Source organism: Cryptomeria japonica, chromosome 4, assembly GCF_030272615.1.
Source record: "Cryptomeria japonica chromosome 4, Sugi_1.0, whole genome shotgun sequence".
NCBI classification, from domain to species: domain Eukaryota; kingdom Viridiplantae; phylum Streptophyta; class Pinopsida; order Cupressales; family Cupressaceae; genus Cryptomeria; species Cryptomeria japonica.
The window spans coordinates 80,202,009-80,274,097 of NC_081408.1; the positions used below are offsets into that span (position 1 = coordinate 80,202,009).

Below are 72,089 nucleotides of genomic sequence, written 5' to 3' on the forward strand. Positions count from 1 at the left end.
ACCCTGCGGAGGTGTAACCCTGCGAGTCAGAGTTGAAGGAGTCTCATCATCTGAATCACTAGCATCACTATCCACAATGGAGGAAGGTGGAGGAGGTAGAGAGGCTAAGCTAAGAGAGCTTTCCTCAAAGTGAACACTCCTCTCAATGAACAGCTCATGTGTCTCAAGATCCATCAGTCTATATGCCTTAACACCCTCGGGATATCCAACAAATATGCAAGGCCAACTCTGAGGTTCCAATACCTTGCATTTCTGCGGAGGTATGCGAGCCCATGTTGGACACCCAAAGACTCTGAAATGTCTCACAATCGGTTTCCTACTAGCCCAAGCTTCAAAAGAAGTAATACCTTGCAAATATTTGTGAGGAACCCGATTCTGGATATGTGTGGCACAACTAATAGCCTCTATCCAAAAGGCAGGATCAAGAGAACGTGCATGTATCATACAGCTAGCCATTTCTTTGAGAGTTCTATTCTTGTGTTCTGCAACTCCGTTATGCTATGGAGTGTAGGCAACAGAATGCTGAAGATCAATTCCCTCAAGTGTACAAAAATCCTCAAGCCTCTTGTTCACATATTCCCTTCCATTATCTGTATGAAGAATCTTGACCACTTTCCCAGATTGCTTCTCCACACGAGTCTCAAAGTCCCAAAACCTATCAAATACTTCACTCTTATGAATGAGAAAGTAGACCCAAGTGAAGCGGGAGTAGTCATCAATGAAGGTGAGGACATAGCGGGCCTTGCTAAATGAAGGTGTTGGAAATGGACCTACTACATCGTTGTGAACAAGTTGAAGAACTTCCAAAGCTCTCCAAGCTTTCCCCTTATCAAACTTCTCCTCAGGATGCTTGCCCATGGAACAACCTGAACATACACCCTTTGAAAAACTGATTCGAGGTAGACCTGTGACCATGTCTTTAGTGTTGAGCTGCTGAAGATAGCGGTAGTTGAGGTGACCAAACCGCTCATGCCATAGCTTACTTTCAGATTTTGAATGAGTAAGCAAGGCCCTAGAAGGTGAACTTGGCACAAAGTGGGAGAATGAATAAAGCCTTGAGTTGTTATTGACTTGTCCCACTACTACCAAGGCATCATCATCAAGTTCCTTTACCACAACTGAATTTGGTGTAAACTCAACCTTTTTCCCATTCCCATAGTGAGTGATTTGGTAGATAGAGAGAAGGTTGGTAGACAAGTTAGGAACATAGAGAACATTCTCAAAAGTTCCATCATCCATGTCAACTGAACCTTTCCCTTCAACCTCTACTTGTGTATCATCACCTATGTAAATGTGAGGTACCTTAGATGGCTCCAATGAAGAAAATTGCTCCTTTGTAGAACCCATGTGATATGAGGCACCCGAGTCAAGTATCCATTGCTATGAAGAACCTGTTGTAGCCACAAATGCTTGCCCTTTTCCCTTAGAATGTGTGGAAGAGGAAGGAGATGAATCCTTCTTTGTGTAGGCAGATGGCAAGTTGATGTTGTTTTTCTTAAGAAGATTAGTTAACTCATCAACTTGTTTTGTGTGGCATCGATGCTCATCATGACCATACTTCTTGCAATATGCACAAGTTGGTTTATCCTTCTTAGGTGGTGTCCCCTTCTTGGAAGAGGATGAAAAATCACCTTGTGATGGGGAGGATGATTGTCCTTTTTCCTGTTGTGGCTTAGACTTGGAGTGCTTCTTCTTCTTGTTGGAATCTTTGCCTCGACTTCCTTGATTTCCTTGATTAGCCACCAAAGCTTGGGACTTTGAAGACTTGAGAAGCCCCATGTTCAACAACTTAGATTTTTCCAATATCAACATTTATGTGAAAGCATCAAATGAAGGCATAACATAGGAACTCCCCACTATCAAATGATGAGTTTGGAAGCTAGACACAAATGTTGCATATTCTGGTGCAAGCTTGTCCAACAAGTTGAATATCAACTAAGCATCCTTTTTGTCAATTCCACAATCCTTAAGCTTTGCTCTTAGCTCATTTACTTTGGTGACATAATCTTGGATTGTATCAAAACTCTTGGGATCCAAGTTGTTGAGCTCATTTTTAATCTTATAACCTCTGATTTCATCAACTTGACCATACAATTTCTGAAACATATCCCAAGCATCTTTGATTGTAGTACACTTCTCAATATGAAAGATGAGGTCATCTGATACATACTTGTGCAAATTTTCAAGAGCCATGCAATTCTTAGTGAGCCATTCTAACTGAGCATTAAGATCATCCTTAGAATCAGGTGGTCCTGCTATTGTTCCATCTATGTAATGCATGAGACCTTTTTCCATTAATTTGCTCCATACTTTAATTTTCCATGATGCATAATTATGTGGAGTTAAAGGTGGAAATTTATGAGGACTCATTGCAATAAAAATGAAAGAGCACAAGGAAAGAGAGGCACAATCACACAAGACACCCCCCTAAATTCACTCAATCAAAGAATGCCCCCAAAAGTGATGATTTGACACTTTATACTTAGTGCATGTACAATGGGCCACTTGCAAAAAATGGCAAAGTGGACTTCTGATTTCAATTTTACAACTACCTCAATAAGGCCAAAAGAGACTCAAACTAATAATGCAAGAGATCTAAACTAAGATCCAAGAAATTTACAAGTACCAAATAGGCCAAATAAGACCAATATCTGAAAGTACAATTTCTACTTAAAATCTCTGAAATATGATTATAGATTATGAAAGTAGATGAAAAAATATGCACTTTCAAAAAAATGGCACCTGAAAAGGAGGTTGTATGAGCTCAAATGAGGCCTTTGAAGTTGCAGAATTGAGGATTGGACAGGTACAACTAAGAGAATCTAAAAATTCTGAAAAACCTATGCACCAAAACCAGAAAATAACCACACCACTGTAAAGAGCATGAAAAATTAGCCCAAATCAAAAAAAGTTGCACCAAAAAAGGAGCAAAATTGAGCAAGTTATGGGCCTCCAAAGTTGACCCAAAAATCCAAACTGCTCAACAGAGAGAGGTCTAAAAATTTCCAAAGAAAAAGTTGACTAGGCATTGACTGGGCGTTGACTGGGTGCTGCTAATTGGGCGCTGCTGACTGGGCAGAAGATACGGATCCCAAAAATAATTTTCAATTTTTTTTTTTTCAAAAAAAATTTTCAAACTGGAAAATAATTTTCAAAAATGTTTTTTTTTTTGAAAAAATCCGAAAATTTCGTACCGTACCCCTTGAATTGGCCAGAAAATTTCCTCCACACCCAAAAATCGATTTTCGCCAAAATAGGTTGAATTTATACTCGATTGTTATGGAAATGGCCTCCCAGACGCAATGGTGAGGTCGAAAATGCTCTAAGATGCCTCCAAAAAATGTAGTCCCTTAGATCCGAAAATAGAAGCCTTCCACGATGTCTCCAAAAACCAATCAATGAAGCCCCAATGACTCTGATATCATGTGAGATTTTGCCAAGATCAAGGGCACAATGAAAAGTATAAAAATAGAGACAATAGAATGACAAGAACAAACTGTATTCTCATCAATATGCAAAATGATCAACTAGATTAACCAATACAATGAATATAGGCAAGGCCATATGGATGTTCGAGCACACAATCATGACATGTGGCTCAATGAGAAACAAGGGTAGGTAAGAAATAGTAGGGGTAGGTATGAGAAATAATATAATATTCCACAAGAGGTGGATGACCCACCGAATGTGGAGTGTAACGACAAAACAAGACCACAAAAGGTGGAAATTCTCCTACAAGCTCTCTCCCTATGTGCACACTTCCCTAAGTGTCTCAAATCCAAACTACGAAGAGATGCATTATCCTAAGTTAACTTAAGTAAAGTGTAATAATATCCATAATGAATATATATATATATATATATATATATATATATATATATATATATATATATATTGATCCAAAGGATCTAGTCGGCCCAAAAGGATAGAAATCCGAAAAATAAGACCTAACGTGCAAAAATGAATAATGTCGACCTCTACCAAGAGATTCCTCTGAAAAATCCAAAGGATGAAATGAAGAAGGTCGGCCACATGCCAAGAAACATCGAGATCAATGCTTAAGGCTCTGCAAGCTTCAGAATGGGTTCCAGTAGATCACCATAATAGGTCTCAGGCAACTAGTAACAAAGGAACAACCGGTAACAAGAAACTGCCATGGAAACTAGTAGCGATATCTTGCTAGTAAGTGATCCAAGTGAGATGCGGTTTGAAAGAAAGAAAGATGATCAAGTCTTCAAGTAGAATCCAACTCCACAGGATCCGGTGAGCCAAACCGGGACACACAGAAAGGAACACTAAGACTGCAAACAAAAAACAAAATAGAAAAGAAAATGTTTTTGGTTGATGCAAGATTTCTGTGAACCGGGGATGCTCTTGCATCACCCTATTTTAGACCTCTTTTGTGTTTCTGTGGACTTAAAAATTTGTGCAATTATTTCCTTTGAGAACTTCCTTTTTATCAGGCTAGAAGATTCAACCATTATCAAAGTTAGGGTTTGCATAAACAAACACAGATAATAGCTAGGATTTCAAAATAAACTTCAAAATTGATACCTCTTTGATACTAGATAATTAAATTATCTCATAGAATTGAAGCTCACACAAAGAGAGCAGAGGAATTAATATAATAAGTGCAACAAGAACTTGTATTGGAAACCCTAGAGCATAAACCCTAACAATGGTAGAATCAAAATGCAAAAGATATAGAAAGTGTTTCAGAGCATGATAAGTGTAAAAGTGAACTGGAATGAAGCTAATATATTCAATAATTCTAGGTTGCAATGAGAAATTGAGCACATTTACTGCAGGTACGTATACAAGTTTGATAGCGAGAAGCAGTTGTTGAAGTTTGTATTCAAACATTGGGGCCCCAACAACAAGATCCTTGTCAGGTGGTGACAAATGAGAGGCATGCACACATGCACCTTTATTATTTTTTAATAGCCACCACTTGTAAATCCTTTTTAGAATTGTTGGATTAGCTCCATTGTGCATCTTGTAAAGCCTTTTCAAAATTGTGGGATTAATTCCATTGTGCATTTCCAGCTAGTTGTGCAATCACGCAAAGATCTTGGTCGTCGATCTCATGGAAGGTAACCTCATGTTATCACAATTAGGAGGTGGACAAAGTGGACCCATGTCCTCACCATGTTGCGTGGCATCCTTCATGCCGCACACCAATTGGTCCAAGTGTACACCATCATCCTTTGTAGGGCTCGTGTGCCACATTTGTAGGCAGAGTTGCAGAGTTAAGCCTAACGAACAAGTTTGGCTAATCGCACAACTACACGATGACGAGTCATTGATTTGACAAGATGTAACCACTTAATATAATATCTTATGAGATAGACAATCTAGGCCCACATATTTGATTTGTCACATAGCCTCAAACATGCAAGAAATTCATTGGTCCACACAAGCGAAGATAAATTCCAGGGAGGTCCACGTGCCATGTGTGTAGGTGGGGCTGCAAAGTTAGGATGAACGAACAACTCTAGCTAACTGCACAATCACACGATAATATGGACCATTGATCTGGAGGAAGATGCTCGAAAAAATAAAAGACTAAAAAGGTTATGGGAACCAGATGGCTAAAGTGCGGGGCCTATCGAGATGACAATATAATAAACTCAAGTCATGACTAATGCAACTGAGAACCAACTCAAAGTGGTCAACAAAAAATCAAAAGAAAAGGGAGATGGGAATTTACAAAAATATTTAAGGGTTTAGGTTTTAAGTCTTTGAGCCTAAACTAATGGGAAATTAAAAAAAAACCCAAACCTAAAACTAAGCTATTTCAACATATTGAACAAATTTTTAGGGCACATCCCAACAGGTTCATTGAGTTGTTTTCCTTCATTAGGAGTGGATTTTTTTTTGAGTTTGATCTTCTTGGTTGTGAGAGGCTTACATCCATGTTGGCATTACATGATATATATGTTTGTTTGATCTAAGAGGTTGAATGAGTTTGGGTGTTGTTCTGGTTTTTCATTTTGGGGTGTTTTGGAGGGAAACATACTTGACAAAACATTGCTTTTTGAGATGTTGATTGAAGGACATGTTATGGTTTACATATTTTATCTCTTCATTATATGGGTTCTTCCATGAGATTCCTGATTATATGATTTGGGAGGATAGTGGCATATTGTGGCAAAGTACACAACTATTTAGGTTGCATCTATGGATCATTGTGATTGTTCTTGGTACTTCATTTTTATTTATTTATACTTATCACACCTTGATATGAACATTAATTAGCAAAATTGATATGCTTTGAGATTCAATTCAAATTTGGTATTACCCATTCAGTGGGAGTTCTTGGATATGTATGTTCTTTATTGACAAGTTTGATACAGGGACCTTGATTGCGATTTATGGGTTGATATGATGTTGGTATGAGATTAATGATGTTGGTTATACCTATGAGGTATGGATGGTTGGATGTATTGGCATGTGTTGTGAATGTCACTTTGGATCATGTGGGTGTTTGCTTATGACAACAACTTGTAGCCTTTGTTATCACAATCAATGTTGGCGCTTGTGTTCTTGGGTTGGTGCATATTCACTTTGGCTTGGTCCTCTTATTCCATAGGTGGCATGTTTGAGGATGAGAGGAGTTCTTGCTTGAGATGGTGGTCACTTGGTTTTATTGCAAGTATCTTGATGGAGCACGAGAACATGCTAGAGATTCTTATGGTTTTATGTATGATTATGATGATGTATTTTATTGATTAACCCTTATGCAATGTATACAATGAGTGTTGGAATCTTGGGATAAGGTGTTGTACACCTTGCACAATGTTTATAATGTATTATTTATTTATTATATGTGTTGCACCTAAAGAAACTTTGATGGACATGCATCACTAGGAGTTGACATGCTTGGTGCCACTTTATATGCTGTATTGTAACATTGAGAATTATAATTAATATGGGTGTCACACCGAGATGTTATATTGTATTTATTAAATATTGGGGAAAGTAATTTAAAAAAGTAAAAATTTAGTACCCAATAGTAAATGAGGGGTCAATAGTACTATGTTCACATGGTTTTACTTTACCACTAGTTGTATTTTGTGTGAGTTTGATTCTATAAAAGCAAGCACATGTTAGTGGTATAGGTTGGTTGGTGGTTTGAGCTATCATTATTGGGTCTTTTTGAGGATTGTATATGTGAAGCATGGCATGAGATGTGTGGATTCATGCTTGGACATATGAAGAATGCATTAGAGGGCTTGATGTTTTAGGATTATTCACTATAACTCTGTAAGTGCTTTCTATTACTTTATGGTTGAATAGTACATGGATTATGGATGATTTTGGAGGTTGGGTTTTTCCCTCGTGAGGGTTTTTATAGGGTGTTAGAGTAAAGATATTAGCTTACTTAATTAATTAAGTCATATTAATTTAATAATTTAGTCACCTTTTCTCTATTTCACTTAAGCTGAATTTAGGAAGCTAAACTTAGGAATATTAATAATTAATTGCTTTTAGGGTTTTCCCTTTTTAGGTTTGATCTCCTTTTATAAGGATTGATCCCTTTGTATTCCTTAACCATTCTGATTATCATTATTGCATTATTTTTCTCTAGGTTTTCAAAGCAATCTTTGTGTTTTGTGAATCTTCCATTGTTGTGATAGGTTATTTGCATACAAGTGTTCACTGGGTTCTATGAGGTTGTATTCCATAACTTTTACATGGTATCAGAGCTTCAGACCTAAGGCTTTCCTGTTCGTTTGATTGGGAGATTCTACCTATAGTAGGTCTTATGTTGATTTGGACCTCACCATTGAATCTGACACGTGCAAAATAGTGAAGATTGACCTTTTGTTTGTCAAATTTTGATTCACGGGGCCAAATCTGTGAGGGTTTGAAAATTCCCTTTTTTGTGATCTAGGGGGAACATATTTTTTGGAGCAATTTGGGCCCAAAAGGACCTCACATATGGATTCAAAAGGCTAATTCCATGAATTTTGATATATAATTGGCCTATTTTCGGTGACAGAGGCATGATTTTTTATTGGCACATTTTCGAGGCATGAAAATCCGTACGGTTGTACCTACACCTGCATCAGAATTTTTTTTTAATAAAAAAAGTCAACCCTTTGCAGCAAAAGTACATTGCATTAGTGCTGATGTCAGCGGTACAGACATCTTGCATGGCCCCTGAGACCCTCTTTGTGCCCTAAAAGAGGGGTTTTTTTTTTTTTTTTGGCCATAATTTGGGTATACGATATCGTTTTTGGCAAATGAGATATCGTCAAAAAGTTGGTTTCATCTACTTTCCAGATATGTGGGTTTCATCACTTGGTTTTTCTGTTGGTGTATTCTATAGACATTTGAAGTCAGAGGTGTTGTTTTCAGTCCCGAGCTCATAACTTTTCGCCAGTTTCTCCGATTTTCACGATTCCAGCGACGTTGGGACGATGTTTCAGATCTCTTCACAATTAACCTATCACAACAATGGAAGATTCACAAAACACAAAGATTGCTTTGAAAACCTCGAGAAAAAGGATGCAATAATGATAATTAGATTGGTTAAGGAATACAAAGGGATCAATCCTTATAAAAGGAGATCAAACCTAAAAATGAAAAACCCCCAAAAAATTAATAATTAATATTCCTAAGTTTAGCTTCCTAAATTTAGCTTAAGTGAAATAGAGAAAATGTGACTTAATTATTAAATCAATATGATTTAATTAATTAAGTAAAGTAATATCTTTACTCTAACACCCCCCCTTAAGATGAAGTTAGGGAGAAGCTAAAAAAAACTAAGAACTAGATGCAAGAAAGCTAAAAATGGGTCCTGACAACAAGGCCTGATGAGGTACCCAAGTACAATGAAATCTCTATAAGATGGAGAAAAAAGAGAAAACCTTGTGGGAACAAAAGTCCTCTCCAAGAAGAGATGAAAGCTCAAGTGAAGGACTAAGAATCCTTTAAACAAGAATGTTCCAAAAGATAGGAACAAAAGACAAGCAAGAAGAATCACTGAAGCATGAAGAAGTTGCAAACACTGTCATTGAATGACTGCTATGATGCTGAAATAAGAACCTCATCTGAAACAAAAGATGACAAGGATTAAGAATACATGAATCTAAATGAGTACCCTCAATGACACTACTCGAATCCGAATCAGATGGCAAACATAGGCAAAACATCTGGACCCCGAAGATACAGATGGCACAAGTACCAACAGTCTGAAGAACCAATCAAATGAAAAATGGAAGGTCGCCTCCAGAAAATATGAATGCAAGAGTGTCCATATGGTAAGTATTCCATCTCACTGAAATGCATGGGTAACCAGCCATTGCATCCACCTAGTACATAGGAACAAATATTGAATACATAGTTCACTCCAATATGAAACCAAGGAAGCATTAGCACCAACAGTAAAAACCCCCCCATAATGCTAACAAGGGAGAGGTCTGACATGTACACTGAATCTGAAAGCCATAATGTAGTGCATGAAGAAGAACAAAGAACATCTGACCGTGCAAACATGAAAGTACAAGCAAATACAAAGGGTGTGCAAACCAAGGCACACACACATGAGAAAGGTGTGAAGGCAAACAAAGGCAAACATCAAACCTCCATGAAACTTTATATCATAGTGCGAGTACAATAAGACACAACCCAGTGAATCTTCCATTGTTCACTGGGATCTGTGAGGTTGTATTTCACAACTTTTACATAAGGTATATCTTGTGTTAACTTGTGGTTTGTCTATTTGATCTTTGCATACTAATGATTATGTAAGCTTGTACTTATTCATTTTTCTCATAGGTTATGTAGGAAATTGATTAAATGTAATTGGGTACATGAAGCACTATTTCCTAGCATGTGAAAATGAAATAGTTGACATATATTTTATTTTTTAAATATGTAAAAAATGTCAAAAATTTTAAATAAATTTTATATATGTATTTGTATTTCTCAATAAAAAGAACTTACACTAATAAAGAAGATTTAATCTCACATACTATGTTGCCATATTTAACATATTATTCCTTACTTGAATACATCATCTTATGAAAACCTTTCAAAACCATTTTGTACTTCATAAAATGATTTCACACTAAAAGGATTTATGTATCAAATCCTTCAATTATTTCTATAGAAAATTAGTATGAACCTCAAGTTTCAAACTACCCATTTAAAAAATACACAAAAGACACATATTGTCATAAAAGAAGTTGAAATCAGAAACACACATAAAAAATATAAGCCCTCAAAACATCATGACTCTTGTGCTTACTTGAGAGGTTGATCTAATTCAAAATATCTAATCTTGTATTGCTTTTTCTCTTCCTATTAAACCTCCTCATTTTTTCTTCCCTTCTCACTTTTACAATAGAATTTCACGAAAGTTCCCACAACTTTGTAGTCATGTAAGTTACAACGACTGTAGAGAAAAGCAACAAATATGCACTAGAAATATTTATGATTTCATTCCAAAATTGCATATTGTGGTTGATAGCCATAGTTGTTAATCAACCATTTCTCCATTATTTTGTACTGCCTCTACCCTATCAAATACTTCACCATGCAAGATATGACCTAGAACATAATAAATTCCATGTTACCAAGTATATTCTATGTCACCAAGTACTTGTATTCCCTCACAAATCTAAGCTCGAGGTAAATCATCATCCTCACCAAGAACTTAAGAAGATGACGAGGACAAAGACAAATAGGATAGAATTGCATCCATTAGGGGAAATTTACATTTAGTAAACTATTAGAAACCACCTCAATGCATTTAAGAAAAGTAAAATAGAAACAAACATTTAGTAAACTACTTTTATTTGATAAAGTGGGGAAAAACTACCTCAATGCAAAAGAAAAGTAAAATAGAAACACATACTATGCCAACATTTTCAATGATGTTTTACATAAATTTGGATGTTTAATTGTTTGAATTGTTAGTATCAAGACCCTAATTTTATCCAATAAAATATTAGTTATTTTAATAAAAAATATTATAGAGAAAAATAAAACTTCAATTCAAAAATAAAATAGAAATGAACATTGGCCAACACATTCAAAGATGTTTTGCTTATAAATGCCTCAATTTTTAAAATTTTAATTCATTTTCATAGAAAAACAAAAAACAGCTTAAAAATAATATTGTACAACTTACATGCACTTAAACATAAGAAATTCTAAATCTTTACCTCTCATTTCATACGATCTACTCAAAACCTTCGAAATATGTGAAATAGTGTTTTTTTCCAACCAAACAAATAATTGACAAAAAAAAAAAAAAAAAGTTGACATATTTGAAGAAGAAAAAATATGTAGTGAAATGCAAGCCCAATCAACGAAAAATTTGGAACTTTATTGAGTTTATCTCTAGAGTAGTTTTAGGCACATATAATTTAAGTCCAACTTTTGGTAGAGGTGTTGGTGGGGAAATCATATACACATGCTTGAGGTTGCCACACATTTATAGGCCAAAATTGTAATGTTTGCATGAGGCTAGAGTTGTCTCTTCTTCTCAAGTTTCCTACATAATTCATCTAAAAAAGGTTTGTAAACACTTGTTGGTGATAAAATTCTAGATATGTAAAACTCTCAACCATTGTTGCACTGTGTATAGGCACTTTTATTTCTTGCTTCCATAGGGATTTTCATCACTTAAGGTGAGGGAAACCATGGTCTACTGCAAGCTACATTCGGTGAGGTGTAACCTGATAAGACACTACAATCAATTACCCTTTGTAATTTCAAATGAATAACTATTATAAACAAGTTGGTAACGGATATTGAGCAATTGTTGAACATGTTAGAGGAGGAGGATAATAAGCTTCAACAACCTACTTATAATAATCTACGAGTACTTGACATGATCAACCTAGAAGTCAATCACATCAAGGTAACTTAATCCTTCACCAAATTTGGGTCTTCAACATGTGTTTTGGCTATTTACTTTCTCACAGTAAAAGTAGAGACCATTATTCTTCATATAGCAAGTAAAAAGAAGAATTAGATTCAACTCATCATGCATGTAACTAATGCCATGAGAGTGTGTTGGACATTGCTGCTACTAGGATATGTTGTTTTCATTGATGTCAACACATTCCTGTGATTTATTGCTCTGGTAGTTGCAGATTGGTTTATTGGGTTCATGGTTCAGTATATGGAGTATTTCTTGTATCATTATATCTTTCTGTATTAGTTTCAGTGATCCAAGAGCTTAATTGATCATATCATATGATCCAGTTTATAGTTTGGTTCTTTTAATCAGTGCTTTGCAGAGTTCGATATTTCCTCTGGTATATTCTAGTTTGGTAAGATCTTGAGTTGAGATTTTGGGAGATTGTTTGGGATGCTCTTGTGTATCTTCATTTCAGATGGTTCGTGATTTGATGCTCCGCAAGTTATCTTTCCTTGTGGCAGTTGTTGTTGTTTGAGTGTTCTTGAGTTTTAGATGTTGATCGATGAAGATTTGATAAGTGGTGTTGGTGCAACTATTACAGATGATTCTAATGTGCTTGCTGGTGTTTCCTAATTATGTCCTATTTATTTTGATGATCTATATTGATCGTTGTGCATAGTTTTGGTGTTTAGTTATCCGGTGGTGCTGTTCATGCTATATGAGACCTATTTGATGGTGTAGCGTGTTGCAGTTGATCTTGGCATGATTTTCGACGGTGTTGCGTGTTTGAGCATTATTTGTTGGTCAAATTTTTTTATTGTCGTTACTCTTAGGTGGTAGTGGCACATGGTTTGAACTTGTGACCTCTTACTATTATTGCTCTTCTATTTGTTGGTCAAACTCACAACTTTGCTTGACTTCCTCTTAGTTGCACATTTTCTCTCCAAACTTAAATTGCCATTGCATTCCTTGTTTGGCACAACAAAATACACACTATGTAAAATTTCTCAATTTTGGGCTAGTTTATCTTCTAGCATTAATTTCATGATGATAGGTAATGATAGGGAAAGGCAGGCAATTCAACATAGTGAAGTTTTGATGATTTATAAATGATGGTCTTAATATCATTATGCTATAGAGGAACCCTTATATCTCTATGTTTTAGCATTTGCCTCAAGATCTGTCTCATTCGCTTTGATACTTAAGTGAGAATACTACAAGCTTTTGTTAGGGTTTTGGTAGTCATTAGTCGACCTTGAGTTTTTTTGTTCAATTCAATGTTAAAAGAAGGGAAAACTTATCATCTCCTCGTAGACAAAAGACAATACAATTTGGATTATAGATATTTTACAACTAAAAGTTTTCATTTTGCAAAATTTGATTTGGTTTAATTCAAAGATCCAATTTACTTTGATAAGATTACTGACAATATAATTTAATGATAATCTAACACAAATAACACAAGATTTATTTCAAGATGAAAGCTCACACTATATATAACCTATGAACTATAACTTCGTATATTATGATTAGATTTCAACATACATGTAGAATCCCATAAACCAATTTTAACTTAATATATAATATTATCATTAAATTCTAACATTAAAGCCACCTTTATTAGTCCCTGCCTTAAGCAGGGAACTAATGTTTTCACCTCCAGCATTAACATGCTTTGGTAACTGTGTAAATTGAAAAATTTAATCTTATACTAAAGTTTTATTTTTATTCTTATTAAACTATTTTAAAAATTATTAATTTTTTGATCAATCATTGGCTGTTTCAATTTTTGCTGGGGTTTATTTATTTTATTTTTGAAAATATTTGCTATTATTATTATACAAGGTATATTGCAACCCAACTGTCAAATTGAAAATTTAAAATATTTGTTTATTTGTGCAGGTACATGATAGGTATAGGATTCATTATTTTTACATGGAAGAGTGCTGGTGTGTGCTGGTGTGTGTTGGCTGAGGTGGGCTCCACTTACAAACGCCGTTTCCGTTTTCTTTTCTTATTTTCATTTTCTGGTCTTCTCAGAACTGATACGTGCAGATTTTGTTGGTAAAAGAGATGCACATATTTTGAAGTGTCATCTTCGTGCTTCGCGTCCTCGAAATTGCTTGCTTTGCTAAGTTTTAAAGCACCTAGGTATAATTCTAATAATAAAAGAGTATAAATGAATAGTCTAGTATATTAATTATTATTTATATAATAATATTAATTTTTTTTTATTATATTGATAATTTATAATTAAATGGTTTAATATATTAATTTTTATTTATATCTAAATATTAAAATCAAAAGTTGTACATAACAAAGAAAAAATATATTAAAAATGGTTTAAAATAATGATTTTTTATATTTTTTTTGAAATATTAAAAAAATTTATTATGTATCTAATTTACTAGAGTTCTATTAACATCCTTCTTATATTTTTAAAATCAATGTTCAAATATTTAATATTTATTAACATATTTTTAACATAATATTTTTGTGTAAATATTAAACTATAATTATATTTTATCATTATTTGAAAAATAAGTATTTTAATATTTATATTTTTCATATAATCATTTTCACTTAACTTAATTGTTAGAATCCATTGAAACACTTTATTACAAATTATATCATTGCATCTTAATTACTATTATGTGATAATATTAATAATGTTAATAAATTTTTATTTATATTTTTATTAGAATATTTAATTCATTTAATATTTTTAACATTAAAAGTTAAAATTAAGTTAGAATAAAAATTATTCCAAGCCAGAATTTGAACTAGCACTATATGGATTATGTTAATTTTATAATTATGCAATTTAAAAGTTACAACATACATTAAATTTATTCTTACTATTAAATTTATTCATTAAAAAGTACAAATATTTTAATCAATTGTATTATAATATAATCTTAGTTAATATTTCAATTAAGTAATTATTAATTTAAATTAATATTATGATAAATAATTTTTTGGTTATAATTAGGAGTTTAATTAGACTATAATTAATGTTAGAATTAGGTTTATTCTTAGGGTTAGATTTAGGATGATACTTATGCTTAGGGTTAGTATTTGAGATAGAATTAGAATTAGGTGAAAATTAATATTAAATTTAAAATTAAGGTTAGAGTTATGGTGAGGGTCAAATTTAAGGTTAGGTTAAAAAATCTAGATTTATCTATTCATCTAAAATATCATTATTATATACCTCCAAATTATTGTCATGGTTTATCTATCTCAATTTAATGTTGTAGAATATGAACCTACCAAATTTGCTTGAAGAAATTGTTATTTATTAAAATATAAATAACAAATTAATATATTAAAAAATATTTAGTTACACATAATAAAAAAAATAATTATGTATTTTAAATTATTTTTTTCTAAGTGCTTACTAAATATAAAATCTCGTTTTATTAATTTTATTAGTTTTTTCTTTGACATGAGATATATATAATAAATATAATTTCTCAATTTTATGTAATAAAATATTAACATATAAAAACATTAATTGCTTCAAAATTGTTGTCTATTAAAATATAAATACAAATTAATATATTAGAACTATTTTATTATATATAATTAACAAAAATTATTTACTATTAAATATTTTTCTTTCAAAAAAAATCCATTACTCTAAACCATTTGAATATTTTGCTTATATTGTATAATATTTTATTTTTCTTCATTAAAATACAAATAATTAACATATTAAATTTATTTAATTATAAATTAACAATATGATATAAGTATTTAATAGTATTATATAAACAAGAGCTCTGAGACAGCATGAGTCCCTGCCTTTAGCTAAAAACATGCTAGTAATGTAGTGAAATGTTGAAAACAATTTAGTGATGAATGAGTTAGTTAAAACTATGCATAATATCGAATGTTTGTTATGAGAGATAGTTAACTATACTGTAAAGACAACCGAATTAAAATTACTCAAACTTTAATTGTTCTGCCATTAAACTCTAAATCGTGAAAAAGTTTGAGTAATTTTAATTCGGTTGTCTTTACAGTATAGTTAACTATCTCTCATAACAAACATTCGATATTATGCATAGTTTTAACTAACTCATTCATCACTAAATTGTTCTGCAGCATGTTTTTAGCTAAAGGCAGGGACTCATGCTGTCTCACAGCTCTTGTTTTTCTTCCTTTACTCTTCGCTGACTTCTTAATAATTGGAAGTAAAAAAATAAATTAATAAAAATACCGTACAGCCTATATATACAACTTTCTGAACAAAATAAAAGCCAACGGAACAATACCTTCAGAAACGGTGGAGTGGCCATGGATGGAATCGAAATTTTATCACAGGGAACAAGCAGCCCTAATGGTCGGCCACGGCATTGAAAGGGCAGCTTATTAATTTCAGCAATTGGGCCCTATCAATTTTATCCTCTTAATCTCCACACTTTCGCTGTGGCTTTATGAAAAACAAAGCTCCGCAGAGCTTTCTGCAGTTAAATGAGGGTTTTGGGGAAAAAGTTCTTTTTTTCGAAGGAAGATATCAAACCCGCTACTGGACTGAATATATAAATCAGATATTTATACATTCTAAATATCTCTTCTGATTTGGATATATACAGAGCTTTTGTGGTGGGATTTAACTAAAATTTTAGCAAGATGAGGATAATGATAAAGGGAGGTGTTTGGAAAAACACCGAAGATGAGATTCTGAAGGCGGCTGTTATGAAATATGGGAAGAATCAATGGGCACGTATTTCCTCTCTTCTTGTTCGTAAATCGGCAAAGCAGTGTAAGGCCCGGTGGTATGAGTGGCTCGATCCTTCTATTAAAAAGGTATTTAAAGTTTACGTAAATTTCTTTATTGGAACGATTTTCTTTAGGGTTTTATATGCGAGGGTAGAGATTATGATACATTTACTGCAGTGGAAAAATAAAGTTGTCGTACACATAAGCATTTATGTTCTTTAAATCTGCAAAAATACTGGCTTCTCTTTTGAACTAGGGTTTATATTTTGTCTTTTTGTGCTGAAAGCTGTTTAATTTTGTATGCGCTGGGATGTATCTGAAAGGAATCCATCTGTAAAGTTGTGATTGCCATAGGACATTGTACTGCCAGTGAAAACTTCTTCCTGTATTCGTTGACCCAAAATGTGGACTCGAATCGAAGGGAAAGTACCCCATTGTAGTATTTGGACCGTAGTTAGCTTAGTAAAACTGGTGCTAGCTCACACTTCATGTATTAAATAAGTAGGCAAGTATTGAGAAGCCTATGATATAAAAGTATTAAAATTTGGAGTAAAACTCTATCATGTCGAGGCAAACTACCAAAATTTTCACAGCACATGCTTTGGAGTGAATATAATTTTTGTCACAAAGAAGTTCCAGTCCATTTCTTAAATTTTCTCAATTAGCCATTCTTGTGATAATTAGGAATCTTTTACAGAAAAATTACTTTGAAGAGACTCTTGAAAAAAAATAATCACGCAAGTAATCAAATGAAATACGATACACGAAGTTGGTTGTGTCCTTTCCTAACCCCTGGTCTCCTTTTCAATGTATTTGGCCAAAAAAATTCAAGCAAACCTTCTAATTGAGAGACCTCAATGCACTCTTTAAGAATTGAGTGCATCTAATACCGATTCTCTAAGTGGCAGTCAGCAAATCAATATGCCATTTAAGTAGTCTTCAATGCATTTACAAGAGGGAAGGACAAATATGGCTGATTTTCAGATTCATTGCAACCTATGTTTCAGAGAGTTTAGGAATGCGGGAATGGGGACTCAGAGATGGGTTTCAGGGAGAGGTTGACAGTGGACAAAAAAAATGGGGACAATGGGGGAAAGGCAGGGGGCGGCATTGCAAATGTAATCTAGTGCTATTAAAATTAGTTATAAAATTATAAGAAATTACAATTGTAATATAACTTAATATAGTGATTGAACTATGAGACAGTAATTAATAGCATCCACTGATATCATGTTTAGGCAGCTTAGAAGGTACTTAGGTTCTCTTAGCTTATAGTTATGCTCTGAGTAAACTAAGATTCATTTAGATCCTGAACATAATTTTATTAATTCAATTTCTTATATTTTATTTTGAAAAGATATCATCAATTTTTTTCAATTTGACAGAAGAGAGAGAAAAGCAGTTTGGTTTCTGCTAGGGTTTTAATATTTGCTTGTGTTGTGCTACCGTTTTGATATTATATTGGACATTTGGTGGAGATATTCATATTTTATTTTGCTGCATTTATTGTGGTCTTTTTTTTAATCTGCCGTTTTAATGGCCTCAAATTTTATCCCAGCAGTTTCAATTGGCGTTGATGGTTTGATGGCTTTGGACAATAACTGCTTTGGTTTTGTGTAGAATCATGGTGAAAGGGAAGCTTGATATTTCGTGCATATTAAATTGTGCCTTTTTGATCCTAATATGGGCTGCTGCCACACTCATTCACATAGGTTTATGTGGAGCAATTTTAGAGCTAGGTCTGATTGAGTGTACAAATGGCTTGATTGTGCCATGATTTCTGCTCAATCTTTTTTCTCTTTTGCTAGCTATTTTCCTCTTCCAATTGAACCTTTGGCAGTCTTTTTTCTTTCTGATAATAATCTAAGTTGGTTTTGTATTGAATGGCAAATTGCTCATCCAAGACTAGCAAGTAACAATTTTTTCTCAACACTTTTTTTTTGGACTCATTTGCTCATGTTGACCTACATCTGTTGGGTGTGGAATCTTGAGCCTTGGCCTTCTTAGTAGATAGGTTGGATTGATTGGAGAAATGGAGCTATCAAACACACCTCCTGCTTCTTTCAAATCTATGGTTGCCAGCTAGGTTGGTTTCACCTCTATGCATATGAGATCACTAGCTCGATCTTTGCCAAGCAATTGCCGAGTGTGAAGCTAACCCCTTCGCTCTTGCATTGCAATTTTAGGTGGTTGAGCACTAACATAAAAAACAAATTGCTGATAATCATTATCTAGAAGTGCGCATATTAGATCTCGATTGCCTTGGCTAAAGGTGGGTAAAAGAGCTTCTAAAGCTTGTTTTTACAAGATCTTTGTGCTCGAAACATCTCTTAGGGTATCAAACAAATTAGGGATGGATACAAGTTGCTTAAAGAACTTCTTGATATTCTTAAAAGCCTTTGTTATGTATGATGAACATGCATTCAAAGTTCAAGAGTATTCTGCTGAATGAGAGCACTTTACAAGAGTGCCTGAAGGTTGTTCCTTGTCATCTTTTTTCTTCTCAGCAATCTTTTTGTGATCAATTGCTGTATATTGCTACTCTTCGAGAAGCTGCTTTTACTTAATCTAATGACAGAGCCCTTGATTGTGATGGTTTTCCTTGTGAATTTCACAAAATCATTTGAGATTGTGTTGGTGAGGATCCTCATAATGTTTTCCTTTAAGCTCTTCATTCTAATTCCTTAGGAAACATTATCAACAAAGGAAATATAAAATTCATACCTAAAACTAGTGACCCTCAGGATATCTGCAATTGGAGGGTTATTTCGTTGCTGAATATTTCTTATAAGTCATAGACGAGGCTCTGACATTGAAGCTGTGCCATTTTCTTCCTCGTATTGTGTGTCTTGAACAAATAGACTTTATTAAGTCTAGATATATTTTGTATAATATAATTGCAATTTGGAAAGGTATGGAATGTGCTTGATGATCTGATCAACAATCTATTTTCATCAAAATTGACTTTGCTAAAGTTTATGACTACATTGAGTGGCCTTTTATCCTTGCTATGCTCTAGGCTTTATGATTTGGCACTTGTTTTGTGTAGTTTGCCTACATGCATTTTTCATGCCTTTGCTTGTGTCACCATTAATGGGCATCAATCTATTGCTTTTGGCCTCTTCATGTCTATTTGCTAGGGGTCTCCTTTAGCTCCTGCTTTTTATGTGCTTGTTGCATAAGGTTTTTGATACCTTTTGGCCCATTTTGTGTTTTAGGGTCTGATCAAAGTTATTTCTCTACCCAATTCCAAAGCTCAATTAGTGAATGGTCATTTTGTTGATGACTCTTGTCTTCCTCTTTTGAAAGAGGAAATCAACATCAATAAAGATCTTTGTTGATTGGATGTCTTTTTTTAAAAGTGTCGAGTTCTAGCATTCAAAGGCAAAAAACTCAATGATATGGTCAATATTTCCTCTTGAAGCCTTCTTGGCTTAATTCTTATGGGTGAAAATAGATAGAGCATGGAGAAATATATAGATTTTTGGACATTCACTTTGCTTTCCAAGCTTCTCGAATTGCTCTTTGGAAAGCAATTTTATCTAGAATTGAGAAGAAGTTGGCTTATTGGATTAGAGCATGGAGAAATATATAGATTTTTGGACATTCACTTTGCTTTCCAAGCTTCTCGAATTGCTCTTTGGAAAGCAATTTTATCTAGAATTGAGAAGAAGTTGGCTTATTGGATTACTAAACGTTAATCTTTGGTTGGAAAGTTTCATATTTGGATTTGCTCAAAGATCGTGGTTTTCCTTTTTGGTTGTAGATTAATCCATTTGGGGTTTAGGATATTTGACGACCATTTTGTAATCATCAGGAATCCCTCAATCACTTTTTCTAGTATTGTACCAAAGCTCAAATGGCTTGTTGTTGCTTATTGGGAGAATGCTTGTTGTAGAGTCTCTTTGACTCCTACCTCTAGTTGAGGTTGTTCACCACCTTGTGGGTGTTGTCAATGGTGTAGCTAGTTGGCTCGTGGTAATTGGGATGCTCATTATCAAGCTTCTCCACCTCTTGTGAGAAGAGATCTTGCTCAATGAGAATGGTCAAAACCCACTACTTGTTGTTCTACATGTCTCTTGACATTTAGTCATGGAACTGTTGGCTAGCCAAACTCTGGCAAGTCCACTTGGTTCCTTACTATTTCTCTAGTTTGTGATGTTGTTGAAGATAATGTTAATAATGGTTTGGGATTTTCCTGCGTACATTTTGGACCTCATTGATGCATGGGGCAAACCCAATGATTGAGATCTACTTCCTCCTCTTAGAGCTCTTGCTTTTGCCACATAGTAGCTTTACATAATGTAGTTTTTCTCCAAGCTGATGCCTTGTGTTGACTGTTGGGTTGTGATGTAGGAGCATCCCAGCGAACCGTATTGCATTTCACTACATTACATTAATTTGGCTTGCGATAGTGAATGAGGTATCTTCAACAACACCCACACAACATATTTAGGAACTAGGACACTTGGATAAGTTATAGAAGGTCATAGTCCACAATAGACAACACAATTCATTAGGCGAAGAATGCGAAGGCTTTTGCTGTTAATGACATCAAATCAGACAAGTCTCAAGGAAGAAGGAAACTAGAGGAAACCTCAATTAGGATTGTGACATTTTTCATTCACTCTTGTGGCTTCCCCATGGAAATTCGGCCGACCTACACATTTCATAGAGCATCAGGCGTTGGGACACCTTGTGGTTGATGCAGATCATTTCTAAAGCTTGGGACCTATATATAAACACCTCTTGTATTCATTGAGAAGTAGCTAGGATAGATTAGCATGAAGAAGTTGTAATTACGAAGTTGGAGTCTTGTTCTTGAGTTTGATTATATTTGCATGTAAGCTTGTAATAAGTTTGCAGCAACTAGGGAGCCAATTTGTAATTTGCATGTGGTAGTCACATAGTATTTAGTAATCATTTTTTTATCTATTTGAATTGATAAGTATCTCTTTTTGTTCACGATGTTTCTATGTATTAACTCTAGGCTACACAGTTGGACATTCCTATCTTGAACCCTCCATCTGTGATTGCATCAAGTGGAATCAAAGCAAGTTGTTGAATGTGTGATCCTTAGTTTAATAGAGCACTTACTTGAGGCAGCCTACAAGTGTTTGTCAATAGATAGTTGACTATGAAGCATTTACAACCTTTGAGTCAAACTGTTGACCTAAGGCAGTTGCACCATATTCAAAGGGAAGATGCCGCTGAGATGAATGTTTGGTGTAACCAATGGTATAAGGATTGAAGAAATGTTAGACATGATGAGAACAATGAAGATTCGATTGGATTCTGCAAAATAAGATAGAAAAAGAGTTTATAACCCTAGACATGAGGATGAGAGCAATGATGAGGAATTATGAGTTCAAGACCTAGACCTAAATGAAGAAACCCTAGAAGAAGAACAATTAGACCAAATTAGGATGCTGAAAGCTATTTCCAAAATGGTAAGAGATCTAGTATTGATATTTCTACATATGTTAGTAATTTGAATCCTAAAGAATTGATTGATTGGATAAATGATATGAAGAATATGTTAGAGTATGAGGAAATTGATGATTTGAAAAAGGTCCATATTTGTTGAAACTAAGTGGAAAGGTCATGCTGCTATTTGGTGGAGAGAAGGTCATTTAAATAGAAATAAAAGAGGAAAATAAAGAATCACAAAGTGGGATAGGATGGTGACAAAGTTAAAGAATCAATTCATATCTGCTGATTATGAGCTAGAAATGCTGAAAAGATTGCAAAATTTAAGACAAAAGGAGTACACTGAGGAATTCCATAAGATGAACATCAAATTTGGACATAGTGAAAGTTAGCAAGGAGAAAGTGGTGTGGTACATAAATATCCTCAGAAGGAATATCCAAGAAGAATTGAGTTTGATAAGGATGACGACAATTGTAGAAGTCTACCAATTTGTGCTAAAAGTTGAACAAATTATTCAAATAAAGGTAGAAAGGTAGAGGAGGAAGATTCCATAGTGATAGACCACAAAAGGCAAAATGAGACCGTATGTGGAACAAAACAAGGAAAGTAGTTCATATCATAGAGATGAAAGGAATGACAATTTTTTGGAAAGGAGCGATTAAGATTCTTACCACTATGATAAAAGAAGTAGCAACATCTATTGCAATTATGGATATTAGAGGAGAGATAGAAGATTTGACAAGAAGCCTTTCAAAGGAATCTGTTTCAAATGTGGAAGAGGACATTGAGCATTTGAATGTCACCTAGGGAGTGCTAGCAAAATTGGTGAGAATAGTGCTAGAGCTGCAAATTGGGTCGAAGAACTTGGTGGATCACGAGGATCTATTGGAAAGCCTGGGAGAGGTGAATTGTTGGTCATGAGGAGAGCCTTGTTGCAATATGAGATAATGGAAGAACTAGCACAAAGGAAAAGTTTGTTCAGAAGGGCATGCAGATCAAGAGGTAAGTGTTGCAAAGCTATCATTGACAATGGTAGCATAGATAATTTTGTTTTCAAAGAGATGTTGATGAAGTGAGGGAAAACATCCAAACTCGTATAGGATTGCGTTGTGTTGACGTGTGTTTTGTACACGATCATACACAGAATAAAATACCCAAAGGCATCTTATCCTCTCTTGAATAAAGTCGCTAACTGCTGAAGATTCGCATGAAGGATCAGTTAGGATGACTCCAATGTTCTTTTGGTAGGGTCTCTACGTGTGGATAAGCTCTTCGTGGTGTGATGTGATTTGCTGGGATCACAAGGGGACTTACATGTGATGATTGAACTTCCGATCTGCTTTGCTGGACACAGGCTCTTACTAACTTAGATTTGAAAAAAAATTAAAAAAGGATAAGGGCGAAGAGAGGATCTAATCCTAATACTAAGAATGTAGGAGCAATGACTTGATTTTTGATGAAACTCTAACTAGATCTTGTTTTGACATCAATGGAACATCTACACAAGACTAGTGCGATCTTCTAAGGGAAGCTTTATGATGTTCAAATCATCACCGCAGGCATAGATACCATCCAAGTTGATGCATATCAATGAAGAGGCAACAAATTGAAATTGAGCTTAAGCTGAACGATTCCAGTCGACTACACAAGGCAAGTTTGCAATCAACAAACTGCTAGTAGTATGGATGTACGAATTCCACCATCAATCAATCACATTTCCTCCATTCATCTAATCATCTACCATCTAAGATTGAAGACTCAACAAGAAACCATGCAAATTGCAAGAAAACGACATATTTCACCATTACTTCAATGAAAATGGAGTTTGTTTACAATCAATGGCAACAATTTCTTGCCTTGTCCTCCTATTCTACTCTAATTGCTATTCTATCAATTTCTAACTACTCTCTATCTACTAACTACTTTCAACTATTTCTATATTATCTCTCTAACTCTCTTTACAAAATGAAATGCCAGGGCTTATATAGTGCCCACAATACAATTTGATGGCTTAGATCAATTACAATGAAAACCCTAATTAGGGTTTGTTACAACCATTACATAACATTTAATGCTTGACCAATGATAAAATTGTATTGCTTGGACACATGTCCTCTCTAGAAAAATCGACCAATGGATGGCCAGGGTAGGTACATCGGAGTTTGTGCCACCTTCCATGAGTTAAGTACATTGAATCTGGACATGCTGAGATGGACCTCATTGATTGGAGACGTGATGACTAGGATGCCACCTCATCTGACACTTGTAACTTTGGTAAATATTCAACTTGATGTTGTTGAGAAGCTTGCTTTAATTAATTCATCTGGAATTATTTGCTTCTTCAACGAGCCCTTGTTCTAACTCCTTGTGTCCTTGATGTGCAGGATGATGATGTACCTCGCCTTGGAACGTTGGATTGAAAGAGGTTGCCCATGTCCTTACTTGATCGTCCTGGCGAAGACCGTCCTGGATCCGGCTTGATTTTCCTTGAAGAGATCTCCATTTGATGCCTACACAACATTTCAAAATTAGTACCATGATTTTGCAATACATAACATAAATTAGAGAGCAAATTTTAGGAAACTTAATGATAAGTCCTTTATTAATCATTTCCTAAAAACGACTATTGAGCCATGAATTCAAAATTTCAAAATTTCAAAATCTAAGCTATGACGATCAAAAACTAAAACAATAAAACAAATATCGCCATACCTCAGTTGAGAGCTAACTCTAGAATGCAAAATGAAGAAAATCGCCTAGGCAAAATTTGAAATTAGATGACTTTGACGTGATCTCCAATGATAAGGAACGTCCTCTTTGTCAATTCGCCACCCTTGGGGATATCTTTGATGTGTTCTTCAATGTCCTTGGCAAGTTTGCCTAACTTGAAACTTGAACTCCTTTTATTAGTGCTTGTACCTTCCCTTTGAAATTCGCTCCAAATCGCATATGAAAGAGGATGCTTGAATAATGATTTAAAAAAAATGAAATAAACACCTCCTTTTATAAACACTTTCCTCATGCATTACCTTAGGCCGACTTGGTGAAAGCAAAGACAATTAAAAGCCATTTTTAATCAAAACCAAGGCCGACTTTTGTAAAATAAACCCAAGCGCTCAACTTGTTTTATAATTAATTAACTTTATGCCTTTATAATTAATTTTTTCGATTTTTAATAGGCAAAATTAATTAATAAATGTTATGCGTTATTTTTAAATGCCACTTAATTAAATTTTCAAAACCTATCAAATTTAGCATTTAAAATAAATTCAAAAAAACTTGTTTGAACGCCAAATTTTGAAAATGAAAGATACGTACCTCATCGCCCTGGTCCCTGACTGAGGGACAGGAGCGATCCATCAATTTGGTCTTGATCCTTGCATTTTCGATCTCAAATCTCCATCATAAGGTGAATAATAACATTGTTCCTTTACTCCACGCTTGTCTTACTTGACTTTCACAAGGCAAATTCAATGTTTGGAGGATCATCGCCCTGGTCCCTTGGAGAGGGACAGGAGCGATCTTGATGCTTTCTCCATTTCAAGCTCAAATTGGTAACATTTTAACGTTCTCCTCCTTTGTATCGCCTTCCAAATGATGTTTTAAACTTTGTGCAACTTTGCTTTGACGTGATCTTCAAAGGATAACAAGCGTTTTGGCAAATATCGCCCTGGTCCCTTGGTGAGGGACAGGAGCGATCCTTATGTCCTGGCTCAAATTGGCAAACTTTTGATCTTTGTTCTTCATTCATTGCTTTCCAAATGGTGTTCTTTACCTCGCCTATCCTTGCATTGTCTTGATTTTGAAGGAGCATGAGTTTTTTAATGAAAATCGCTTTGGTCCTTGTCTAAAGGACAGGAGCGATATAGGCTCCTTGGCTCAATTGATAACATTTTGACGTCAAAAACCTTTGTATATCATCTTCAAAAGACATCTTAGACCTTGTATGACCCCGCAAAACCTTGACTTAACGTGATTTTTGAGAGATTTGGCCAATATAATCAATATCGCTCTGGTCCCTTCCTGAGGGACAGGAGCGAACTTCAACATTTTGAGCTTGTCCTTGTTTCGGCCATTTTGCAATTACTTTCATCGTGCAAAATAAAGTCCCTTGATCCTTCTTAGTCGCTTGATGCGTGATAAACTTTCAAAATTTATGTCCTCATGAAGATTTCGCTCTGGTCCCTTCCTGAGGGACAGGAGCGAACTGGGGTATTTTAGTGCAAATCCTTCAATTTGGTGGTCTTCGTAACTTTGTGCTTGATTGAGATGCTTCGAAACGCCCTTACCACTCTGTTCTTTGTCTTGGAGTGTCTTGAATTTGGAGGAACGGCAATATAATCATCATATCGCCCTGGTCCCTTGGAGAGGGACAGGAGCGATATTGGTCCTGTAGGCTTCATTTCATCTTATCTCCTTCAAAATTTATCTTCAATGGTCTCATAATGTCCCCTTTCATTCATCCATGCCTTGGAATTCATTGTAACTTGGCAAGAAATTTGTCTAAGACAAAAATCGCTTTGGTCCCTTCTTGAGGGACAGGAACGAACTTGGGCATTTAGGTCCCTTGTTGACGTTTCATAATCTTCAATTTGTCTTCAACGAGTTCAATTCATCTCCTTTCTTGCCTTCAAACATAAAACTTGCTTGATCTTTGCCCAGATCGTACCTTATGAAGAATTTCGCTCTGGTCCTTCAGTGAGGGACAGGAGCGAATTTGACCCTCTAGGCAAAAACTTCATCATTTCATTGTTTTTGATCAAGTCTGGATGCTCTATCATGCTCATTTCGTCCTTCACCATGCCTTTGATGTCTCAATTCGTCCAAACACGGTCAGGAATAGCTCAAATAAGTATTTTCGCTCTGGTTCCTCAGTGAAGGACATGAGCGAAATTTGACTTTTCGCACTCTCTATCAGGATAATTTTTATGGAATAAAACATTTAAGTATAAGTGACATTTCCTTCTATGTTTCTTCTTTCTTATACTTTAAGTTATATTCCACATATACTTTCAGGATGTTTGAGAGTGGTTTCAGACCTCCAGGAGTTATATTGCAAAATCTAGTTTTTGGAGGTTTTTTTTTTAGTTTCCAGACTTAGTCAAATTTCAGGATCAGGACATTCCAGACTTAGCCAAATTTCAGGATCAGGTCCTCACTCAAGCCGGACTTGCTTATCCATGTGATCCCCTGGGCGACGCTCAAAATGCAAAGGCTAACTAACAAAACCCTAAAAACCTAAAAAAAAACAAACCCTAAAAAGCAAAAAAACATGGGTCCCCATTTGCAATGGGGCGATGTGTGAAAACGTCACAACACGTTGATCCAAGATGATCACAAGATATTGGTAAGTGAGCAATGTTTGGTAATTTTTTTTATAGGGTCATATAACGTCGAGGTGTTGTGCATTATTATGCCTATGGATTTATGTCACATGTTGTTGGAAGACCATGTAAGTATGATATGAAGGCGATTCTTGATGGGAGAAAGAATACCCATATCGTAACCTTGATTGGAAGTAACATATCTTGATTCCTTTGGAGGAAGAGTGCAAAAGTGAAGTGTGCGACAATGCTAGAGTCTTTTTGGTGAATGGAAGGAAATTTTTTGCATGGAACAAGACATGAGAATATGTGTTTTGTATTAATATTGAGGAGCAGCAACCAAAATATTGAGAGTACCACTGCAAAGGAAGAGGAACCATCGTAGAAGGAAGTCTCGGAATTGTTGATAGAGTATCAAGATATTGTGTTTGAGAATGTGCGAGAAGGGTCACCACCAATTTAGATTATCAATCATCACATAGATCTCATACATGGAGCAAGTTTGCCAAACAAAGTGGTGCATAGGATTACACCAACAAAAAATGTGGAACTAAATAAACAAGTATAGGAGCTGATGAGGAAAGGATTGATCCAAGAAAGCCTAAGCCCATGTGTGGTACAAGCAATACTAGCACCAAAGAGAGATGGAGAATGGAGAATGTGCATAGACTCAAGCTTTTAACAAGATCACTATCAAGTATAGATTCCCATTGCCAAAGATGGATGAAATTATAGATTGTTTGAGTGGCACAAATTACTTCACCATGATAGATCTCAAGAGTGGATAGCATTAGATCAAAATTTGTGAGGGGGATGAATGGAAGATTGCATTCATGACTAACAAAGGGTTGTATGAGTGGTTAGTCATGCCTTGTGGATTGACCTATGCACCAAGTACATTCTTGCGGCTTATGAACGAGGTCTTGAATTCTTAGGAAGTTTGTCATTGTTTTGTTGGATGTTATTTTGATTTTTAGTAAGACAAAGGAGGAACACTTGTGGCATATTAGGCAAGTATTTCCGAATTTGAGAGAAGAGATGTTGTTGATAAACATGAAGAAGTGTAGCCTCATAAAAAAAAATGTCTACTTTGGATTTGTCATTTTTGCTGAAGGATTAAAGATGAACCTAGAGAAAATAAGGACAATTGCAGAGTGACCAACACCAGTGAGTATTGGGTGGATTGGCATTTTTCTATAAGAAATTCATTAGGATTTTCAGTCTCATTTGCACACCAATGGCAAAGACAATGAAGGGTGATCAAAAGGAATTCAAGTGGACATCAAAAGCACAAAAGAGTTCTGAGTTGAAGCAAAAATTAATAGAACAACCAATGTTACCTTTGCCTAATTTTGATAAAGTATTTCATGTTGATTGTGATGCTAGTGGAAGTACAATATGAGTAGTATTGAGATAAGAAGTTAGACCTATAACATATTTCAATGAGAAGTTGAATGATGCAAGGAAGAGATATTCAGTCTATGACTAGGAGTTCTATGCCATAATCCAAGCCTTGAAGAAGTGGAGACGTTACTTGTTGTCAAAAGAATTCGTATGGTATATTGATCACCAAGCACTGAAGTATTTTATTAGTCAAGTTAAATTGAACGAAAGACATGTGAGGTGGGTATAGTTCATGCAAAGTTATACATTTGTATTGGAACACCAGAGTGGGAAGTCAAATAAGGTTGATTGAAATGAAGGTTGTAGATGCATTGAATAGGAGAAGAAACTTGTTGATTGAAATGAAAGTAGCTGTAATGGGATTTGCAGAACTAAAACACTTGTATGAGGATGTTCTAGATTTTGTAGAAACCTAGAAATCAAGTAGAGAACCAATAGTAGACAGAAGCTAGTGGGTGGACTATTTCATTTAAGGTGGTATGTTATTTAAGGGTAACCAATGGTGCATTCCTAGGAGTTCAATGTGGGAGAATCCAATCACTAGACAGTAGCTTTAATGAGTGAACATTACTTTTGGCCTCAAATTTATAAGAATGCAAGGAAATTTGTTAAAAAATGTAAAACCTGTCAAGTTGCAAAAGGGAGCAACTAGAATATTGGATTGTACCAACCTTTAATAGTACCAGAAAGACCTTCGAAGGATATTAGCCTGGATTTTGTATTTGGATTACCAAAGACATAGAGACGACATGTGATGTCCCCAAATTTTAAGTGACAATTAAATTGGTTTTTATTAAGTTATCAAAAAAATAAAAGATATATTCAAATGATGACTTAATATTAATTAATTTAACTAAATAATAACAAAAATAATAAAATAATATTAAATGTCTTTTTATTAGATAAAGTTCCCCAAAATATTATTATTATTTAAGTTGGCCAAGTCAGCCTAATGTTCTAGATGCTTCTTGGAGTTCTCTATAAGGAGGCCGAATGAAGGAAGTAAGGCATGCTTATGATTTGATAAATGTTTTATGCTTTTTTGAGATGAAAACCTTCAGGAGTTAACAGAATGTTTGGACGAAAACCTAAATCTTCTTGGGAGTGGGGATTCATGACAGAGTCTACATCTATGGAAATTTGTGAAGTCTCCTTCGGAGACCAATTCAGTGGCTGATTCAGAAAATAAATATGGTTATTTCGTAGGAAATATCATTATGGAAGTCAGTCGGCTAATATCTGATTTATAATACTACGGTGAGTTTTGATGTATGCAGCTTTCTTAGTGTTGGTGATTTATGTTATATAGTTAGGGCAGATATTATTAAGAATGAATTCAAATAATGATTATTTATTTCTGAGTGTGGTGGGTCCAATTTATTATTTGGCTCTAATATAAGTATTAGCACAAGGGTCAATATATGGCAGAATAAGCCGGATATATCAAAGTATTATCTATTGGCTTTCTTGGCAATTGTATTTCATATTGCCACAATCTATAGTTCAGTGTGAGGAAATATATTATATTGATTTGATAAATTATTCAGGGTTGATATCTAATTTGAGCTTTAAGGAAACAATAATTTGGAAGGCATTTGATTTATCAACGGAAGGTTTGAACATAATCCTTGAAGGCATTATTTCATTCTGCTAAGTCTCCAACTTTGTTATGTGTAGCTATTTGTTAACCCTATTTTGAGAATTGAAAATTGTTGGAATTCTTGTGTTAGACAATTTGAGTCAATAACGATTTTCAAAGAAAAATAAATATATGCAAAGCATGAATATGTGTGATTTCTTTTCATTTGATGAAGTCAAGAGGTTTAACCGATCAATTATTTTCACACATTAATTAAAAGCCATTTTAGCCTATGTCATGGGTCATAAGAAAAGAATCTTGAAGTTGTTTTAATGTTCGTGTCATTCAAGGAATTTAGAAACCCCTTGACGAAAAAAACCTACTATCAACAGTGCCTTGTAAATGTACCAAGGACACAAGAGGTGAATATGCCTATGATAGGGATGGTCTTCTCATTCCATGGTTGACTACTAATTTTTGGCTTTGAAAGAGAGTAAAATGACTTGGGCGGACTTCATTGCCGAACGCACCCTTATCCGTCCTTGTGATATGTAATGTGGTAACTGTATTATATAATTGAGTTTGAAATATAGATTGCGGGTTTTCATGGCATGGAGATAAGGCACTTCAAAGAATGGTTTAAATGATAATAAGGTTCTTACACTAGAAACTACTGACTTGGGAAATGTACACCATTGGCGGTCTAAGCTGGCAGTTGACCAAGTGTTAGCGGCAACATGGTAAAATGATTAAAGGGACCAATGAACACCAACTTCGGATTGCGAATTAGAAATTATCATCAAGTTGGTAAAAATCATCAAGTTACCAATACGTTCTCACGCACAATACCAGAAAACTCAAAGTCATGTAACGGTTTCATGCTTTCGGTGAGTTAGCCAACATCAGCAAGATGCCGATACACTTCAACTTCTTAGTTTTCAGCGGCGATATGAGAGTGTTTTGAAAGATATCGCCTTCTCCTTAAACTTCCATCTAGCGGATTGAATACACCACGTGGCTTATGAAAGATAGCAAAATCGGTTTTATAACTACCTATTAACCATTTGCTTTGCATGCTGATAGATATGCATGCTATCGTGCTCCCTAACTCCACTCGCAGGTATTGAAGATGAAATGTTTGAGTGCCTTGTATTCTGTAGATACGTGGTATGTGTATCAGATGGTTCTCTTCAAAGTAATGTAAAGTATAAACTCCAAAGTTTAAATGCCTGTCATTGCAATTGCAATAAAAACAATTGTGAATAATTCTCATCATCCACAATCTATAGATTGTCATGTATGCGCAGTTTTACTTCAAACTTGATGTGATCTGTTGACTTGCGACATGGGATAGCGCTCTTTTGTGGTTTTTGATTGATTGTATGCACGCTGAAATAAATAGTTTGATCAAAATAGTTCCAAAGAAATGGTTGTTATCCTTAGTGCATGATTATTATCTTTGCACGCTTTGGGTATGTTGATAAGACGTTAGAAATACTCAAGCAAATGAACTAAGTATTCCGCCAGCCTACAACCGAATTCCATGATTTTCTGCCAGTAATCTCCTTGCTCCCACAGCATGCCTTGAGGAGATGTCATCTCAGCGAATGAAATGCATATATCGCAGTGATTGCAAGATATGCACAAAATGTTTTTATTAGATGTTATGAGTCGAAATGATTTAGTAAACTTATATGCAAAATGTGGAGTTGTATAAAAAAAAAGGAGGCTGTGAGTTGTTTGACAACGTCCCTCAAATATCCACACATAAGGAGCAGAGACTTAACACTTGATGTGTTTGACAAAGAAGATACGTCGACAAGCTGTAGAAAGATAAGCGAGTCTATGCAGTCTTGAAAGGAGGATGCTCTAGAAGGTTGAAGCAGGATAATACAAATTTGAAATTCAAAGTTCAAACTAGTTATTAAAGCATTTCACTCACATATTACAAACAGTTTTCAATATAAGAATCTGCAAAACACATCATCATGAAATACAAGGCTCAAGAGTATGAGTACGCCCCGATGATCACCACCATGAGTCCAGAGGTTCATGATACCAAGATTGGGCATATTAATTTGCAGGAAATCAAAAAGTTCTTCATGGAAGGCGATAGATCAAAGTTGTCCTGTAGAGTGGCCGGAAGCGGCTTGATTGAAGCAGCATGTTTTCCCATAGCAATTCAATGTACAAATTTGATGATAGAATGCTCAAAAAGATATAATCCAGATGCAAGAGAGATAAGAGCTGCAGATGGATCCTTAATGGCCAAACTTGATGGAATTTCAATAGCTATTATTCTTCATTGGCCATATAAGGAAAAGTTCACTCACATCGATAAGCAAAAAGCTTACAAATACTTCAGTGATAATAGAAGCAAATGCCTCAACAATCTGGCTAAAGAATGGATGGTCGCACCACGAGGAGGACAGTCCCAGCTTCAAAAAACACTCCATCGTTCTCTTTTCATCAAAGAGATTTGTTACTTGATTATCTTACTCCATAGAGTGACAGGAAGTCCTGATTCCACTGATTTCGAAATGTGGATGTACCTCTTCATAACAGTCATCTCTGCCGGTAAGCAATTCATTGACTAGGGCCATCTCATTAGCAACTGCATACATGACCAGTTAGTGCACTTCAAAACAAGTCAACGCTTCCATATGATCTCTTACTTGATATATGCTATTGCTAATTTGAGGTCATGGCCAGGGTTAAGTACTAATGGTGTCCTAAATCAAGAAACTCAAGTTTACCATTATTACAAGCAATTGCAACTTGAGGAAAGCTTTGTGTATATCAGGCGGGTGAATGATGCTTTCACAATGTGGGCAGTAAGGTTATTACAAGGAGACATTGCCACCAGAATATCAAAGGAAGCCGCTAAATTGATAAAGAAATATGGAAGTTTCTTCATCCAGTTTTCGAGATTTACCTATCTTCGAGTAGGAGGATTTGAAGGTTATCCACACAAGCTACCCAGATATGTTGATGATAAGCTCATTTTAGTTGAGCTTTGTCGGCAATTGGTTTCAATTCAAAAGAAATGTAGAGATAGAAAGAATAAAGGGGTAGCCTTTCCCATTTGTCTCGGGCACTATAGATGTGAGTCAAGTTCAAGAGCAGATGAGACAGAAAAAGCTTTATCCAAGGTCAACTTGTATCCATATCAGATGAGGTTTCCTTTTGATAGTAAGGATTATGTCAAGAACAACTTAAAGTTAGGTCCTGGCTATTTTCATTTTCCTAATCTTGAAGACTTTTGGGAGGATTGTGAAGATGAGTTCGAGGTTAGAAAAAGAGATTGGACAAGGTTGACTTTGAAGCAAATGAATGATTTCAAGATGGATTGGACCATAGAAGGCATTGAAGATGATGGATCTGATTTGATTGATCCTATCTATTTTGAGCAAGTCCAGTCCCAGCCACTTCCCAATTTGAATTGGGCAGATCCAGAAGTGAGAGATGTCAGAGAAAGAATGAGTTTTGTAATCAAGAATTCTGAAGCCTGGATTAAGAAGAAGATTACTCAAATGACTGCTACCAGACCAACAAAGGAAACTCCAAGAAGAAAAGGAAATCAGCTTGAGAGCTCTACTTCGCTACATTCTTCCCATACTCCAGCTAGGGATACTCCTTCTTACCAGAATACTCAAGGAAGTGATGGAGATGAAGACCCTCCAAGGAGGAACAATCTTCAGAACACATGTGGTGATGAACCTCGACTAAAGAGGAAGAAATCCAGAGCAAAAGACATAGAAGAAAATTCTATTGCAAGTCAAGTAAAGGATCAAGTTCCAGTGGAAATTCTGGATGACACAAGATTTGATGATGGAATGCATTCCATATCTCCCTCAGTTCCTATTGAATCCCTATGACAAGAAGCACAACAAAATACTTTAGTCATGGATTTATCATTTCCAAGTAATCCAAGTCATCAAGTTGAAGAAATTAGAGAGGCAAGACAAGAAATCACCCAAGAGTCCACAGAAAATTCTTCTTTCCCATGGTTAGAACAAAGTCTATTGAAGAAGAGGAAGGTAGAAAAGTTGGTGGTACCTGAATTTAGTAGTATATCTGATCTCTTTGGAAGAGCTGAAAAACTGAAGAAACTCAAAGTATCCTCAAGAATAAAGACTGATCCAAGTTCAAAGAATATGTGCTTAGAGATTGCTCAACCCATATCTGAGAAAGATACAAATGAGGCCACCTCTGCGGACTTTGTTGTGACAAAGATTGATATGCGACCTTCTTCTCATGAGTCTGATATTCAGAACTTTAATGTGATGGCAGCTAGAATGGTGGAGAGAAGTGAAAAGGATAAGCAATCCAAGGATCAATTGAAACAACAAGTGCACACTTTGTCTTCTTACTTGAAATCCGTAGTTGATACCTCCACTATGCCACTAAGTGTAGATCGCCAGCCAATTATATTGACACCAGAAGGAGTAATTGAAAGGAATGTTATGGATAATCTTCAAAAGTACCAAGCCTATGGAAAGGTAATTGAAGGTTGGGTAGAAAAGGTCAAAACTCTTGCATGTGATTTCCTAGTCCAAGCAAAATCTATCCATGATGAGGCCTTAATAAAGAAAAATACTATTGAGAAAGACTTGAAGAATGTCAAGAAAGAGGAAACAGCTTGGAAGGAAATTGTGAATGATTTCAAACAAATGATAGAAATTGGAATGGACACCCTTGCAACTGAGAAAATCCTGCCTGATAATGAAAAAGATTATCTAGAAATATGGATAGAAAGCATTAACTGGAAACTAGTGATCATAGATCAAGTTTCATCAGAGTTAGAAAAGCTCATGCTTTCATGTGATCGAGTGTGTACCAAACTCCAAGGACAACTCACTGCTCTTTTCCCAGATGTGACATTGATGGAAGATTTGTAGGTGTTATAGAATAGCTTCCAGAACATGGTAGATCAGCAGCTTTTTAATAGGACAAACTTCAATGAAAATACCATGGAAAAATTGATTGATATTTACTCTTCCTTGAGAATCTCTATGTCTCAGATACTCAGCATGGTGACAGAACTAAGTGGCATTCATAGAAACTTGAAGACATGGAAAATGAGGATAGCCAACATCCTAATTCCCAAGGAAAATCTGTCACTTCAGCCATCCGACTTTTCAGAATCTTCAGAGACAAAGGACCTGGACAACATAATGTGCCTATAGAAGCAACAGCCTCATCGGCAGCACAAGGAGTTAGCTTAGAATAAGTGCAGAGTTGCATGTTGTATAGTCTTCATTTTTGTTGTATAGTCTTCATTTCTTTATTGTAATAAAGGATAATCTTGGCTCTTTTCATATGAGGTAGTTATCCTAAGTTCTCATTTTGGGTAGTTATTCTAAATAGTTATTTCAAGTAGTTGAGGAAGTTATATAGTAGTTATAAAGGTGGTTAGGGTAGGTACCTCAGGTGGTTATCACTTCACCTATATATATCTCATTATTATTCAATGTGACGGGGGGGGATTCCACTTTTTCACAAGCTTTGTATAAGGGACTTGGATAGTGTTATTCAAGCAATTAAGCAATAGAGATCAGTTTGGATGTGTGTTCAACTTATTCTCATGGGTTCTTATCAATGTTCTTATGTTTAATTGATGATTACCTAATGCTTTCCCTTTAACATTGAATGTGAAGAAGTTTATTTCAAGTTGTGGTATCTCAAACTTGATTATATGGAATTTATTTTAATCTAGATTCATACCTTATATGGCGTTCAATCTTTCTTTATTGTTCGTTCTTTAAATTTTTGAAAAATCCAAATGCCCCCATTATATGAGGGAGCTGCCCCTCTCAAACGCAGAGAAGAATTACCATTTCTTTGTGATTCTTCAATTGTTGTGAACGCTTTGTTGCTAATTACAGGGCAAAACAGAGTTTTTCAAGAAAGTTTCTTAAAGCATCAAATCTGTTTACCAACACTATTATACACTCAGATGGTGGTAGATTGTATGCACACAAATCACAAGGTTCACACGGATTTTCTTTTCAGCACAGCTTTTGGAGTTTGGCTTACTGCAAATAATGGTAGATTGTGGACATCAAAGGAAAGATGGCACCACTTCCAATTGTCACAATCATGGTTGCTAAATGAGTGAATATCAATCTACAACGATACACACATAATGGTAGATCGTGGACATCAAAGGAAAGATGGCACCACTTCCAATTGTCACAATCATGGTTGCTAAATGAAATCGAACCCCATTCAAACTGTAGGCAATTTGGGCCATAATCATTGTGCGGTTCAGTCTTAGACAAAAAGTAGAAGGATTGCCAGAAGTTGCAGGAGGGCACTTGGAGTTGTTCATTGGAGATGGGTAACTTGTGACTGTGTAATCTTTGTGATATCGTAAACTTGTTGAAATAAGAATTGACACATCAGTTTGAATGATGAATATAAAAATTTGATAAACTTTGATAGAAGGGAGTTTGTATGTGTGTTTTGGAAATGTGAATATGAATGATCCGTGACTTGAAATATATTTGATTTCATTAACAAACTTCATGTTGAGTGTTATCTCAATTTGTTCTAAATCTACTTGTGAAATTTTAGTGTTATCAGTAGTCTGGTATCTTTTAGGACATGATTCCATATCTGTAGTAGTGATCTGGTTTTCCAAAATGGCGCATTTCATTCATTGTAAGAAGACACATAATGTTGTACATGTTTTTGAACTATTCTATAAAGAGATTGTGAGATTGAATGGCTTATCAAAGAGTATCATTTCATATAGGGATACCAAGTTCACAGGATACTTTTGGAAGTCATTATGGAAGAAGGTGAAGATAAACTTGAAGTTCAGTTTGACATTTCATTAATAGATCAATGGACAAATGAAGGTAATAAATAGAAGTTTTGGCAACCTATTGAGATGTCTAGTAGGAGATAAGGTAGGAGATTGGGACATAGTTCTACCACAAGTGGAGTTTGCATACAATAACTTAGTGAATGGGAGTATAGGCAGAACACCATTGAGATTGTGACTGGATTGCATCCTAGTGGAGTAGTAGGAGATAAGGTAGGAAATTGGGACATAGTTCTACCGCAAGTGGAGTTTGCATACAATAACTTAGTGAATGGGAGTATAGGCAGAACACCATTGAGATTGTGACTGGATTGCATCCGAGTGGAGTAGTGGAGCTCAAAGACATCAATTCAAAGCTAAGTCACCGCATTTGAATTCAAATTTGAATTCAACAACCATAAAATTCGGATGAAATTCGGTGAGGCCAAAAAATTCGGCTTTAAATTTGCCTTATATAATTTTATTTATTTTTAAATATAAGTAATAAATTGAAAAGGAGTAATAAAATAATATTAGTACACTAATATATTTAAATATACTAATAAAGTTAAACATAAAAGAAAATAAATAATGAATAATGTTTAAAAATTTAATTTAAAATTTTATTAATACATAAAAATATACTAAATAATAAATATATTATAATAATACGTTTAATTTAAATATTTAAAACATAAGTTTTAACATATTGAATAATAAACAAAATTATATGACAAATAAACATGATGTAAAACATAAAGAATAAATAATTTTAATTTAATTTGAAAAAACAAAAAATTAAAATAAGAACAAAACTTAATAATTTAGTAAGCCTCCTCTTTGTGAAAAGCCCTACCTAAGCCGATCCGGTCATAAAATAAAAAATGGATGTACAACTAAACTCCCGACGACTGGCGGAGCTCCTTTTCGATGACAGAGCTTTCTTCCACTGCGTGGGCATTGCTAAACTTCCGATGACTAACGGAGTTCTTAACCTTGACAGAGCTTTCTTCCACCTCGTCGGCACTGCTAAACTCCCGACGACTGGTGGAGCCTTTTCCTTCAATAGAGCTTTCTTCTGCCATCGTAGTCAGGGTTTTTTTTAAAATATATTTTATCAGAACAAATTTTGCTCTTACCCTATCAAATATATTGGCGAATTTCAACGAATTTTTATTAATGTTTTGAAATCTGCCGAATTTCGAATTTCATGACCAAATCCTTGCAGGCCGGCAGGAAGGTGGCTCTGATACCACTGAAATATCCTTAGAAAACCTTTAACAGGTTTTGTTTGCAAAATTTAAATATCCAAATAGCATGCGCAGAATTAAAGTTTCTAGACAACCATTCAACTCTATAGTCCTCCCTAAGAACAACAATCAAATAACAGAATTTCCAGCTATGACATCATAGATTTTAGAGACTAATAATAATCTTAGGATCCAATATTAATCTGATAAGGTTTTTAAGTTCAAACTACAATAACACACAATACCAATTACAAATGGTGCTCCCAGTTCTGAAGACAAGACTGATGAATAAATGACTGTGTCTGCTTATAGTTATGATCCTTTTGCTGCTTTCGTAATTCTCCTTTGCTTTGCTGGTGTTAGATGACACACAGCAAAGGAAATGGACCCCTTCCTACAGGTGTGCACGCCATTGGAGTCTTAATCATAGACTATAGGTGCATAAACCATTGACATCCTAATTACTGTTCACAGGTGCATACATCATCAAGCAGTAGTTCCTTGCGCCTTGCATCACTGGCAATTCTGATCACAGACTTCCTGGGTTTCATCCTAATAAATTCTAACATAATCCTCAAGGTAACTTCATAAAACAAGCACAAGAAGTTTATTACACAAGAAGCATTCACTTACACAAAAGACATGATCCACAACACCAACAACGTGAAAGGAATCACAGAGAAGGAATTCCAAACCAGAGAAGCAGTTGTGCCATCAAGAATTTGTTCCAAGGCAACATCAAATACTTCAAAACTAAGAGGAAGACAAGATCTATACCTTGCACCTCCATGATTGAATTGAGAGGATAGTTTCAGAAGAGTTAATCAAAAGATCATCGTCATCACCGCTGAAGCTGGATAATGTTGAGTATCAAGAAATATTCCTTCATGATGATCTATAAAGCCTACAAGTGCAAGTTAAAGGTGGAATCCTAGTCATCATCCCAGTCACCACTCACCAATCAGAGAAGTTCCACCTCAGCATGTCTTGATTCAATGAACTTGACTCGTCCATGAGGGCACAAACTTCGAGGCACCTACCCTTATTATCTGTTGGTTATGCTAAAGTGTTGTAATCATTTCATTGGCCAGAATTTAGTTTGTTGTAACAAACCCTAATTAGGGTTTTCATTGTAAAATCTTGGCCATTGATCTCAAATTGATCTGAGCCATTGAATTGCTCAAGCTCCTCTTTTGTAAAGGGTTAATAGTGAATAGTTAGCAAATAGAATAGTGAGTAGTGAATAGTTAGTAGCAGAGAAATAGTGAAGAATAGAATATCAATTAGAATAGAAGTTAGATTAGGAGAAGGCAAAGATTGTGTCAAAATCTTGTTGTTAAGAGCAATTGATTTCATTGAAGTTATGGTGAATTTGATTTGTTACGTCAACATCTTGCATGATCTTTACTTCTCAATTTACTTTTATGTTAATTAGATTGAATGGAGGAAATTGTTGAATGTATTTATGTGGAATCCGTTTAGTCCTTACCACTAATCTCTTGCTGATTGTAAGTGTGCCTTGTGTGGCCAATTGGAATGATATGAGCTTAATTGCAAATTGTTACACGTCCATTGTTTATGCATTAACTTGAATGGTGATCAATGTTTGATGGTAATCATTTGAACATCTTTGGAATGTCCTTAGAAGATTGCACTGAGCTTGTGTCAAATTGTTCAGTTTGATGGTGAGACCTTGCCCAGTAGGATTCCATCTGATCATCCATCTTCTTACACTCTAGGTCTTAGAATAGACTCTCTCAACCCTTCATCTTTTGCCCTTTTTTTTCAATTCGAGCTTGTTTAGGACAAAAGAGCATCACAATATTGCAGCATCAGATGATCAAGTTCCAGCGATTCAAGCATTTGACAATTCAACGCGAGTCCCCTTGTGATACCAGCAATCACATCAACCAACAAAGCTTATCCACACGTCGTGACCCGACATACCAAAACCTTGGAGTTATCTCAAGTGATCCTTAAGCCAAATTTCAGCATTTGAGAAGCTTTGTTCAAGAGAGGATAAGATACTTTTGGGTATTTTATTTTGTGTTTGCATGTGCATGAAAAACACATCAATAGGTTGCCCTTCCATCCCTCAGTTCACCTTGGAGGCTGCCCGTCCTCCTTGATCAAGCCTGAAAGCACAGAAGGATTTCTATTCCATTCCAACCCCCAGCTTATGAGCATGGAAGGTTGGTCATCCATTCCATCTCTGGGTGGCATACTTGATAAGAAGCATGAAGGCTGGTTGTCATCTCTCATGAGCTTGGAAGGCTGGCTGTCCTTCCTATTTGCAACCCGTTTCTCTAAATTCCAAATGGATTATTATACGAATCTACGATTGCATATATATAATAAAGAGAAGCATTTAGATTAGTCACAATGGTCAATAATTTCTGCAAGTACCACTATTGCATGAACATGTATATATGCCTATAATTATATGTTATTCACAGATTTATCTTTTAATCTAGTTTCTGCTATTATAAATATTTACTTCTGCTCTTAATTCTGATTGGATTCCTTTAATCCATAAATCCTTTTCTGCTTGATGCTTGATCATTCGATGCTCCCTCTCAAAGTAAATCTCCCTTCTTTTTATATCCTTTCACTTTGAAGGGATGTATCCTTCCATGATGAATTGCTGCTCTGGATTAATTCGCTGCTCTTCATTAATGTTATCACAAACAATGCCGCCCCCAAGAGGAATTTGCTGACCTTGCTTAGCTCCAATAAATATATATTAATTATATTTTTTTAGCGGTCTGATTTATTATGATCGGCTGGAGCATGGTACCTTTGGTGAACCTAAGGAGACCCATGGGCTGCCCTCTTAACAAAAAACGATTTTTTAATTTTTTTCTAAAACCATCTATATAAACAAAAAGGCCCCTGCATATCAAATTTTGATCTCAAGTGATAACATTGTGAAAATGGCATGCATCATGAAGGTTTGTGTGGTTTCAAAGCCCTTAATTTGGGCTTTCCCCGTGAGGGGTGCTGCCCTTCGACCCTGTTGGGGGCAGTGCCCCCAAAACCCCACAAGGGGCACTACCCCTCAACCCTGTTGGGGGCAATGCTCACAAACCCCCATGAGGGGTGCCCCCAACAGGGTTGAGGGGCAGTGCCCCCAAAACCCCACAAGGGGCACTACCCCTCAACCTTGTTGGGGGCAATGCTCACAAACCCCCATGAGGGGTGCTTCCCCTCAACCCACTTGGGGTCTCCATTCCCAAACCTCCACTAGTTATTAGTTGGTGATGAGAAGTTGGGATCTAACTCTTGAGTGTGTTGAGTTAGGCATTATTGTTGCACAACCTGCTGAAAATCGTTTTAGATGAGACGGCTTGTATAGTACATGGCTAGTGGAAGTGACATTGTAACTCATTGCGGTTCAAGTGAAATTGAACCAAATGTTGACTTTGATGCAGCTCAGATTACCGGAACTTCAGTCCATTCACCCTTAGGGCCTACAGCCCAGATTTCAGGATCTTGAGTTCTTTCACCCTTGGGGCTCATCTATCATGAGTTGGTTTTACTCCGTCTCTCCCTAACAGCATCACACCACTCCTCAGGAAAAAAGGAATTAGAACTGGTTAAGAGCTTGGGACTGTAAATATGTCAACAACTGAAATTAAGTATGCCTGTCATACATATTGCAGTCTATGTTAATATTACTGTTAAATTCTGCCTAAGAACATCATCAAGCTTCAGATATCAAGCATACATATTAAGCACATCCCCATGCATATCATCAAGAACAAGGATGTTACTGCCTATAACTTAATAACAGTTCTGATCTGATCTGATCGATGGTGATGTCACTAGATGCTTTTGATTCCTTCCCTTTATATCTCTCAATGTGAGGGAGAGGTCACACCTCTTCATCATTTATGCCCTTTGGCAAGAGACACACCCTTTACCATTAGCACCATTTGAAAGAGTGCAACTCTTCATTATTTCTGCCCTTTGAAAGGGACACAACCTTTCATAATCACATTTGCACTTCCGATTTTCAAATTACCCCCCTCTCAAATGAGGTTCTCTTCTCCCTTTTATATCTCATTGTTAAGGGAGTCACAACTTTTCCTTCCATGTCTTTTGACCATTCATTGACTTAATTAAATATTAATTAATTATATTTAATTATATTTAATTATATTCTTTTATATTTTAATTTAATTTTTAATATTTAAATTTATTATTATTATTTATTATTATTTTCTATTTCAAAGTGGGGACATTACAGCAATATGAAGTTTGTGTGGTTTTGAGGGCCTTAATTTGGGCTTGGTAGACCCCTTGCTGTTTCCAATCCAGGCCCTTAATTGAGGCTTCGGTGGGGGTGCTGTGCCTAGACCCTCTGCTGTCCGCAAATCTAGGTCATTGGTCCCTGAGTTCCCTATATCCGCATGTTCGGTTGTCGCGAGATTTTATGGAACATAGTAATTTTGGCGTCAGCTTCATGTACAACCCAAAGGAATGTCGAAACATAAAAACTATTATCTCTGTAGCAGGCAGAGACCAATAAAAATATGAATAAAACTGACACAAGCTGACATTTGTTTTGATTCCGTTAATTATATATGATGGCCTCAAAAAAGGTGGCGGCTTGTGTTATTAATAATTAGATGTATTTTTATAAGCTGTCTTTCCTTCCTGTTTTAAGCTATTTGTAGTCTGCTACCATATTTATGTTTTATGACCAGTTTACTGTAGAATAAATATGAACTGTGTGATCTTACTTTAACTTTTCCATTCAAAATAAGCATGAAGATCTTGAAGATCTTGTAGAAGGCAAGCTAGAAAGATCTCTTATATATTCCTAAGATTTTTTACTTGACTCTTTCCAAACTATTCTTTCCTGTGCAAATCTTTCATATAGTGGATCAAGTTTTGGTTCTGCTGATATTGATTTCTACCATTTTGTTTAGATAAGTTTCATCCATTTTTCTCGGTTTGCTTGCAGACAGAATGGACAAGAGAGGAGGATGAGAAGCTACTTCATCTTGCAAAGCTTATGCCAACACAGTGGAGGACAATTGCACCAATTGTTGGACGAACTCCATCTCAATGCCTGGAACGTTATGAGAAACTTTTGGATGCGGCATGTGTAAAGGATGAAAATTATGAACCTGCTGATGATCCTCGGAAGTTAAGGCCTGGCGAAATAGACCCTAATCCAGAATCAAAACCTGCAAGGCCTGATCCAGTTGATATGGATGAAGATGAAAAAGAGATGTTATCTGAAGCACGAGCCCGCTTGGCTAACACCAGAGGTAAGAAAGCAAAGAGAAAAGCACGAGAAAAACAACTTGAGGAGGCAAGAAGGCTTGCCTCCCTTCAGAAACGGAGGGAATTGAAGGCAGCAGGCATTGATGGCAAACAGAGGAAAAGAAAGCGGAAAGGAATTGATTATAATGCAGAGATTCCATTTGAGAAGAAGCCTCCACCGGGATTTTTTGATGTTGCAGATGAAGAAAGACAGGTTGTGCAGCCTCAGTTTCCAACTACAATAGAAGAGCTAGAAGGAAAGAGACGGGTCGATATAGAAGCTCAGTTAAGAAAACAAGATATTGCACGCAATAAAATAGTACAGAGGCATGATGCACCCTCAGCTGTAATGCAGGTTAACAAGCTCAATGATCCAGAAGCAGTTAGGAAGAGATCAAAACTCATGCTCCCAGCTCCACAAATTTCAGATCGAGAGCTTGAAGAAATAGCAAAAATGGGTTATGCAAGTGACCTTGTCATGGGGGAAGATGAACTTGCAGAGGGTAGTGGTGCTGCCCGTGACCTCCTTGCAAACTATAGTCAGACCCCACGGCTGGGCATGACACCTTTAAGAACGCCACAAAGAACTCCAGGTGGGAAAGGAGATGCCATCATGATGGAGGCTGAAAATCAAGCACGTTTAAGGGAGGCACAGACTCCACTGTTTGGGGGAGAAAACCCAGAGCTGCATCCCTCTGATTTCTCAGGAGTCACTCCCAAAAAAAAGGAGGTTCAGACGCCAAATCCTATTGCAACACCTCTGCACACTCCTGGAGCAATTGGTTCAACTCCTCGAATTGGAATGACGCCATCAAGAGAGTTATCTACATTTGGCATGACTCCTAAAGGCACCCCTATTCGAGACGAGCTTCATATAAATGAAGGCATGGAAACTCCTGACAGCTCCAAGGCTGAAAGTCGAAGGCAAGCAGAGATAAGGAGGAATCTACGAGCTGGTTTGAATGAACTTCCTGCACCACAGAATGAATATCAGATAGTTATCCCTGACCCCCCAACAGAGGATATTGAAGCGGTGGAACAAATGGAGGAAGACATGTCTGATAAGTTAGCTAGAGAGAAAGCAGAAGAAGCTGCAAGGCAGGCAGCTTTGCTTAGAAAAAGATCAAAGGTCTTGCAGAGGGGTCTTCCGAGACCTCCTCTTGCTGCTGTTGATTTCATTAAGAATTCTCTGAAAAGCATTGCTGATGATAATGGTTCCCTTGCACCAGCAAACTTCATGGAGCAAGCTGATGAATTGATCAGAAAAGAGCTAATATCTTTACTGGAGCATGACAATGTGAAGTATCCACTTGAAGATGGCCTGGGAAAGGAAAGAAAGAAGGGCAACAAGAATAACCCAAACGGAAGGCCACAAGGTCCTATTCCTCAAATAGATGATTTTGATGAGGGAGAACTAATAGAGGTATACATTCCAGGTTTGACTTGCCTTTAACTATGTTATGTACATGATCTGGTAATATTTGCCAGTTTGTGATTCCTTCTGTCTTAATTAATCAGCCTGCTAATGCGTGGACTATTATTGAAAGGAATGTTTCAATTGTTTCCTTAATTTGCTTTGGCACTATTTTATTTTCTATAGCTTGTTTGAAGGCAGTAAACAAGGTCTTAAGTTTGGTTGTATAATGAGAATAATCTCATAGCTGTCGTGAATTTTTTAATTCAACTGTCTATGGTTTAACCATAGTAAACCTTCATCCAAATATCATCAATCGTGAGTTTTGAATATTTTTTGTTTATCAGCTTTGTCATACAAGTGAAATTTTTTATTTATGCCAACATATCTGCTTGTTTTCATTGTTTTACTTCCAGGCATCACAATTAATTGAAGATGAAGTCTCAATCCTAAGGGTGGGAATGGGCCATGAAGAAGCTTCAGTGGATGACTTTTCTGAAGCCCATAATGCTTGTCTTGAAGATATGATGTTCTTCCCAGGTCGTAACACCTATGGTCTTGCAAGTGTGGCCAGTGTTGCAGATAAACTTGCAGCACTACAGAATGAATTTGAGAATGTGCGGAATCATATGGAAAGTGGGACAAGAAAAGCTGTTCGTCTTGAGCAAAAGTTGAAAACGTTGACTCAAGGCTATCAGGTATGCATGATCTTTTAAAATTGTTTTTAGTGTATGAGACTTGAAAGCAAGTTATTTTTCTGCTCGAATATGGTTTTGTGATACGTAGCTCATTTGAAACAGTTTAATGTGATAAGGATGATTTATCTTCTTCAATTATCTAGAGTGGTATGATAGAGCTTTTTTCTGCTCTTAGCCTTCTTGTGTATCATGTTAACATTACTTCTAACCTACTTTAAGGTTTGCATTATTTAGCAATCTTATTGTTTAAACTTTTGTTGTTTGTGTGGACAGCTGAGGGCAGGTAAACTCTGGACACAAATAGAGGCAGCCTTCAAACAGGCAGATACTGCCGGTACTGAACTGGAATGTTTCCGAGCATTACACAAGCAAGAGGAATTGGCAGCTTCTAATAGAATTGAAAGCTTGCGAGAAGCAGTCAGTCAGCAGAAAGATCTTGAAAGACAACTACAGTTTAAATATGAAAATCTACTTGTGGAACAAGATAATATGCAGAAACTTTTACAGGAATATAAGGAAAGGACAGCTCAACAAAATGATAATAACATTGGGGATAGCAGCAATCCTGAATCGGCACAGTTAGATTCTTGCCAGGTTGATATAGGTGGATTAGAAACTGAGAAGGTTGTGAATGACTGCACTTCCGACCTGGCACAGTTGGCTTCGCACCAGGCTGATATGGATAGAATGGAAACTGATAAGGTTGTGGATGGAAGCAACGCTGAACTGGCACAGTCAACTTCTTGTCAGGTTGGTATGGAGGGATTAGAAAGTGAGAAGATTGTCACAGAAGCCTTGGAAGTTTCATTTAAAGGCAATGATATTGCAATGTTGGACAGCAATCAAGCTTTTGATGGTCATTCTTCTTTGTCACCAGTCGAGGATGGTATTGAGAAGGTTACGAGTCCTGGTCAAAACAAAGATGGGGTAGAAAATTCTGGAAATGCTACTAACATAAAGGCTGATCATGTACTTAAGTCGGATGGGCCTAATTCTATTTTAGAGGATAAAACAATTGACCAAGTTTCATGTGGGCATACTGCTGATTTACATGGTGAACATATTGAAGAGGTCATGCAACAGCAGGGTGACGTGATGGTCACTTTGGATGGTCATATTTCTGTTGCAGATGATGTAGATGCTCAACATGAAAAGCAACATGATACTGACATGGTAGCTCAGTCAGAGAGCCAGCATAATGTTGTGACAGATGATAATGTTGAACAATTAAATCTTTTGACAGATGATAATGTTGAACAATCAAATCACCAGAACACAAAGATGATGATTCAGTCAGATGTTCAGAATGATGTTTCAATGGATGAGAATGCTGAACAAGCAAATAAACATGATACTGCCCTGGTAGCTCAGCCAGATGTTCAGAATGATGTTTTGTTGGATAAGAATGTTGAAGAAGCAAAACAACATAAAACTGACCTGGCTGCTCATTCAGATGCTCAAAATGGTCTTGTGAAAGATAAAGACATTGAACAAGTTGAAAAAGAGAAAGAAATGGTAGATTTACCAATACCTCCTCTGAATGATATCAAAGATGATGTTATTGGACCTGTGAAGTTGCAAAATCCTCTCCCTATGTTAGTTGTGGATTTGTCTGTTGAAAATCCTAGTAAAAAGATAAAGATTTTGGATGATATGGAAAAAGGTGTTTCAGCACAGATGCAGCCAGAGGTCGGTAACAAAGTTGAAGATCCCAACAAACAGGTACAGGTTTTCGATGATTTGGAAAAAGATGTTTCAGCACAGACAGAGCCAGAGGTTGGCAACACAGTTGACGGGATTGTGGATGATTGTAAAACTAGGTTTGAGGAGCAGCCACTTCTGTCAAATGCTGATGCTGAAACAGAAAATATTATCATTACAGAGAGAGAACAGTTTGCCTCACATACGGAGCATGTTATACCTTGACAATATTATGGACGTGGTGAGGCCTTTATTTGTTTTTGGTCTGACATTTGTTAGCATAGAACAAAGCTAGAATCAATAGTTGTCATTATGAAGAGGGTGTAGACCATAGATGAAAAACTCTCCGAGTCTTTCACAGACTTGCGAGCCCTAGTTGGACACGAGTCACTCGTGGGTAAACTCGGCAAGTGTTTTTAAAAAACCTGCAGTGATTTAAAACCTAAAAAATTGCCGAAAACCGCTGAAAATTGTGGAAAAAATCGGTGGTAAAAAAAATTTTAAATTTTTATTTCGTCGAAAACCTAAATTATATTACGTATTTTGTCTTTTGCTGGTGCGACGAGGAGTATTTGCAACGCGGGCGACGCGAATAGGCACAATAACGGGGAAAAAAAGCCCGATACACAAAGTTACCAGGTTTTAATCGATTTTCTATATATTTCAAACAAAATTTTAGTAATACGGTTATTCAAGGATGAAAAATCTATATGAGCAAGGATGAACAATCTATATATTTCAAGTTAAAAATATATGTTGCAAAAATATAAAGAATTTATAATAATCTTGATTTCTAATAATGCACCATTTAGAAATGTAAGGAAATTAGTAATAACTGGAATATAGCTAAAAATTGTTTAAATTTTAGGGAGCTAAAGATCTGCAATTTATTAGAGTTTTATGCATAATAGAGTTTCCAACTTCATATTTAAAAAAAAAATGTATTTTCAAATGTTCGATAAGGTTGCCGAGTTAATGTTGAGTTTTTCCCCGATTCTTCGTGAGTCCCGAGTTTTAAATTTTTTTTGAGCTTGCCGAGTCATTGCCAAGTCCGAGTTTTTCAACTATGGTGTAGACAACTACATAACTTTGGGAATAAGACATTGTTCTCAGGCAGGACCTACATTGACTACTATCAATTGGAGTACTTAATAGAATTGTCTTTGAGACAGTCCTCGTACTTGTGAAAACCATAAAGAGTAGATATTTGAACTTTACCCTTTGCCTGTCTTGCTAGTCATTTAACACCAAATTGTTTTACTAGTTCTGTTCATTGTTGTGCTGAAATTTGCTATATTTTATCTTGCGTATGCTGCGTTACACTTTTCTTTTGGTCATAGGTTGGAGAGCAGTCCAGTTACAACTTATTCACACACGTGACTTACTTTTTTAAGAGTTTATGCTTCTATTCTCTTTGCTCTTATCCGATCTTGCTGCTGGCATGTTACTATGACATTCATTGAATGCAATTTTTATTTCCTTAACTTCAGTCAAATGACCAATCAGGTGTTTGTATTTTCACTTTCTAAATGTTTGACTTCATAACTATGCTATATCTCATGACTCGTAGTTTTTCAAACTTTGAAGTATATTTTTTTTAGTGTATTAATTGGACTATCAATATTTTTAAGGATTTCATTACAATTTTAAAATTAATAGAAACACAATTTATTATAGACCAAGATTAAAAGAATTATGCATCAAACATTGGGAACAACTGAGCAAGTAATTCTGGAAGCTCACCATTGCATACAGCCATTCTCCATTAAAACCATTCCCACTCTGCTGCTACACTATACAGTTAATACACCCACATAACTTGTACATTCACATTTGCCAAAGCCCACACCTCACAGGGCTATCAGAGCTGTATTCAAGGTACAACTCTCAAAGATTGGCCTCAGCTCTGGTAGCTGTTGTAATTGCCATGAATGTTAATTCCGTCTCCTCTATCTCAGAAAATGTGTTTTCCAGAGTCAGACATGCCCCAGATGCTATTAGGCATATAATGGAAATCATATGCTTTTATATTGGGATTATTTCAGCCCTACCCAAATGGGGCTTTCTAATTATGAATCCTAAATTGCAGGTGCAGACAAAATGTCCAAGTATTCAGAAACCAAATCACAGAAAGTGGTCAGAGACAATAAAGTGTGTGGTGACTTGTATCAGAGAAGACACTAGTACTCCTGGTGAAGGCTCCCCCTATATGAAGCGGTGCTGGCCTTCACACCCATTACCAAATTAACACAATTTGTTGAATTTTTATATGTGGAGGTTTTATGCTTGAATATATGGAAAATGCAGACCTCTTGTTGTTTTCAAGGATTGTTTTCAGGATTCCACAATACTGGTATGGTATCCTTATTTTAACTTTTAATAGTATTTTGCTGCAGAATTAAAATGATGCGGTATTTTTTCATTTCTTTAATTGCAAAATCTTAATTAAGACCTTATGTTTAAATCGTTGTATTTTTTTGTGCTGGCAGTTTGTCTGAATGATCTGATATCTGCAGCTTGTTTAAAGATGGCGACAGTGCTCATATCATCTACTTAATAGGTTTTATGTTCTATAAAAGCTTTATAAGTGTACACAATTAGATTTTCTCTTGGCAAAACCATAGAAAACTGCACTGTGTATCAGAATTTTCTCAAAGAGATTTTTTGTAAGTTAATTCATGAAAACCTCATGCCACCTCACTCACTCCTGCCTTAAGCTAAGTCCAGCCCTTGAATTTTTCTCTTATTACCCAACTTTTAGCCTGCATTAGATTCAAGTTTGCGTGGGTTTTCCTCGGGACAGTAATTTTTTGGTGTTCCTGCGTAATTGGTGTTTGAGAATACCAAAATTTCATTGTTAACTCTGAACTGCAGTTCATGATATAACAATCCGTAGTATGTAGTTGTGTAGAATGTTAATTTAAATGTGACACTAACTATATCCTTTTAGAGACAAAAAAAGCATATCACCTTTAAATAATGAACATTAGTACAATATAAATTCTCTTTATTTGGCTATTTAATTCACAGATTGTACAAAGAATGGAATGCTTTGCTTTCTGGAGTGTCCAGTTCTGAAGATTATTCTACTCTCAAGTAAGTTCTATATGAGTTATCAGATTTTAGTTTGCTTTGGATTGTCCAAGCCATACCCTGGCCTTGTTTTGCTGTCCGAAATAAGTTGGTAAATCCTTAAGCAGGAAGTTGGGGACTGTAATTGATTTGAAGCAGGTAGGCTTCATATATTACTAATATGATTTCTGAAAAAATAATTCAATAATGAATACTACCTAGACAATGTTATGCTCCAACACACGGGCATTTTGTATTTTTCCTTGTGCTGACATGCAGGTGAAGACTGGCATTTACTCCCATTTCATAATTATGATGAAAATTTTCTAATAAATTAATCAATTGGGAAAAACAACCATTAAAGTATCCTTTAACAATAAGCAATGGATATGTTACAGATTGATATTTATCTTAAAATATAAAAGGTCACTAATGTTACACATTTTATACAAAACCCTGCAATTTGCATAGTTATCATATTGGCTAGCGCCCATAAACTTAACACCCAAAACCATATTTTGGGGACCTGAGCAGATTTTTGAGCTGGAACAGCCGCAGGCGGTAAAACTAATGTTTTGAATTTTTACCAGCAAATGGCCACTGTTATGCTTAAAGTATTAGCTTTGTCTACTGCCCAGTGCCAACACATGGTTGCATTATGTGTGCACTTTCAATCTGGTGATACTTAATGCTTTTGGTTTCCACGCTGCATGGCTAAATGAACCTTGAATCTGATATCACCGAAAGACCTAACTACCTTAAACTTAGTGCTGGTAATTCTGGAAACCATCTAAAACTTGAGCCTGAAATTCAAGCCTAAAGGAGCAATTTACTAAAGTTTTATTTGGAGGACTCGAAATGAAGCTGTTACATACAGACAAGTGGATTTGTTATGGCTTCTTGGGAATTGGTAGATGAACGGTTAATAGGAGAATACAGTAGTTGAGAACGATTTAGCGATTCTCAATTCCACAAAACAAAACAAAAAAAATCAAAAGGCCGCACGATATACCCCATAAATATAGGAATCTTAAATAAATTCTTTTACAGATGTCTATCGTATTGGTGCTCAATGTTTTAGGTTCCCAAATTCTTTAAAGCCAAGGCTTTTTTGAGCATCAAGGATGTCAAACTTAGGGCAAAAGTCAATTCAATTTATAATCAGGTAAGGTTACAATGGATCATTTTGCTAAGATTGTAATGCCCTCATTAACTTTTGGCTTTGCAAGGCCAAGGGGGGCTTCCTTGAGGTGCTGGATTAAATACGACCGTATAGAATGGAGATGAACTTTGAAACAAACCATACTCTGGGCATAAAACACTTATATTTGTTTCTCACTAAGTGGTTGTATCTGTTTTGACAATGTAATTGTTTTGCACCTTCATAAGACAGATGAACAATAAAGTGTTTAAAAATGTGGCTTTGGTAAGCCCTAATCATTTTGCTTACACTTGGTAGTGAATGTAATGCAAATGACAAAGTTTGTAATGAAGCTCAATTTTAGTTGTTTTGAGTGTGTTGGTGTAATGGGAGGTTGAGCAAGAAGTAGATGGGTGCCTTTATTTAGTCAGGCAGCAAAATCTCAAGTATCATTAACCAAAGGATATAATACAATTGTTTTGCACCTTCATATAACATATGAACAACTATGTAAAGTGTTTAAAAATGTCACTTTGGTAACCTTTAATGATTTTGCATACACTTGGTAGTGAATGTAATGCAATCGACAAAGTTTGTTATGAAGGTTAATTTTAGTTGTTTGTGTGTGTTGGTGTAATGGGAGGTTGAGGAAGAAGTAGATGGGTGCCTTTATTTAGTTAGGCAACAAAATCTCAAGTATCATTAATTAAAGGATACTGTTGTGAGGTATTCACACATCGCTCCATTGCGAATGGGGATACCCACTTTTTTTTGCTTTCTAGGTAGTGTTAGAATCCTTAGCTATTAACCTTTGCATAGAGGGGTATAGGTGGTCAAAAGCTAGGAGTTAGGTGGATAACCTTGCGGGAGGTGTGAAATGAGTGAGTAGAACCTTCACTTCATGTACATACACTCGAGTGTACTTCATGACCATTTCCCTTAGAGTGAATTCCCTTAAAAAGCCTTATTTAATTGGGAATTAGAGCGTTTGAATGAAGATAGTGAGAATGGTTTTGATTTGAGATCACCTCTTCTTTGGAGCAAACTTTACTTAATGAGCTCCTTGATTGGAGCAAATTTTGCATTTTAGGCCTTCATAGTTAAAGTTTGACATGGTATTGTGAATGAAAGCTTGAGAAACCTAAGGATTGAATTGGTAAAACAATGAAGTACTCAAGGAAGGGTTCATTTTGGTTTTCACTTCACCTTCAAGGCAGGGAGAGCAAACTTCAACTTCATCAATTGAGGTACAAGAGAAAACTTCAAGAGTTGAGCTACACGAGCGAACTTAACAAATCAAGGTACATGAGCGAACTTAACAAATCAAGGTACATGAGCGAACTTCAAGAATCAAGGTACATGGGCAAACTTCATGTTTTAGAGGAGTGGAGCGAACTTCATGTATTCCTAAATGAGAGTGAATGTCCTTCATTTGCCCAAGAGATGATATATGAGTATTTGCCTTGAGTTGATCTCATTTTCAGTTGAAAACAAACTTCATGTTCAAGCCCATTAGAGTGGTTTTCACAAATTGAGAGATATGAACAAACTTCATGATTTCAAGGAGGGGAGCGAACTTCATAAATAAAAGGAGGGGAGCGAACTTCATAAATAAAAGGAGGGGAGCGAACTTCACCTTCTAGCATACAAGATTGAACTTCATGAATGGATATAGGGGAGCGAACTTCATGTTTTGAGCTTCAAGAGCAAATTTTAAGTGTAAAAGTTATGGAGTGAACTCTACTCCATGTGTTCCTAATTGAAGGCGAATTTGCAAGATTGATTACAAGACCACTACCTTGAACTGATTTGATGTACAACCTGAGTTGGCCTGTACAACTTGAGTTGGCTTGTACAACCTGAGTTGGCCTAGTGGTGGAGAACTTGTGCTCTTGAAAGAGAGGTCACAAGTTCAAATCCCACAAGGGGGTAAGGTATGTACGCATCGTTTGTAGTGCAATTAGGTACCTCTTGCAAGGAGCACGAGGTAGTCCCATAGGGCTCTAACCCATCTGTAGACGCATACATAGATGGTTGGCATCGTGGACTATAAAGACCGTTTCCTTTCCTTTTTGAGTTGAGAAGATGAAAGGTGAAAGTTCAAAGATCACTTCATGTGAAGCAAGTTTAAGGGTAACTTCACGAGCATCGGTGTTGGAGGAAACTTCAAGTGCTCCTCTCTTTAGAAGCGAAAAACAACTTGAATAACTCCTTCATGAGAGCAAATTCTCTCTAAACAATCTTATTAAAATTGCAAAACCACATGAAATCACATAATTACATCAAACTAGGAGGTTAATAGAAGGTATATCATGTGTGTTTGATGCTCATTTGTTTGTTTTGTAGGAGATGAAGAAATAAATCGAGGGGATCACATTGGAGGAGGATTGAAACAAGTCGCCCAAGGATCAAATTTCAACATCAAGATTAAGATACAAGGAAGATATCCTCAAGGGAACTTCCTAAGACAAGCACAAGAAGCATTCACTTACACAAAAAACATGATCTACAACACCAACAACTTGAAAGGAGTCATAGAGAAGGAACTCCAAAGCAAAAAAGCAGTTGTGCCATCAAGAATTTGTTCCAAGGCAACATCAAATACTTCAAAACTAAGATGAAGACAAGATCTATACCTTGCACCTCCATGATTGAAGCCCTCAAGAGAATAGTTCCAGAAGAGTTAATCAAAGTTACAAGATAATCATCATCATCGCTGGAGCTGGATAATGTTGAGTATCAAGAAATATTCCTTCATGACGATCTATCAAGCCTACAAAGTGTGAGTTAAAGGTGGAATCCTAGTCATCATCCCAGTTGCTATCTCCACCAATCAGAGGAGCTCCACATCAACATGTCTTGATGCAATGAACTTGGGGGGATGTCTCTTGTGCTCTTTCATTTTGCTACTATGGGTTCTCCTAAGTTTCCTCTCTTAACTCCACATAATTATGCTACTCGGAAAATTGATGCGTGGAGTAAACTAATGGAAAAATGATCAACACATTACATTGATGGAACTATTGTTGCTCCCGTTGATCCTAAGGATGATCCCAATGGTCACTTGGATTGGCTAACTAAAAACATCATGACAATTGGTACCTTAAGAAAGTATGTATCACAGGATCTCATCTTTCATATTGAAAAATGAACTTAATTAAGGATGCATGGCAAAAGTTTCAAGACTCGTATGGAAAAGTTGATGAGATTAGGGGATATCAAATTGAGAGTGATCTCACCATGTTAGATCCCAATAAATTTGATATACTATACAAGATTATATCACTAAGGCAAACGAGTTAAGGGCACAACTCAAGGATTATGGCATTGATAAGAAGAATACTCAATTGATCTTCAATTTGATGGGCAAACTTCTACAAGAATATGCAACATTGGTTTCTAGTTTCCAAACCCATAGGATGACAATGGGTTCAAGCTAAACAATGCCTACATTTGATGCTTTCACCGACATGTTGATGATGGAACAAACTAAGTTGATAAGCATGGGCATTCTTAAGACTTCTAAGTCTCAAGCATATGTGGCAACTCAAGTGAACAAAGGAAATCAAGGAAAGGACAACTCAAAAAGAAGAAATGACAATCAAAGCCTAAGGACAAAGCACCACCTTCTCCACAACAAGGAGATTCATCCTCTTCCAAGAAGGACAATTCACCAAAGAAGGAGAGACCTACTTGTGCCTATTGTAAAAAGGTTGGTCATGAGGAGTGTCGTTGCCATTCTAAGAAGATTGATGAGCTCACACATCCTCAAAAAGCACAACATTGATTTGCCTAATGTCTACAAGGAGGATTCATCACCTTCCACTTCCTCACAATCAAAGGGGAAAATACAAGCATTTATGGCAGCAACAAGTGGGAAGACTCACTCTTTTGGGAAAAGAAAAGGACAAGCTCTTTGTGCTACTACAAGTCATGATTCAGGGAGCTGGCTTCTAGATTCAAGGGCTTCTTATCATATGACATCTTCACATTCTATGTTTTCTACATTTGAGGCTTGCACCATGCCACAAATTTTGATGTGCAATCATACATACATGGATGTGATTGGGAAATGAACTATTGCCATTGAGGATAACTCCTTCAATGATGTGTTGTGTGTACCGCACTTGACAAACAATCTTCTTTCCATCTATCAAATCACAAATGGGGCAACAAAGAAAACTGTGGAGTTCACACTTGAGTCAGTTATCATTAGATGCTTGGAGAGTAGAGCTATCATTGCAACTGGGGTGGTGGATCATGCATCTCGGTTATATTCCTTTTCAGATTTTATTCCTATTGATGAGGATGATTTTTCACATGATGATTCAGATTTTGAGAACACATGTGACCCCGTTCTTGAGCCTTGCATACTTCATCTCCTCTTATTGATATCACATCACCTATTGCACCTGACGATGCAAATAGTGTAACAGTTTTTCCTTCTCGTGATTTAGTGCAATAGGATATATCTTGTCTTCTAGCTTCAGTTTCATGGGATGAGTACTTGACAAACATTGCATGTTTGTTTGTGGAGTCCTACATTGCAGATTTGGGAGACATCATTGATGATATTCATCTTCTCTTTGATGAAGATGATCCTTCTTCGATTGTTGCGAGGGAACACTCTGACCCTCTTGTTCATTCTCTAAATGATCATTCTTTCCAAGTTAACATGATTGTGGATTCTTATGTACAACAGTTGGAGGAGGTCTCTTTATCTTTAGAGGAGACACGTGAGTCTTTGGAATTTGTTCTACATTTATCTCCACTAGATCTTGGAGTGCCTTTTTCAGCAGTGTGGATCAGTACACCACCTTTGAAGGGGGTAACTTTCAGCATCGACATGGAGACACTTGAGTAGTTTTTCAGAGACTTCATACATCATGATATTTTACCCTACATCTTCCCTTCATGATTGGGGAGACTTCATGGATACACCTTTGGTTTTGTTTCTTCCCAAGGGGAGGAACGTTGTTCAATGTTCATGGAGCAGTTTCTTCATTCAGTTTCGAGCTTTTACCATTGGTGCAAATTCTACATTGAGGGGGGTCTACTTAGTCTCTCATCTTCTCTCATATGGGGGAGACTTTTTCCTCACATGGGGTTTTCTCCTTCACATGCTTCTATGAGAGTTCTTTGTCTAGTTTTCATCCCTCTTTTGGGGGAAGTTTTTTTTCCATTGGGTTTTTCTCTCTTTCCCTGCTTTATGGGAGATTGCATTTGCATTTGTACATGGGTACCTAACATGGCCTAGTAGCCGAGATCCATCTTGCATTCCTTAGTTGCATGGTAGACTTAAGTGCATTCCCTTAAGTTGCAATTAAGGGGGGGTGTTGGTGTAATTATTTATTCATCTTGGATATAATTACACTTTACTTAAGTTTACTTATGTACATGCTTAACATTGTAGTTTGCATATGAGACACTTAGGGAGATGTGCATACATTGGGAGTGTGTATGTAGGAGAATTTTCACCTTTTATAGTGTGATCTTGTTGTTACATTCCCACCTTTGGTGGGCGATCCACCTCTCGTGGAATATTTTACTATTTCTCCTGCCTATCCCTACCTACCCTTGCATCTCATTGAGTCACATGTCATCATTTTGTGCTCTCTTGTCTCTTAGCCTTGCTTTTATGAGCATGCTTATCACTCATTGTATGTAATTAATGATGATCCAGTTGATCTCTTTTGCATCTTGATAGGAATACAATTTATTCTTGTCATATTTTATCTCTCTTGTCATTGTGATATCTTTTGGTCTTTTTGATCTTGGTTGCTTCAAGCATAATATCACACATTGAAGTTATGGTGAATTTGATTTGTTACTTCAACAACTTGCATGATCTTTACTTCTCAATTTACTTTTATGTTGATTAGATTGAATGGAGGAAATTGTTCAATGCATTTGTGGAATCCATTTAGTCCATACCACTAGCCTTTTGCTGATTGTAAGTGCACCTTGTGTGGTCAACTGGAATGATATGAGCTTAACTGCAAATTGTTATGCGTCCATTGTTTATGGATTAACTTGAATGGTGATCAATGTTTAATGGTAATGATTTGAACATCTTCGAAATGTCCTTAGAAGATTGCACTGAGCTTGTGTCGAATTTTCAGTTTGATGGTGAGACCTTGCCCACTAGGATTCCATCTAATCGTTCACTTATCTTCTCACATTCTAGGCTTTAGAATAGACTCTCCCAACCCTTCATCTTTTGTCCTTTTTTATCAATTTGAGCTAGTTTAGGACAAAAGAGCATTACTTATTGCAACATTAGATGATCAAGTTCCAACGATTCAAGCATTCGACAATTCAATGTGAGTCCCCTTGTGATACCAACAATCACCTCAACCAATAGAGCTTATCCACATGCCGTGACACGACATATCAGAACCTTGGAGTTATCTTAGGTAATCGCATGTGCCTAAAAAAACACTTCAATAGATACAATGACTGAAATGCACTATATGATACCTTAATGAAGATAGCAATGAAGACCATACTCCAAATTCCACACATAAGCTAGGCTCCATGCATGCAAACAAGTAGGAAAATGAAATGTCATGGCTCTGCCATGGTTTAGATTTAAGAACAAATCGTAGTATAATTGAAAGCCTTGAATAGTAGCGTCCATTGCCTAGCAAGCCTGCATAGAAAACAAAAGATTGCCAGAAAACATAAGTGCAATGCTTTGCAAATCACAACACTAATTGTTGCCCATTATCTTGGTTGGAGGAAATAAAAGGTCAGCGGTCCATTAAAAGGATTGTTAACAAAAGACTAGAGGGTAGCTATTCTTGAAGAAACATAATTGATAGCGATTAGCATCTCAATATCATCTAGAATATAAATATAATTATCTTGTTTAGTCAATTGTAGAGGTTGAAGAGACAACGTTTCTATAGAGGAGATGCCTATTTTTGAGAAGGGTTGTGACTATACGCCCCTTCTTGAGGGCTTTATAAGGCAAATCCTCACTTGGAGAAAGGCATCGAAGAAGATCAGATAAGAAATTTTGGAAACAGTTAAAATCCAAAAAGGTATTCGTAATGAACCATCAAATAGAAGCATTTAAGCTATGATCAGAAGGCATCAAATATCATATAAGAAATTCTGGAAACTGAGTTGGAATCTAGGAAAGTTATCTGTACTGGACCATCAAATAGAATAAGCTAATCTATGATCAGAAGTGCAGATCTGATTTGAATGAAAAGGCAACAATGAGGAGATATAATCCTTTGAATGATTGGAGGAAACAACACTCTTGTAATCTAGCAAGTATTGTGGTATGCAATGTAATTATATTGTTTAACATGTAATGTCTTATATATTTTTAATCTAGTTAATAATGGGAATTGCCAATCTATCTAGACTTTTATAATTATTTATTTAATCTATTTATTCTCCTACAAAAAATATGTAGGGGTTAGTAAGGAGACACTATTAGGAGAGGTAGTCAACAAGGCCTCCAATCTAAGTAGATCACCTCATGTTGGATGGATGATAGCTCTTGCAACTTGTGGGCCAAGGGGTGTTATATCACACCCTTGGGCTTAGTTGTGGCGAATGATTTTTGGGCACTCTATCATGCTTTCCTCTCCAATACCTACGATGGTTGGTTGAATGATTTTTGGGCACTCTATCGTGCTTTCCTCTCCAATACCTACGATGGTTGGTTGTTGGAAGTGAAACTTAAAAATTCTTGTCACTGAGTTCTTGTCACTTGTGGGCCAAGGGCTGTTATAGTACACCCTTGGGCATAATTGCGACGAATGATTTTTGGGCATCCTATCATGCTCTCCTCTCCAATCCCTTACTATGGCTGATTATTGGAAATAAAACTATAGATTAGATCCAAATAGGTGATGCCATTGCTTATTTATTGACCTATCTGGATCTAATCTATAGTTGCTTATTACAACAAGCAATTTTGGATCTATATGTCATTCAACAGCAAAAGCAACTTTGGGGGAAGAACTACAATATTTGCAATTTCATAAGCTGCCTATTTTTACTTGCATCATCTCCACATGGCCAAATACTTGAAGCCATGCTCACTTTATCAACACCCATATGCCTCTATACATAGGCCATGTTTTTGAGGGATACAAAAGTGCTAGGAGGTGCTAAAAACATTTCTCATCTAATTGCATCCATTGCTAGATCATTCATGGCATCCTATGTCATTCAAGGAGGTAGATACTCTTTATCATCATTTGTATTTGTGAATTTGATGAAGGTTTGGAGATTGTGAATGTGGCATGAAAGATAAGGTAAAAACCTTGAACTTTGCAAGATGGACACTTAGGAATGTGTTTGAGGACCATCAAGAGGTGAAACTCAATTATTGCATTAATGAAAAAATAACAAATATTCATCATCCACCATTGAAAATGCCTATGAGTTCATGCCCTTGGGATGAGCAATGTTAATTAGGTATAAAAATCTATATGGAATAGTTGCGAGGTCAAATTCAGTCATTAATAGTGTTCTAGGAATGTTTTAGTAGTTGAGGTGATTAAGAGAAATTGTGGAAGTTCAATGTAGTTTGGGAGGTTAGAATGGGGAATGCGAGATGTTGTAGTAGGACTAGACATTCAGTGAAAATTTGGAACTATGTTGAAATTCAGTAAAAAGGTTGATATGAGCAAAGGAATCAATATTTCAGATTGCAAGAGAAAGATGTGGAACAGGAAATGGGAATAGGGATGGCGGGACACTTTTTTAAGAATGTGATTTTTTTTTGCTAATTTTGGGGATGGCTAGGGGATGACAAAGGGGACAACTATACAAAATATAAATAAAATTTAAAATATATAGGGAGCTTTAAAATATGCATATGAAGACATGGATAAAACATGTATATACATATTATATTCATATGAAAATATGGATAAAGCATGTATACATACATTATAGAACCTTAACATATAACATTTGTGTTCAATTAATGCCCTTGTTTGACCACCAATATTGATGGTATTAATTAGTCTACACTAGTCATTCCCATTGATTTTCATTTCCAGCTCAAGCATGTGAGTTTGAAGGAGGATGAGTGGTTTCCAACTTAAAAAATACATCCAAAGACAGGTCATACCTCTTGCAGACTTGGTATGATTTGTTGTGTATGATTCCCTACATGTCTTGGCCCCTTTGTTGTTGTTTGGGAAGGTGTTCTTTGATGTTGGTAATATTGGTAGGTGTTCTTTGATGTCTTGGGAGGTTGTTTGATATATTTTGTAGCTTTTTTGACTTGCAAATAGTTGGATATTAGACCTGCAATTATGTTTAAGCTTTGCACAACAGTTTCCAAATTTGACATTGATCATAGTATTCTAATACTATTATTACCTACAATTGCTTCTTTAACGCTACCAATTTTTGGGTGTTTGTGAAATAGATTACCAAACTGTTGTTCATATTTCTATGTGCTTTTGGCTATGATTTAGACTTGTTTACCCTTTGTATTAGTGAAAAGTACAACATTGGAGACTTGCAACCACTTTTTTACACACTACCAAGTTCTTAATGTTTCTGAAATTTATAACTAGATTGTTGTTCATTATTTCTAAGTGCTTTTGGTGGTGATTCAGACATGTTTACCCTTCATATTAGTAAAAAAAATTGGTGTCGCAGACCTATAATCACTTTCATATGCATTACCAAGTTTTGGGGGTTTGTAAAATTGAGTTGTTCTTCCCGCTCGAATCTTTTGTAGCACCTATCCCAATGTTTTCCAAACTTGTAGTAGTTAGAACTGACATATGTAATTTAATGTGTATGAAATTTAACAAACACTTGTGCACTATTGCTAAGATGTGGAGGCCCACAAAAAGAAATGAAAAAAATGTTTCTTTAAAGCATTTGAGTCTTTTTACTTTTTAAAAAAAAAATGTGTTGGGAAAAAGGGGGACAAATTGCCATCCTTGGGACAAGTAGGGGACACCACATGTATCCCTAATCATCTCAGGGAGACTGGGAATATAGTCCCCTATTTTGGGGATGTCATAGGGACGTCCCCTATCCATCCCTGAAATGTCCCTGGGACGAGGACAAGGGATCTAGGCCTGGGGATGTGTCCCCATGTAACCTTATAGAGATCAACTTGAACTCTGTGCAAGAAGAAACAATCAAAAAAAGGGGATTGGGAAATTTTTGTGGGAAATTCATGCGGAAGTGGACATTAGGACATGGCATTTGAATGAAAGTTTAGAAGTCTACTTGGGTCGATTTCCCACAAAAGTTGAAGGAAATGTAGGAAAACAATCTAGTATCAATAGTTGGATGTGGTGGATAGACTTGAGGACTATTGCAAGGCATGCACCCTTGGTCTCCTTGTGTTGTGTAGTGTAGTGCTCGGGTTTGTGACATGGTTTAATTGCCTCCCTTGGATTCATTAAATCTCATAGTTGCATTGGGCATTAACATGTTGATCTTTTGGTGCAACGAGAATTCTGTTTCTAACAAGTGGTATCAGAGCCTAGGTTACGGGTTCAAATCCCTTGCTTGCATAGGGGGGATTGTTTCAAGGTGTGCACCATTGATCTCTTTGTGCGGTGCAACGTAGTGCTTGGGTTTGTGACATGGATTAATTGCCTCTTGTGGATTCATTAAATCTCATAGTTGTATCAGGCATCAACAGGTTGATCCTTTGGTGCAACAACAAGTGTGTTTCTAACAATGACCTCTAAAGATTGAGATTATAGATTTTTGTGGTTGGTAAGTGTTGTGATCTTTTCACACATCCTCCCATTGCAAATGGGGACCCCCTCTTTCTTGCTTTCCGCATCATATTAGTTTAGGCTTTTGGCAGTCAGGTGGCAAGTTTTGAGCTTTCAATGCCCGAGTCTCAGTTTTAAAGTGATCATGCTTAGGTATGCAATTAGAGTTTTGAATTTTTAATGGGATCAAACATGTAAAAATATCAAATTGGTAAATGTGATCCCAAATTTTGTCATAGTTTTGAGGTTGCAACAACTTTAAATTTGAGCGTAAACATGTCTAGTGTTGAGAGTCAATGATATTTTTGTGCTTGAACATCAAAGAGTTCCTTTAGGAGTTGTTTTTCCACTCGTAGGAGGTAAATTAAGTTAGATTTTTTCTCTGTCCCGATGGTCCCTTACTTTTCCCTAGTCAAAATGGACCTTGTCCCAATGCAGAACGAATAAATTTTGATAAGTCTAGGCACTTTTAGTGTGAAAATCATCATAGTCCGGATGGAAAATGTCTAAGTGTTGAGAGTTCGTGATATTTTTGTGTTTGAACGTCAAAGGGTTCCTTTAGGAGTTGTTTTTCCACTCCTAGGAGGTAAATTAAGTTAGATTTGCACTTTGTCGTGATGGCCCCTTACTTTTCCCTAGTCAAAATGGACCTTGTCCTGATGTAAAACGAATAAATTTATGAAGAAATATTGATAAGTCTAGGCACTTTTAGTGTGAAAATCATCATAGTCCCGATGGAAAATTTCTTTTCCCCATGAAATTAAGGTTCGAAAATGAGTTGTCTTGACGGGGGATGTTTTTCCATTGAGTTTTTAAGGCATAAATGGACTTTGTCTCGATGGGAGATGATTTGCCCCTTGAGTTTTGGACTTTATCGCAATAGGGGGCATTTTTCCCAAAAGTTTTCTGATCCTAATGGACCATGCTTTTCCACTAGAGGGCAAATTGGCCCGATGAAGTATGGATTTCTCCAAAGATGAAAATTAATGAGGAAAAGTTATGTATGGATAAATATCCTTATCTTAATGAGGTGTGAATTTCCCTTGGGTGAATTGATTGAATTTTGACAAGATAAGTGTGTCTAGATACTAGTCGTTTTTCCCCAAAGGCTAAATGTGTGGACAAAGTGAACAACTGAATGAATTTTAATTATCCTGTTGGGGGTTGAGTTTCCCCAAAGTGAGTTTTTGGGACAAGGTGAATGAAATAAGGCAATTTAATGTGTCTAGATAGGGGTCGTTTTTCCCCAATGACCATTTTTGATGAGTTATGATAAAAATTAATGCAAAGTGTTGTCCCAATATGAATCGATTTGCCCCAACTAGCTCAAATTTAATGTAAGTGAAAGGATTTAATGCCAAGTGTGTCCAAATTTAATTGTTTTTGCCTTGATACAAATTATTTAATGACCAACAACAAACATTTAATGACAAAGTGAATTATCGCAAGGAAAATTGATTTTCCCAGGCTATTATAAAGGCAAGTTTTTATCCCGCATTGCATGTGTGGTGAAATATCAAAGAGAAAACATGAATAAATAAGCCTAGCCAATATTTAAATAATATTACAAGTGTGCTGATGTGACAATTTGAAGAGTGATTGAAGGGAAATTGAAGATTCTAGGTAGGTGATTTTTGCCTAAGTGTCATTTAGACACCATTATTGAAGTGGAATTGCATAATGAAAGGGGTGATTTTGCCTAACTATTCCTAGCGCCACAATTGGAGGATGAATTGCAACGATTTTGTGTGGTTGATTGGGCCACATTTTTGGCGATTTGTGTTCTTAGCGCCATAGTTAGGGAAGCCACAATTTTGTATGTTATTGGACACTTCACATTGGGTGATTTTTGATAACATTTTGTGGTGCCATTACTGGTATAGGGAAGAAAATATGAATTTGGCACCATAGCTAGACAAGTTTGAGACATTTTATTTGGACACCATTGTTGGACCTTGGCTGGAACATCACATTTTAAGATTTACGTTTCATTTCTAGCCATCATTGCACTTTAGGTGATTTTATTTGGACACCATTTCTTGAAGAATTGGAGAATTTTGTGTGGACAACATTGGTGGTGTAGGTCTAAAACTTCATTTCGAGCAGTGTTTTTAGACTAATTTTTCATTTCCAACCACATATTAGTGCCCAAGTGTGGCCATCTTTGAGTTTTGAAGGGAAAAATAAATCAAATGCAAGCATATGACAAGGCTGTGACCACTTCTAGCCACTGATTTTCACCATTTTCAAAGTGTCTTCAAACTTTTGAAGGCCATTTTCAGACTTTGGGAGGTGTATTCAAACTTTAAAATCAGAAAATCAGACTTATACATGTCATTTTCTGAGTGTATTTTGATTTGTGGTCTACTTTTTGAGCTTCAAAATCATAATTTTCTGAGTATACCATTGTGTCTTCAAACTTACTTTTAATGAATAGACCTTACCCAAGTTTCAAATTTGAGGTTTTATGAGGGTTTTAGACCCCAATTTGATCAAAATTTATTTTGTTCTCAGAATTTATGTTTTAAATTAGTGAAATTTCTGATTTTAGGACCCTAATTTTGTCAAAATTATAAAAAAATAGAACTAAATAAATTCTGAAAATAATTCATGAGTTATTTTTTCCATGAATACGATTTCATGCTTCGTATAGGTACCATGTCTAAGATGAGAATCGTTGTAAGGAACAATTGAAGATTGTACAAGAGGGTTTCTAATCAGACTCCCAGCTGGAAACCTAATAGAAGAAGATCACAAACATAAACATGGAATTCATGGACATGGAGTAGATGTGATGGAGCATGTTTGGAGTGAGGAATCAACTTCCTTCTCCCCTTTCGACCAATATTATGAAGAATGGAATTTACTAAGCTGCCGACTTTCCACCATCCATACAATGGAATAGCTTATTGTTGAGTGTGCAAGGAACTATGACCCAATAACTAGAATAATCAATGCAAACATGAGAGAAAAAGCTAAGAATGAATATGAAGCCAAATTTTTGAAGAAGGTAGATGCATGCATGATAGTTGTCAACAAGGAATGAACCATTGAGCTTAGGCTCCATCACTCCAAGCTACCCAAGAAGCTTCTATAAATAGACTTCAAAGACGAATACAATGCTATGATATTCCTACTCAATAGAGTGATGGGAACACCTCATGGGGCATTGTTTTATAACTGGATGTTCTACTTTATTCAAGACATATCAAGAGGAACCATGATTATTTGGACCAAGATTATAAGTGACAACCTTGACTTTCAGTTGAGGAATGTGGAAAAGACAAGGACATTCGACATGACTTCCTACCTTGTGTACTTGCTTGTTAGATTTGTTGTATACAAAAGACTGATATGCGAGGACGAAGTTGGGAATGGACCATGACAATAAAGAGTTTATGAATATTATCCACAAATTCATAAGCATGAGATTGAACACTATAGGAGGGTGAACGATGCTTTCACTTTGTATATCACAAGGCTATTGCAAGGCCAGGTCCACAAACGGTTGTCCAAGGATGCAACAAAGCTTATTAAGAAGTATGGATTGTGGTATTTACAGTTTCCTACCTTTACATACCTATGGATTTATGGAGTTAGATTAAAACCTTATAAACTTCCTAGGTATTTGACATACAAGATGATCATACTTGAGGTAGTGAGACAACTTTTGGAGTTTGATTTTATTTAAAAGGGGAAGCATAGAATAGGGATAACTTTCCCAATTGCACTTGGGAAGACTTTTGAGGTATGCCATATCATGACTACAATAGGTTCAGTTATTGAGAAACTTGAGTTTTATCGCCTTGGGACTTATAAGAGCAGGGATTGATTTGATCCTGTTGATGTCTAAAATTTCTTTCAAAACAACAACCTTAAGGGAAGTCCAATGAGTGGTGACCTATTGCGTCTCAATGAACAACCTCTGAGATTTTAGAAGTCGACTCTTCATCTGAAAGGGGGAAAAGGGAGAGAAAATGCTCTAAATAAATACTAACTAGGGTGATACACCAAAGATTATAACTTGAAACATTCAAAAGCACAAATAACCATATGCATATGATTCTAAGACGATGATTCAAAACAACAAAAACTTAATATTTCACTAAAAGCATAATATAATTCAAACACAACTATATCAAATTGAAAGAGTTCGAGACATGATTCAACCAAACTCATAAAATCTTATATATATCACAAAGGTTTAAGTCTTGCTCCAAGATGACATAAAACATCCTTCAATTATAAATATGAACAAATAAAAGAAAAGGGTAGAATTTTTTGATTAGGGGAAAAACAGGTTTTGAGGGGACCCGAAACCCCATACAACAGGTTTTGGAGGAACTCGAAACCTAATAGATTTTACCAGAATCTAGAACCCAACAAAGTAGGTTGCTAAAAGAAATAAACTATGAAAAACTGTAGCCAAAATCCAGTAAAGATGACTAAAACCAGCAACAACTAGCATAGTCATGCCACACCCAACAAAGCTATAGCTCCAAACTATAGCACGAAACAGTAATAATCGAGGGTATACCAAGCACCCTCAACCAACTATCAGGGTTTTGAAAGGTACCCCTAACCTTCAATAACAACACCAGATTACATCGGATATTCATACAATTTGAATTTGGCCAGAAGGGGTTTTGAAAGGCTCCCTCAACCTTTAAACTGGGTTTTAAAATGGAACCCAAAACCAGCAACCAGGGGTTTTTCCATGCACCCTCAACCTTAAATGATGAGCTCAGAACTCCAAACACAAGATTTTCCCCAAACCAAAGACAACAGAAATACAGACTATGCGCTTTAAAACTATTAGCAACCGTCCTGCCTATAGGATAAACCAGGAACCCACAACTAGAAGAAGGGGGAACAAATACCCCAAAAACCCGAAGGAAGGAGGCCAAACCAAGAAACAACAAAAGGGAACCAGTCCAGGAGACAAGCTGGGAGTCTGGAAAAAAGAACTTCCAGCCCCACCCAAGGAGACTCCCAAGAGAGAAGAAACCGACAACCATAGCCAGCAGCAAGAGGAGCACCAAAAGTTGAAAATCCCCAACATTCCATCTCTCCACCTCAATAGGAAAGAGCTCCACCTCTACATGACGAAGAATGAAGCAGAAAGACAACAACCAACGCTCTCCAGCAGCAAGCAAAAACCAGCCCTTTCCCCTCCACCAAATATCCACCTCCATAGGAAATATGGTCACCTCTAACAGATAAGGAGGGGAAGATAGGAAGAGCCAAGAAACCCCTCTCAAAGGTTCCCACCAAGGACAACTTTGCAAGAGGAGCACCAAAAGTTGAAAATCCCCAACATTCCATCTCTCCACCTCAAAAGGAAAGAGCTCCATCTCTACAGGACGAAGAATGAAGCAGAAAGACAACAACCAACACTTTCTAGCAGCAAGCAAAAACCAGCCCTTTCCCCTCCACCAAAAATCCACCTCCATAGGAAATATGGTCACCTCTAACAGACAAGGAGGGGAAGAGAGCAAAAGCCAAGAAACCCCTCTCAAAGGTTAACACCAAAGACAACTCTCCACCTCCATAGGAGAGTAGCCTAACAAAGAAGAACCAAAAAAGGAAGCTCCTTTGAAGAACCAGAGTGCCAAAGGCCAGAACAACAACAAATCCTCAACACAAAGGAGAGGAGAGAACACATAGAGCCTCTCCACAAGAGATCCGCCAGGGTCCCAGATCTGCCCAAACACCAATAGGAAAACACCCCCCACCAAAGAAAGAGCAGAAAAGATGCCATTGACAGGAACCACCACACACCCCTGATGACCAAAAACAGAGGCCACAAAAAACCCTTGCCAAAACGCCTCCATCGCTGTCGCAGCATCCACTCCTTCCTCATAACCAAGTTCCTCAACCCACTATTCCAGCAAAGAAGAGCCACGAAGAGCCCCATCAGACGACATAGAAGGTGAAAGGAGGAGAGGGATGAAATCATCCTCATTCGCAGCATCGTCTTCCCCATCTTCTGCAACTCCTACACAGGAAACTCCTCCCACTCCCGCTCCCGCTCCCACTCCTGTCTTCCCCATTAGGGTTTTTTGGACTTTGTGCTAAGAATATGAGCATGAACAAATGGTAGCTTCTATGAAGTTCAAGTTCATATTAGAAAAGGGTAGAAGTTGACACAACCTGATTATCTATTATGCATAAAATTGAAAAATATTAAAGTATGAGAAGTTGTATAAAACTTGTATTCTCCATGTGAACCCCTAAAATGATCTCCAATTGCCCCTTTATAGTTGTTTTGGATCAGGCACAAATCTCAAAAGCAACAACCAAAATTTTCCTTCTTTTTGTGACGTGGCTGGTTGTCACATTTCAACTGCATCCCCCACTCTTTTTGTTATCATTTCTAGTTTAGCTACTTTGGTGATTTAGCCCCCTGAAAAACTCAGTACAGTGCCCCAAAATTGGGCGCTTGTCATTATCTTGTACTTCTGTATTTCCTACAAGCTCTGATGATTCTTGAGGTTGTGCCCAACCCTACATGTGGCTAATCACTTGGCACGATGGACACGTGACAGCAAGATGGGGCTTGTTGCTCTCTCATTTTGTTTCATTTATCAAAAGCCTGTGGGTGAGACACGTGGGAAGCGAGCGAGAAGGTAATTTGGTGCATTCGACTTTCTTTCTCAAGGAAATTTTGTTTGCATAGCGTGTGGCGGGATCTATTCAAAGAAGCCACCTCTTTTAGAAGCCAAGACAAAGATGTCGGGAGAAGACACGTGGCAGAAAAGTGGTGCTTGACGTGAACAAAAGGAAAGAGCTGCTCCAAAATTGTGCCCTGTTGACGCATGGCGGAAAAGGAAGGTGAACCTTAAATAAACTTGGGCATCCAAATAAAAAATGAAGGGGTCCGAAAAGGAGGCTAAGGATTTTATCCACAGATCCATTTACAAATATTGTAAAGATCAAGGGAGAAAGGTTTATACATAAGATTGACATTGAGGATTAATGAGCTAATGTATGGATGAGCATGCAATAAGGAAGAGAATGTGGTCTCGAATGTCAGTGGATTTCATGAGGAAGTGTGAACTCTTCTACATTCCAGATTAGGTGCTTGATGACAATGATCACACTCATCCACAATATGTAAATGAAAAGGACAAGCCTATCTTATTGCCCAATTGGACACAACCAAAGGTGGTGGATTTGAATGTGCTTATGAGAGAAGTGAACAACTACTCCATGGAATGGGTTGATGAGTACGTCAACAAGTTAAGAGAAATGTCACTTTTGCCTATGAAAAGATCAGATATGAGGAGCCTTCCCTAGATGAAGATGAAAGAACGGTTAGTGACACAAGGATACACGATGATGAGGAGAGTCATGCTTCCAAAAGGAGGAAGGGTATTCCTGGAGAATTACAAGAAAAAGGCAAGGAGACCGTTAGTTAGGAGTCAAAGCATAAAAAACATAAGTCTAACACTCCTCTATCGAACCCAAGTTCCTCATCAATGAAGGACAATGACATGATAGAGAAGAGCAAGGAATTTGAATAGATTTCCTATACAAAAAAAATCCCACTAGAGAAAAATTAGGAGTTGCATGCTACAACATAATCAACACCACACAATGAAGATGAAGAGTAGCCAAGATCTCCCACCATCCAGTTGAATGCTAGTTTGGACAGTAATGTGGTCGATTTGACCAAGGACAAAGAAGTGGATGATGATGTCATCTTAGCTTTGAGAGGACTTGATCATGATATGAGCCTTGAGGATGGGATGGAAATTTACAACATTCTTGATTGGTTGCTGAAGAGCATGGAAAAGAGGAAGATGATAGAGGCACAACCCATTGAAGACATTGATGATTTCTTGGCCAAGATAAACAAAGAAAAGACTAAGATATTTTCTAAAATTGCTAGAGATGATACAGGGGTGCGTATTTCACAAGTGGCTATCCCAATGGGTGATATGACCAAAGATGCGGTCACTCCCATGGATTATTATATCACTACGATTGACCTAGGACCAACTACAAAGAAATAGGAGTTCCAGGAACTTGATGATATGGTCTAGGTAATTAGGGCACGATTGAATAGGACAATTGAAAAGAAGAATATGTTCAAGGATTAGAGTAGGAGGCTCAGGGAATGCATTGGAGGGATGAGTTCCCATAGGCATGAGGATCCCACTTTTGTCTCACCTATTGCAATCGATCACAAATTTTGATTTGATCATGAGACAATGAGGAATACACATTGAATTTGGGAAGTGGATTGAAGATGTTACAAAACAAGTAGATGATTTCCTAGCTCAATTTGTCAAGGCATTTGTCAAGTTGTCAATGCTCATGTTCAAGATACAATATTTGGAAGGAGTTTGGGATGATTTCCAACTAGTGCAAGAGAAGACAATTCCTCACCTTAAGGTGTTGAAGAAAATCCTGATGCCCATATTGATCCATGAGGGAGCTGTGCATGTAGGTGGTGTTTATGATTTCCAACAATGGTATTGTTCTTTGGCTATGTGGAAATCCACTTATGATCATGCAAGATAGGATTTTGTAGAGATGGAAGGGTCAACCCAAGAAGTTCAATCCAGGATCCTTACATATGTTGATGAGATTTTAGGTGTAGATATCAGTGCTTCCAATGGTTTACATAGAAAAATTGGGAGAAAAGATGAAGTTCATTTACTTCAATCTGTTGGATTATTTGAAGAATAATTGAATTGATGATTTGGTTTCCCTATTGATCCATGTCCATAGTTTGAAAAATCTTATGCCAAAATGGGAGAATGCCTTTGATTATTTCTCAAATGTGTTGGATGTGATAGATGCACAATAAGAGGCTTTTCCCAATGTTACCATGGAGGAGCGCAACTCAATTTTAGCTAGATTCTTGGAATATGCTGCTAGAGAGAAGGATACAGGTTGAAATCTTCTACAAGCTTCCTTACTTGATGACTAGGTGTCATCCTATCGGGTCACATGTTGGTGATTCCTTTTTTTGATGTAAACCCTAATTAGAGCAAATTTAGGGTTGTGTTGGTATGATCTTTGCCCTTGATTGTAAATGAATCTTGGTCATTCATTTCATTTGAGACTCTATATATACCCCATTGCCTCTCATTTGTAAGAGATATTTTTGAAAATTGTCACCTACATGCTGCGGATTTAAATACAATCATTGAAGTTTGGTGATTTTGCTTTAAGTGTTGTATGAATTTGTGCTTCTCATTGCCTCCAAGTTTAGATTAGAATTTAGACTAGAATTTGTTTTAAGCATTTTAGATTTAATGAAAGAGTTATTGAGTGCCTTTGAGCGAAATCCATTTAATCCATACCACTAGCTTTCTTGCTGATTGTAAGTTTGCCTTGTGTGGTCAATTGGAATTTGAATTGTACTTAACTTCAATTATTGCACATCCATTGGTATGCATTTCCTTGATGATATTGATGTTGTTGGTAATAGTTTGTACATCTATATATTTACCTTAGATGATTGCACTAAGTGTGTGTTGAATTGTTCATTGATGGTGAAACCTTGCCTAGTAGGATTTCCTTGAATCGTTCATTGCCTCTTGCATTCTAGGTTAGAATATAATTTCCAAACCCCTTCTCTCTTTTGCATTTTATGTGAAATCTTTGTTAGATTAGATAAATAGTTACATTGCAAAAATC

The 72,089-nt window shown here is 36.3% G+C and overlaps 1 protein-coding gene across 2 annotated transcripts; it reads left to right on the forward strand.

The window, feature by feature from the left end:
* Window positions 1-16,132: 16,132 nt before the first annotated feature.
* Window positions 16,133-50,420, forward strand: LOC131029479 (cell division cycle 5-like protein). Of its 2 annotated transcripts, XR_009102783.2 has the most exons (6): window positions 16,133-16,696; window positions 43,378-45,105; window positions 45,513-45,794; window positions 46,068-47,736; window positions 49,585-49,848; window positions 49,985-50,420. XR_009102783.2 is itself a non-coding variant. In XM_057959971.2 (4 exons), the coding sequence occupies exons 1-4, from the start codon at window positions 16,520-16,522 to the stop codon at window positions 47,718-47,720; spliced, it is 3,840 nt and encodes a 1,279-aa protein (XP_057815954.2). In that variant the 5' UTR covers window positions 16,133-16,519; the 3' UTR covers window positions 47,721-48,009. The 2 variants fall into 2 exon arrangements, 1 of the variants encoding a protein (XP_057815954.2); XM_057959971.2 differs by lacking the exons at window positions 49,585-49,848; window positions 49,985-50,420 and having other exon boundaries at window positions 46,068-48,009.
* The last annotated feature ends 21,669 nt before the right edge of the window (window positions 50,421-72,089 follow it).

Bases quoted from the DNA above. Each gene is read 5' to 3' on its own strand.
- LOC131029479 (XM_057959971.2), top strand. From the start codon at position 16,520: ATGAGGATAATGATAAAGGGAGGTGTTTGGAAAAACACCGAAGATGAG. The intron at 16,697-43,377 runs GTATTTAAAGTT...GTTTGCTTGCAG, and splicing joins TCGATCCTTCTATTAAAAAG to ACAGAATGGACAAGAGAGGA. The intron at 45,106-45,512 runs GTATACATTCCA...TTTTACTTCCAG, and splicing joins ATGAGGGAGAACTAATAGAG to GCATCACAATTAATTGAAGA.